General features: G+C 36.5%; 1 protein-coding gene across 1 annotated transcript; it reads right to left on the reverse strand.

Annotated features, from left to right (window-relative positions):
* Positions 1 to 25,280: 25,280 nt before the first annotated feature.
* LOC116261434 (nuclear pore complex protein NUP93A-like) lies at positions 25,281 to 59,815 on the reverse strand. Its single transcript, XM_031640182.2, has 15 exons — positions 59,497 to 59,815; positions 59,296 to 59,387; positions 58,720 to 58,786; positions 58,157 to 58,216; positions 56,987 to 57,076; positions 41,876 to 42,142; positions 41,599 to 41,694; positions 40,749 to 40,883; positions 39,674 to 39,727; positions 39,507 to 39,590; positions 30,787 to 30,873; positions 29,807 to 30,706; positions 27,357 to 27,538; positions 25,835 to 26,126; positions 25,281 to 25,573 (listed from the first exon to the last, which is right to left on the reverse strand). The coding sequence occupies exons 1-15, from the start codon at positions 59,596 to 59,598 to the stop codon at positions 25,496 to 25,498; spliced, it is 2,586 nt and encodes an 861-aa protein (XP_031496042.1). The 5' UTR covers positions 59,599 to 59,815; the 3' UTR covers positions 25,281 to 25,495.
* Positions 59,816 to 72,089: the final 12,274 nt, after the last annotated feature.

The following is a 72,089-nucleotide window of genomic DNA, read 5'->3' on the forward strand; positions in this document are numbered from 1 at the left end:
GTTTGATATCTGCACATGTTGCGACTACAAAGAATCGAATCCAACCGTGAAACATAAAAGGAGCTAGGTTGGGTGGCGCATGGGTTTGGGGACCCATGAGAGGAACCTTTCTTGAATGCAGGGATTGATAAAGTGCTCCTTCCCCTAGCTACTTAGAAGAGCTTATTCCCACCATGAGGCCGAGAAAGTGGGATGCAGTTACTACACTAACACAGTTGAGCCCAATGACATGTGAATCACGGTAGTGGTTATCCCAAACTCTACTAATATTCTTAGTGACTCAGTGTTTGAGTTTATGAGCTGCGCAACAGTCTGCCCCAAATACGAAGATGAAATGGGTGGCATCATATGATTTTACTCAACTGTCACATTTGTATGCATCATAAAAATTCATAAAAGTTGTTCAAATGTATACAAACAAAAGTTGTTCATTCAATTATCTGTTTTTTCTGTTGTCACTGATGTGATTGGTTTTTGTGGACTCATATCGAGTCCGCTTTGCTGGAACACCGAAGAAATTGGCGAACCAAACTTAGTGAAACTTTTGAACTACAATTCGGGTATTATCATCAGTGCTGGAGTAAGCTTGTCTGCAGTGATGATACTCATTATTATTTTAACAATCAATACAATACATAAACTTTACACTCAAAAGATATATCAAATATCTTGTCATGATTTTCATTGTACTCAGTGGCTGCGCTGATGCTATGACTATTTGCTTTCATTAGGTTCTTACTATGTAATAGATGATACTCATTGATAGGACCGCTGAAAGGATGGGGGATTGCTGGGAAGAAATGTGACAATGTCATATACATTTCCCCTATGCACTTTTTTTCTTTTTTACATACTTGTACAATTTTTTGGTTGTTTGAAATTAAAACTTGAGAGTTGTGGCTCAACAACATTTATATAAAGTCATGATTTTTATTAACAGGTGTTTCTCATTAGAAACATTAACTGTTAGGGCAACTCGTGTCGTGCGTTAATTACACAGGCAATTAATTTATACATGATAGATCGATCAGCCCTACGCCAACTATGTAGGTGTGTGATTGTTCTGCTTTTGGTACAAAAAAGATATTTTTATCTATTTCCTTTTAGTGTTCAACTGTGCATGACATAGGAGTGTTACATTTATTGGTATCAGAGCAACCCCATTCTTTCTTAGATAAGGCTCTGATCATAACATCGTTCGACAAGTGAGTATTAGGTAAAAGTTATTGTTAAGATATTGAGAAATTCATTATGAGTTGCTTTAGATAGAACATATTGAAAAGTTATCTAATAAGAAATAAAAATTTGTGCATTATATAGAGTAAGGCCTTCATTTATGAAAAAATGTCTCAATATTCTAGACAGAGGTCTCGGCAAGAGGCCGCAAGAAAGAGACAAGGGGCATAAGCTAGAGACCAGATTGACCTCATGCAGATTCTATGGAAAATTTTTGGGTCTTTGCATAACATGGCTCAGGCAAGTGCTCATTGGCAGATTTGACTTCATCAGAACCAACTATGGTAGAACAAGTAGTTACTGACAACCAACATAAGCAATTCATGAACTTAAATCCACCGAAATTTACAGGACGTACAGACACATTGGATGCCAAAGAGTGGTTAAATGAAATCAAAGAAGGTTTTGAACTGGCGGATATACTAGCTAACCTAAAACCCGAGTTTGGCACCTACATGCTTGGCAGAGATGCCAAAAACTAGGGGAAAACTATTAAGCAGATAAAGTTTGACATTCAAGCAGTAACTTGAGAACAATTTAGGCAGAGTTTCACATAAAGATAACTGTATAGAGAGAGAAGAATATATTTTGGTGTATCATTCCAATTTTATCAGATGCCTCCAAAGAGATATTACTTTACAGCTCCTGCATTTCTCTCTGTGATTAAAGGGTTGTGCTTGAAGTTGAGATTTCCGTTGGTGAGTTCTCATCGCCATCGAGCCAGAAGAAGTTTCGGTGTTCTGCTAAATAGTGAGGTATATATATCGTTTGTCCCTCAATTTTATAAAACATTGGTGGAAGCTCAATTGCTTGAAGCTGTTTCCTTGAACAAGTAATTATACTCATTTTAGTTGTTATCGGACACAGAACAAATATCTCTTTGTTTATTTTAAAAATGAAAGGTCCCACTCAACATATTCCGATTCATGTTGATGACATTGCAATAGCAAGAACTCGAATGAGCTTATCCAACTCCGGATGCATGGAAAAGCAAGGAATTGGTGGTTGCCTTAGCAACAGATCATCTAGGGCCCTCACATAACTTTCTTGTCTTGAAGTTTGATTCTAGAATCTCTCCAATGTTCATGTTGCAATGAAGGAACACGTTTTGGCCTCTCCAAAAAAGTTTCTCTGCGAGGTGCTAAGCGTCCACCACTAACATGTCTTTGCTACCAGCCTTCTCCACTTTTGATGGCCCTCAATTCACCAGGAAATCCAACTTTGTATGCAAGTAGTGAAGAAGGATTACAAAGCCCCACAACGATTTGACTAAATACTGCCTTTGCAATTAAAAATCTCCGATAATAAATGCAAGATCCAATAGATTCCAGCCAGATGTTAGTCAAGGGTGTTACAACTTCTTGGAGAAAATCACCTCATGAGTTGCCTTATTTTGTTATGGAAAGACAACTCCTAGAAGAACGTTGAAGAAAGGGATGTTGAAGAGATGAACATTGTCTTCTTTCCTTCTCATCGTTTCCTCTCTTAGTTTTTTCAGCCGTTGTAAACTCAAAATAAATTGTACCACTGCAACGAGCAAAGTAGTAACAACAGAAATAAAAAATTGGTGACTTCTCCCTTGGACATAGGCGTTCAAGCGGAACCACGTAAATCCTGCCCCTGTTTTTCCTCTTGATTGACACTCCATTAGATTCATTTTCTTAACATGGTATCAGAGCACATCTCTGCATAAGGCTCTGTTCTTTTTCTTTCTGTTATCAAAGAACATCCTTTGCTTATACCTATGGCAGAATCACATGGTAACGACATCAGAGATTCATCCAAGACATTAAAGGATGATCACAGCAATCATACTCTGAAGATCACCTCAGCATTGCTGAATGGAGCAAACTACCTCAGTTGGGCCAGAGCAGCTTGACTCTTCCTCAGCAGCAGATCAAAGATTGGGTACATAAATGGTGACATCAAACAGCTACCCAAGACAGATCCACAATACAAAGGATGTGAGTTAGAGAACGATCTGGTAATGTCTTGGCTCTTAAACTCTATGGAATCTCATACATTTGATACACTTTTATATCAAGAGACTGCAAAAGAACTATGGGAAACTTTGAGAGATCTTTTTAGTGAACAAAACAATGCTGCTAGAGTTTATCAGATTCAGGTCGAAATTGCTAAGTTAATCCTTGGACAAGCCTTTACATATGTACTTAAGCCAAAATGCAGTTTATGGGAAGAACTTATGCAATATACACCACCAACCTCAGATCTAGAAATTTACAAACAACGCGTTGAGAAAGACAAGGTGTTCAAAATTCTTGCTGGCCTTGCCAGTGACTATGAAGGATTCAGAAGTCAAATTCTTATGACTACTACCCTTCCTAGATTCAATAGTGTATGTCAAGCTATACAACAAGAATACTCTAGGCGTGAAGTCATGAACCAATCGCCCAATACCCAAACCAGTTAGGAATCATCTGAGAAGATGGCTTATCTTGCTCTCAACGATGCAGCCAACTCAAAAAATCAAAATAGCAGCAGCTACCAAAGAAACCGGAACAAGATCAAGTGCACTCATTGCAAAAAACCAGGTCATGTCCATAAGAAATGCTGGGAATTGGTCAGGCGTCCTACTAGGGAGGAGGTACCCATGTCCAAGCAAAGCGACAACAAATTTCGTCACCAAAGAAGATCTGGAAAAAAAATTTTCAGCAATTTTCCAAGACTAACTTAGTTTCCTCCCAACCTGCCCACAACAAAAAGGGTACGTCTCATGCTCTTTACACTTTTTCAAATGAATCTCCTTGGATTATTGATTCCGGTGCTACAGATCACATGATGAGTGACTCTTTAAAACTAGCTAATTTAGAAAATATAAAAAAGGGTCATGTTTTTACTGCTAATGGAGCTCCTATTGCTGTCAATGGGACTGGGAAAGCATCTTTGCTTGAGAATAAAGCATGCTCTACAGTTTTATACGTGCCCAAAATTTGTGTTAGTTTAATTTCTGTTAGTAAATTAACAAAATCTCACAACTGTTTGGTTACTTTTTCTCCAAAGGAAGTGATCTTTCAGGACCTTACAACGAGGAGGGAGATTGGAAAGGGGCGTGAACTCAATGGGCTGTACGTGTTGGATCAGCCAGACTCTAGCCTTCTTACCTACTCGAAGAATGCACATTTTTCAAAATATCATAAGTGGCATTCCCGTATGGGGCATATTTCAGACCGTACTTTTAAACTTTTGTTTCCTAATGTTCATGTTGATCATTTTATTTGTGATGCATGTGAATTTACTAAGTCATCTAGATTACCTTTTCATCATGCTACTGAACGATCTGCTGAATTTTTTAATTTGGTACATTCTCATGTTTGGGGAATAGCCCCGGTAGACTCTTATTTGGTTATAAATATTATGTGACTTTCATTGATGACAAGTCTCGTGTTACATGGTTATTTTTTTTAATTCAAAAGTGAAGTCCCAAAAAATTTTGAAGAATTTTATAACATGATTTTTACACAATATGGAATTAAAACAAAAAAGCTTCGATCTGACAATGGTGGGGAATACATGCACGAAACATTAAAAGAGTTCATGAGAAAACACAGAACTCAACCACAAAACTCTTGTGTCGGAACCCCGCAACAAAACGGAGTGGCAGAACGCAAAAATTGGTAATTACTCAATATTGCCCGTTCTCTCATGATACACATGAACGTTCCCCAACATTTTTGAACTGATGCTAATGGAACAGCTTGCTACCTCACCAATACAATTCCAAGCTCTAGTATTGACTACAAAATTCCTCTTAAAATCTTATTAAGTAGAAAAATATCCATCCAACACTTAAAGGTGTTTGGGTGCAAGTGTTTTTCTCACATACAAGCTGGTTTTCGAAATAAACTTGACAAAAGAGCTATGAAGTGTATTTTTCCTGGTTATCCTAGTAGAAAAAAATGGATACAAATGTTATGATCCTCATTTAAAAAAATATTTTGTGACTCGAGACGTCAAATTCTTTGAGCAAGAGCCATAGACCTTTCTAGCAGGGAGAAACAAATTCTACAAAAGTCGACAGCTCCACTCGTCCACTACTTGGAATTTTTTATGAAGTTCATGGATCTTATCATGCTTCTCCTGAGCCTCTTGTCGATGAAAATGCCTCCAGTGAAGACCAACACCAAAACCTTTGTAAACATGAGTCAGCTGAGTTAGCCCCTCAACCTGAACCTACCATTCAATTAGACCAACCTATGGCGAACCAACAAACAAGTCAACTTAAGCCCACCACTATGGAAAACCCTAGGCAGTCATCAAGACTAAAAAAACCTCCATCAAAGCTTAGTGACTACTACACTTATTTATCCACCCACAACTGTCACTCTATCGACAACTACTTTACCTTTGACAACATCTCTGAATTCTTCAAAGACTATATCCTAAAAACCTATTATATCCAAGAACTGAAAAACTATGAGGAGGCTAGCAAAAATAAATAGTGGAGAGATGCCATGACAGAGGAAATTTCAGCACTACAAAAAATTAATACTTGGGACCTAGTACCATTGCCAAATGGAAAGAAAATCATTGGATGCAAATGGATCTACAAGGTAAAATATAAAAGCGATGGCACCATTGAATGTTTTAAGGCCCGACTAGTAGCAAAATGATTCACTCAGACTGAAGGAGAAGATTACACTAAAACTTTTACACCAGTTGCAAAAATGAATTCAGTAAGAACATTGCTCTTAGTTGCTACAAATAAAGAATGAGATATTATGCAACTTGACATAAAAAATGCATTCTTCTATGGAAACATCAATGAAGAGGTCTACATGGAGGTTCCTCAAGGCATTGAAAGCAAGATGGGCTATGTGTGTCGATTAAAAAAGGCCCTCTATGGACTTAAGCAATCTCCACGTGCATGGTTTTCTCGACTTAGTGATGCACTTGCCAAGATTGGATTCAAAAGAAGCTCTGCTGATTACACCATGTTTGTTTCCACACGAGATTCAAAGATCACAATTCTCCTTGTGTATATTGACGACATCATTATGACAGGTGACGACATTGACTTCATGAGTTGAGTCAAAAAGTACATTCACAGCCAATTTGAAATAAAAGATTTAGGCAGATTAAGGTACTTTCTGGGTATAAAAGTGACACATTCAGATAAAGAAATATTCTTGTGTCAACGGAAATATGTTTTGGATCTCCTTCAAGAAACCGGATGCATGGGAGCTAAGTCAGTCGACACTCCATTGGAACTCAACTGCAAACTCACACATGATGATGGTGAAATAGTGAAAAATGTCCATAGCTTCCAAAAATTAGTTGGCAAGCTAATTTACCTAACTGTAACTCGTCTAGATATTACTTATGCAGTTAGCCTTACATGTCAATTCATGCATAAACCAAGATCAACACATGCGGAAGCAACTCATAGAATAGTAAGGTATCTAAAGGGATCTCCTAGAAAAGGGATGAAAAGAAACAAATCTTTTGATGTCTTTAGATACTCCGATGCAGACTGGGCTGATAATCTCAATGACAGAAGATCTACATCAGGCTATTGCACATTTGTTCGAGGAAATCTAGTAACATTTTGTTCGAGGAAATCTAGTAACATGGAGAAGCAAAAAATAGTCAGTCATAGCTCGATCAAGTGCAGAGGCAGAGTATAGAGCCATGACATCTTGCACTTGTGAACTGGTATGGTTGAAATCATTACTGAAAGACATGCTTGTGGACATAATGATTCTCATGAAACTTCTTTGTGACAACATGGCAGCAATTTACATTGGAGCAAATCCAGTTTTTCATGAGAGGACAAAGCATATAGAAGTTACTGTCACTTTATCAGAGAAAAAATTCAAGATGAAACTATAGAAACTCCACATGTTAAAAGTGAGAATCAACTTGCAAATATTTTAACGAAGGCTCTTGAATGAAGCAAGCACAAATTCATTTCAAACAAGTTGAGATAAATTGACATCTGTGCACCAACTTGAGAGGGAGATTGTTACAACTTCTTGGAGAAAATCACCTCATGAGTTGCCTTATTTTGTTATGGAAAGACAACTCCAAGAAAAACGTTGAAGAAAGGGACGTTGAAGAGATAGACGTTGTCTTCTTTCCTTCCTCTCATTGTTTCCTCTCTCAGTTTTTTCAGCCATTGTAAACTCAAAATAAATTGTACCACTGCAACGAGCAAAGTAGTAACATCAGAAATAAAAAATTAGTGACTTCTCCCATGGATGTTCAAGCCGAACCACGTAAATCCTGCCCCTGTTTTTTCCTCTTGATTGACACACCATTAGATTCATTTTCTTAACAAAGGGAACTTATAGACATTTAAAAAGAGCCATTTATTGTGCTCTTCAAATAAATTCCCCTTCCTATATATGTTAGTGCTTGTCTACTAACTCTGCTGGCGATATGGACAGGGACGGGGCTAATATTGCTGTAGTGGTTATATGTATCATTTTCTTTGGGTTCAATTTTCTTGGTGTAGCTCATGAATATGAGCCAGTCACTAACCCATATTGCAGTAGGTTCAAGTGCTAAGCTGAATATATACGTGTTGTGCTTCAATCAGGGCTTCTAAGAGACCTACTGAAAGTGATGAGTTTTGATGCATCATTGGAACCAATTGAGGACCCAGTTCTTTATGGATGTTCCTTCGAGCTATTACAGACAAACATAACCGCCTTCTCCATTCCATGGCTCAAGCATTCATGCTGCGGGTCACAAGAGAACGATCGTACAGCCGGAGCTAAACACCCAGCCTTAAATTTAAGTGCAACTATAATGCTGGTATATAAATACCACATCTACTAAAAAAATCTAGCAGTTTCATTCCACATTTGTTCGGGCATTGTATTTTTTTTTTTGGATATGGAATGCCAACAATTCAAACGTCCCTTCAATTTCTTTATTTATGTTCCTAAACTTCTTCTTATCTAATTTGGCGGTAATTTCATCTGAGTTTTCCAATATATATATATATATATATATATATATATATATATATATATATTGCCTAAATTTCAATCTGAATCGAATGGGTTGCAATTTGCTGATTCGTTGAGTGATCCAATATATATATATATATATAATCTTCCTCACATTGATGCTGGCAGCCAGGTTTCTTAGAAATTCATGCTGCGTTGCCAATAACTCCCTTTGGAATCTCTTGGACCGTGGCCAAACACTCCCTTAGAATCTCTTGATGTGTTACTGTATTACAAAAGGAAAACATTAAAAGTTTCAAATAAAGATGGGTACAAAACAAAGTACTCAACAGGTATGAAGTTGACGGTCAGACTTAACCAGATAAGGAGGTAGGCCAGGCTTGAGTTACCCGTATGGGGACAGGCTGACTCAAGCTTGGGTTTGTCAAGCCTTGGGCCAGACCGATGCCTTGTCTTAGTGTACATATTTAGTTGGATTGTCACTGATGGTGTAATGCTCCAAATGTTTAGTCTCGTATTGAAGATTGTGAGGAATATTCAAGGACTTATAAAGAGGGGTCATTAATGAGATAATTGTCCTGGTTTTTAGCCTTTTTGAGGTTGGAACCGAAACTGCTAGGGGGTGGATTGAGATCCGCCAAATCAGGGGCCCGAGCCTAAGAGTGGGTCGGGTTGTTATAGTGGTATCAGAGCCGGTTCAACGCTCAGACCTAAGGTCCCACACGCGCGGACGCTTGTACCTTAAGGGAGGTAGATTGTAATGCCCCAAATATTTAGTCTTGTATTGAAGAATGTGAGGAATTTTCGAGGGCTTATAAATGGAGGTCATTAATGAGATGATTATATGGTTCCTAACCTTTTTGAGGTTGAAACTGAAACTGTTAGGGGCGGGTTGGGACCCACCAAACTAGAGGCTCGAACCCAGAAGTGGGACGAGTTGTTACAGATGGCTTTTCCAATTCTGATTTTAATGCAGCGAGAGACTGAGCTGATAAAACTGAAGGTCCGGCCTGATGCTCAACCTGATCTGGCCCGATGCGAAGCCCTAGTTGTGCATAATTAATCGTATTATTGAATCAACCATGACAAACTCATTTACGAGTTCAGGTAAGGTAGGGACGCCACCTACTTGCACTTATTCATCTTTTTCAACATCAAATAAATATTTTCCTGCGTGAACTTCTGATTTTCTTTAATAATGACATCCCCATCTTCAGTGTCCTGTCAGTTCTCTAAAGCAGACGTAGAAAAAGAAAAGAGTCCAATTGGATATTAGCCTGGAAAACAAATAATAAATTGATGGCATGGTCAAATAAACAACTAGAAGCTTTTTTTTTCTTTTTGCTGATGATAAAAAATACTAATAAAAGTACTTGGAAGCCACTGTTTCTTGATGCTGTGACATCAAAATCAAATGGTGGTGTAAGAGATGACGATAATCGAAAGGTATAAAGCGTCGGCCTTTTTCTGTGATGATGTTCTGACGGACAACGATCTGTTGCGGTGCCATGTATTTCCGTTGGTTCAGTGCATGGCACATATTTTTTTCAAGGAGAATTTTTTGATTAAAACTCCTCTAATTCTAAACAAAAGACCAAATTTTCTTATTTAAGCTTTGGCTTGTTTTGAGGCACGATGCACCTTGATCCTACGAGAGGGAGGGGAGACTTCAGCTCTTACTCGGGCAGCGTGATATTTATTCCGCTCACCTGAATTGATCATTATCATGTAAAATCCACGTCTGCGTTAAAATAATTTATAAGGACAGCTTATTTGCCAATAACAACTTTTCTAAGACACTAAAAGATTGGATCCCGATGAGCAGAAGTTCTTGCCTTTTGACTTCTGCTTTTGATGTCTTGGAGTGATGCCTCAGCATACTTTAACTTGAATATGGTGCCCCTTTTTGTAGTACCGAAAGTTGACAGTACTATGAGAGTTTGAAATGGATGCCAGTCTCACCCCATCCGATGCTCATCCTCCTTCAAAGGCCTTTAATTTGAAGAAGATCAAAACTTCAATAAAGATAAAAAGGGTGTGCATTTCTTCACCTAAGCCGGTAGGGATCTGCCAAGCCTGAACTTAATTTACCAGAGAAACCTTTTCTTTTGTTTAAATTGAACAAAAAGTTTTGCTAAATAACGTGGTACATGAATACCAACATTCTGAAAACTAACTCAAAGACTTCATGGAGAAACTCTATACATATTTCTTGCATCGGGATGTACCCATTTCCTAAATTAGAGAGAAAAACTTTGCCTCGGAGGGATAATTTCCCTTCCCTCGGCATGTATCATGCCATCCCCCAGTAGTGGAACAGTGTAGTTGTTGTCACGTTTGACTTCAGATCGTCCATCTGTTCTGGCAAGTTAAGCGTTATTAAAATCTTCACGAAGCACCTAGATGGCCAGTCTGCATGCTTGATTATTGTTGGCTCAATGATTGGCAGCATGTTTGAATGTAGAGGAATTAACCAAGTGGAATTTCAATTTGATTAAGAACGAACTTTTTTAGCATAGTTATAGAAATAGACTCTTCTTATATAGCTAAGAGGAATTTCAACTTGATTAAGGATGACCTTTTTTTTACCACACTTTTAGGAATAGACTCTTCTTGTGTTTGATCCAAAATATGGGCAAAACTTTTGTAACATTTCCAAAACGAGTTGAGAATAATGCTGTTTAACTCCATTTCTCTGCACATTTAATCAAAAGGACAAGAGCATCCAGCTTTGGAGGGACTGGCACTCGGAGTTTAAGAAATGCCTGAACAGAATCGGCGGAACGATTCAGCTGACTTGTTGTGAATCAGCTAAGAACATTATTTCTAAAATACATTAAATTAATAAAAATAAAAAAGTCTTTAAAAAAATATAAAAGAACACATGGCATGTCCCTTGAATCGGCTTGTAAGTTGAACTTGTTTGCCACTTCCTCTGTTCAAATAGACCCATTCAACGTAATTCTGATGCGATTAGTTTGAAGCATAAATCAGTTAACGCAGCATATATCAACCCTTAGTAAAAGTTAATGTTCTTTTCAAAGAAATAATTTTTAAATTGTATTTTCTATACAAAGCTCGCAGGAAAACTGAATATAAAACCATAGAAAAAGGGCTTCCTCGAGGTTATGAGATTGAGGCAAACACAAAGGATGGAAGACAGGATGCAACATAATTCCAATGAATGGGAGACAAAATGCTTTAAAGTAGAGGTTAGAGAAACTGACCTGCAGACTAATGTGAGTGAAAGGGGCAGAAGTGAAGCGGAGGAGCAGACTTTGGATTTCAAAAAGCCTGCCTAGAGCCTGTTGGTTTGCATTCTGCTATGGTAGGCTGCCAACAGAGAGAAGAGTGCAAAGGGTGGGGTTTAAGATTGCATCTAATGCAGATTATGTGGACGAGAAACTGAGGGATTTAAGATTGCATCTAAATGCAGATTATGTGGACAAGAAACTGAGGACCAGGACCATTTAGTTGGGAAGTAAACTTCTCGCAAACCTGATAATCATTGATCTAGAAGGATTTGACATAATTCTAGGTATGGATTGGATGAGTGTGCATGATACATTCATTAACTGTCGTAGAAAGAGGATTACTATGCGAGCCAATAGCTCTAACCATATAGTATTCCAAGCACAGACTTGTGAACGCATGTCAGAAATTACTAGAGCCAGCTTGTGGATGCAAGAACACAAAAAAGGTTATGACGTAGTCTCTTATCTATGTGGCTATGGAGAAAACTGAAACACCAAACATAGACCAGATCCCAGTGGCTCGGGAGTTTGGAGACATATTCCCATAAGATCTCTTGAGATTACCACCTCCGCGAGAAATCGAGTTTGCTAATGATTTGGTACCCAATACAGCTATGATTTCAAAAGCACCCTATAGAATGGCACCGGCTGAACTAGAAGTACTAAAGAAACAGTTGCAAGAGATTATCAATAAAGGATTTATTAGGCCGAGTGTATCACCATGGGGCACACATATACTATTTGTTAAGAAAAATGATGGGTCATTTTGGTTATGCATTGATTATCGAATGTTAAATCAAGTGACAATTAAGAACAAATATCTCCTTCTCAGAATTGAATATTTGTTGGATCAACTGAAGAATGCCGATGTGTTCTCCAAGTTTGACCTTAGATTAGGGTATCATCAATTAAGAATTAAGGAAGAGGATATCCCTAAGACTGCTTTTAGAACAAGATATGAACATTATGAGTTTCATGTTCTACCTTTTGGTTTGACTAGTGCACCACTTGTGTCCATGGATTCAATGAACAGAGTGTTTAAGGAATTTCTTGATTAGTTTGTTGTTGTGTTTATTGATGATGTGTTAATTTCATCCACCCAAAAAAAACACAAGGAACACTTGATAAAAGTGTTGAGTATTCTTCTACAAAACAAGTTATATGCAAAATTCTCAAAGTATGAATTTTGGTTATCCAAAGCAAAGGTATTGTTGTGGATCCAACTGAAATCGAGGCACTCAATGTTACTAAAGTGAGAGCCTTCCTTGGATTGGCTGGTTACTACAGGAAGGAATTTTTAGGCTTGTTATAAGAGGGGCAAATTGAATCCTTGATTTATTGGACCATTTGAAATTATAGAAAGAATTGGTGAGATGGCATATCGACTGACAATGACATCACAATATTCACAGGTATATAATGTCTTCCATGTTTCAATGCTGGGAAAGTATGAACCAGACCCCATCCATGTTATCAACTATCAGGATTTGGAGGTTCGAGAAGATTTGACTTATATAGAACAACCAATTCGCATAGTTGACGAACATGAATGGGTACTAAGAACAAAAAGGATATCAGTAGTAACAACACCATGAAGCTACTGACAATACTTGGGAGTTGAAAGCCGATATGCAAAAACACTATCCCCAACTATTTTCACAAACATAAGAAATTTCAATGAAGAAATTTTCTTAAGAGGATAAGAATTGTAATATACACCTTCTTAGCATCAGAAACAATTTATGAATTACAGTTTTAGTCCTAGAAGTTCTTGAAACCTATTGTGTTTCTGTGATAGTATTGGTAAGATATTACATTAGAATTTAAAGCTAATAATACATATAGATAGTATACGACTTAATCTCACTCATAGTTCAAATCAGACATAAAATAGATGTCCGGGTGGTTAAGAAACTCTCAGTAAAGCGAGGAGGCTAAAATAGTCCAAAATTGAGTATGGTCGGTGGCAGATTTGTAATTTTCGGCCATGACATGGGTAGTAAATGACTAATTGAAAATAAATTATGCTAATTATGATTAAGTTTCGCTAATGATAGTTTAATAACCTAAATACCCAAATGTCGGATTAGAGCTCTTAAGCTATGATTAGACACTAAGCTAAACAAGAACTGAAGCTAATGTCCAAATCTAATTAATTAAAAAAACCTCTTAAAAATATTTTAGCTCAAGATAGAACAATATAAAATATAATATAATAAGTAATAAAAATTAATAATTTTTTGTTATAAATAGGGGTTGCCATATCCTTTGAGATGCAACGTGAGGGAGAAGAGGAGAAAGAGAGAGAAGAAGCAAAAGAGCAAGAAGGGATTAAGAGAGAGAAGAGGGAGACGAGGAGAAAGGGAGAGAAGAGGAAAAAGAGAGAGAAAGGTGAGAGACTAGAGGATAGAGAGAGAAAAATAAGGAGAGAGAAAGTATCTGTCGGTGACAAAACTTTGTCGAATTTTCCTCTCGCATGTTGTAATAACCTGGAGCAGAGACCTTGCTAAAATATCAGGTATAATAAAAATTACTATAGTTTTTCTGATTACATGCAAAAATCTTAGATTCTTTTATAGTAGAAATTTTAATTGCTTCTTTTAGGCTGCAATCTTCAGTTATTCATCATGATTCTGATCGATAGACAAGATGCCATCGAATTTTTGTTAGAAACCTTGAACCCTCTTGTTTTACGCGTAGCGCATACGAGCAATGAACGGACTGCATCAATATTGTTTGTGTGGCTTAATTGTCTATGCTGCATCGAAATTCATGTCGAACCATGCATCGGCTTGTTGTATCGTGAAACAGGCCATGGGACCCAGCTAGCCTTAATCGGCCATGATTGCTAGTAAAATTTGGTCGGCTATGATTCAGTTGTGGTTAGATTACATTGGCCGTACCTAGAGTTGAGATGAAGCCGGGTAGGCGATTGACCACGTGGAGATTTTGTTAAGATTCATTAATCATAATGGCTTGAACTAATTCACAAGTTTAAGCAAGTGACTTAAGTTAATTAAGTTCAGTTTGATTCGTTCAATACATGTTCATGCATACATGCATGCTATTTAGTTGTATCAGATTTTGGAATTATGAGCAACACTCAAATAGGGAATTCAAGTTTTGTTCATGATGTAGGCTTGTAATTGAGTTTCAAGAGTGGGTTATTTAATGATGAAATTGTGTTTTAACTCTGAGATGAGTGTGATTGATAATGTAAGCCGAGTAGTGATGATAGATATGAAAGTATGCTCATGCAGTGAATTGATTGAGCATGATGACTGTTTATCTATTTTACACAATGCTTGCTTATGGCCTGAGTTATCATTTTGATATGGGCAACAACCTATGTTGGTTTTATATTTTCAGGTTGATGGTATAAGAAAATTTTCAAGTGTGGCCCAGTATACCGGAAATGAAGAGTCCGAGATCAGTTTCTGGGTTGATGGTATAAGGGGAAAGTCCATTAATGACCTAGTGGTATGAAAAGTCTGACATCGACACATGTTGTGACTATAAAGAATTGAATCCAACTGTAAAACATAAAGGGGCTAGGTTGGGTGGTGCGGGGGTCTACGGACCTGTGAGCGGAATCTTCCCTGAACGCAAAGATCGATAAAGTGTTCCTTCCCTAGGCTACTTAGAGGAGTCCATCCCTATCGTGAGGCTGCAAGAGTGTGATGTAGTTACTGCAATAACACAGTTGGACTCAACGAAATGTGAGTCATGACAATAGTTACCAAAACCAGGCTAATATTCCCAGTGACACAGTGTTTGAGACCATAAGTTGCACAACAGTCTGCCCTAAATACACCCATGAAATGGGTGTTGATTTTACTCAAGTGGGTGTGTGTGTGTATGCATCATAAAAATTCATAAAATTCTAAAGTGTTCTTTTATTTATTTATTTGTTCATTTTTCTCCTTTTTCTATTGTCACCAATGTGATTAGTTTTTGTTGATTCAGATTGAGTCCGCTACATTGGAATGCCGAAGAAATCGACAAACCAAACTTAGTAAACAATGCTAGAGTAAGCTTGCCTACAGTGACAATACTTACTCATTATTATTTTAACAATCAATACAATATATAAACTTTACACTCAAATGATATAACGAAGATATTGTTACAATTTTCATTGTACTCAGCACCTGTGCTGCTGCTATGACTATTTGCCTTCATTAGGTTCTTACTATGTAATGGATGATACTCATCGATTGGGCAGGTGAAAGGATGGGGGATTGCTGGGAAGAAATGCAACAATGTCATACACATTTCTCCTACGCACTTATGTTTGTAACTTGAACAGTTTTTTGATTGTTTGAGATTAAGACTTGAGAGCCATGCCTCTCTGACATATGTATAAAGTAATGCTTTTTATTAATAGATATTTTGCATTAGAAATATTAACTGCTAGGATAGATTGCATCGTGTGCTAATTACGCAGACAAGTTATCTATACGTAATACACAGATTGGGCCTAAGACAACTCCGTAAGTGTGTGATTGTTACACTTCCCTACAAAAAAAAGAAACTCTATATCTAGTTCCTTTTTGTGTTTAGTTGTATATGACATTGGAGCTCTACACACATAAACAACTTAAACCAGCCAAGCATTTGCTGGGCTGGTGTTAGGTGTAAGGAAAGACATTATAATATATATATATATATATATATATATATATATATATATATATATATATATATATATATATATATATATGAAAGAAAATTGAATGGTGACTCACACCATCCAATCGAGCATGATGGATAATTAATAGAAAAATAAGAAGAAAATGTGATGGGTATTTTTGTCAGTTTACAACTTGTTCTCTTTGTTTTTCTCTCAACCATCTATCTACTTTAGATGGACGGTCTTGATTAGATGACTGAGTGACTCGGATAACCAAAGTCTTCTATCTTGTTCTCTTTGTTTTTCTCTCAACCATCCATTTGCTTTAGATGGATGGCCTTAATTAGATGAGTGAGTGACACTAGGTAACTAGAGTCTTATATATATATATATATATATATATATATATATATATATATATATATATATTGCAAGGATATAGACAATTCAAATTACCTTCATGCAGGGGCGAAGCCAGAAATTTGTTATGAGCGGGGCAAATTAAAGTTTCTAAATTTTGACTAGGGCCAAAATATAATTTTTCAAAATTTTTATATAGAGCAAGTGAAATTTTCTAAAATTTAGATATAAATTTAAAAAAAAAATTAAGGTGGGGCCAAGGTAAAAGCGGGCCCTACCTTGGCTCCACCCCTGCCTTCATGTGCATTGGTGAATATAGTCCTTTAAATCTTCCTCTAGCTTGAAATTCCACATCTAAGTATGCTGAGATCAACCTTACAATAAGTCCCTAAGCTCAAATACCACTCAAAATATATAGCACAAATAAGTAGTGAAGCTCCAAAAGACCACCCTCACTACAACATTTATTAGCATAGCCAATGGCTCTAGGCATCGGTAACGCCCTGTTTGGTTGGAGGGAAAGGGAGGGAAAGGAATGGAGGGAAAGGGAGGGAAAGGAATGGAAAGGGAAGGGAAGGGAAGGGAAGAGAAAGGGAAGGGAAGGGAAGGGAAGGGAAGGGAAGGGAATGGAAATAGGTGATTATAAAAGCTTGTTTGGATAAAAGTGAATGGAATGGAAAGGAAACGATACAATTTATAATAATACCCTCAATAGTCAAAAGGTTGGGAGGCAGGGAGAAAAAAAACGTGGAGGGGTATTGTGGGCAGTCAACACTTTTGTACTTACTCCCTTTCCTTTCCCTCCCAATCCGTCCGATTTGGGAGGGATTGAATTTACACCATACAAACCTTTCCCTTCCTTTCCTTTCCTTTCCCTCCCCTCCCATCCAAACAGACTTTCTCTCTTTCCCTTCCTTTCCCTCCTTTCTAATTAGCCAACCAAACACAGGAGGGATTGCTCAATCCCTCCCTTTCCCTCCCTTTCCTTCCAACCAAACAGGCCCTAAATGATTTGCTGATGGCTTGCAAGCTCTTGAAAAAACTCTTACTAGCATGTGCTATGGTAACGTTTTATAGCATTAAAAAATCATGAATTCCCAACACTTCCAACCATTTATTGCACTCTCAAATGTTGTAATTAATTCTCAGTCGTATAGACAGTTGAAAATTTTTGTGTGTGTGTGTGTGCATATATATCGTGAGAGAGAGAGAGTAGCATTTACATGCAAGAAATTTAGGAGTTTATATATCAAGCCCAATAGATTTCAATACTTTCATTTGATATCATTTGTGTTTGTTAACCACTCTGCTAGACTAAGGGACCACTTCTTGTGGATACATGTGAAGTATATAAGATGAAATATGTACCCAAAAGCAACTTAGATTTGGTTTGGCTTATTAATCTATGAGATATTCATCATAGTCTATATGAGAGCAAAATAATACTCAACTTAGATGGCCTTATAAGTAAACTACACAATGTGGTGAATTTAAAGTATGTCATGATCCATTTCACAACAGGCCACGGTAATCAGGTGCATCGGCGCATGAACTAGCAAACTACGTTCACACTTAAGGAGATGCCTAGGTGAGTCAAAGTGAGATGTTGAAGAGCACTAATCATGTATCAATACAAGACATCTCCAAAAATGTTGATTTTATAGAAGTTTCAGTAGATGTGAAGATCTCTATAATGGCCATTAATTTTTCTATAAATACAAGTTGTTTAGTGTTAATGGATGAAAATATATTTATTTTTATTATATTTTCATACAATTACCCATGAATTAGTGATTTATGTTGTTGTATGTCACACCCCAACCCTTTTACCCCCAAACAACTTTTTTTTTTGTCAAAACTTAAAACGTCGAGGTGTGACGACACAACGATTTAAAAGGAGCTATGCACATCAAAAGACAATGAGGCTAACGTTTCATTATGTAGTAAATTCAGTTTATACAAAATCACTTCATATTTCTCAGTAACACATATGACGAAAATGCCCCAAAACCACAACATTGATGTCTAACAAAAACAACACATCATTGAGACCAAAACATGACATGCTGGCACTACTGTAGACCCAAAATCTCCCCAATATGATGTGAGTTGAGTCATCTGATCAACTTGCAGCCCCGATTTTGCTAAAACTTAAAAAATGTAAACAAGAGAAAGCTTAGCCTTTACAGTATGTCAACCAACTAGATAAATCCCTAAGCCTCTATGGTAAGAGCTCAAATCTGGGATGTAACAAATACAAAAACATGACACTATCATATCGTGATAGGAGCATGCAGTTACATACTTTGCCATGGTAGTACTTCACATATACCACGACATGTAAGAATCACACAATGACCACAATTAACACACTCAATAATCACATTCATTTCATGCATATTCACATAATTTACAATCATTTCATCTACATTTGCTTTAGTGAATTGGCAGCTCTTGGGGGTGCAAATATAGGTGTGTGCACACCACGAGCGACCTATAGTAGGGAGACAATCCTCGTGGTGGCCCGAAACGATACGGATCCGTTGACGCTGCAGCGGTAAAGCAATCATCATTGGGTGTGTGAATTCCAATGAGAGTTGCTCAACCTTTCTTAGGACACTCAAGTTGGGAAGGCGGGAGCCCAACACTCCAAGCACATCACACAACGATATCCTGGGGCCTTGCATCGCCTGCGCTTTGAGCAGGTGAGACTAGTGGTAAAGGCGGAACATATCTCAAACATATTGGCATAACCCACTGGTCTCATATCCATTATTCTTTCTTAACTAATCATTATGAGAACACATTTACAAAATGACCGGCTAAGCACACAACGTTTGTTCACTTCACGAGTGCACCCATACCTCAAGTCACCTCCGTACAAGGGCTACACACACAATCAATGATCTTAGCTAGCCATCATAAAATTGCGAGCTTCAAATTCATTCAATTTCATTATTGCCCACAACAATGCACACGAAAAAATATTACAACATTCACATCAATCAAACATAACAAGCATATCATACAAAACTTATCTAAAACACAGAAAGTAGTCTCATTCTATAATTGACTCGTAGTTATCCTATGCAACAGTCATTCTAAGATGCTTTTTAATGTACAATCAGGGTCGGAGAGATACTCAACTCGATACACCACCTAATCTGTCCTAAGCAGTTATACTTGCTAGCATGCACATGTCATTGCGTAGTAGTTCAAAAATATTCAATCAATATCATAATCATTCAATCACATGCATATATTCATTTAACACCGCATAATCATCGGATTCAACGATCCTGAAAGTACACACTCTATATTAGCCTTAGGCAGAGGTTTGCCTTAAATGCCGTCATACTTGTCACGCGTCACCAAGATTACGAAAATCGCCTCGAGCTTCAAAACTTGTCACTCAAGGTCTACTCGACGTGCTCGATAAACCTGTAAAAATATCTAAATGATAAGTTTTCTACTCGATTCGCTTTAAAATTTATACAAATAAGAAATATGATCATTAAAGGCATAGGTCATTGCCTCAAGAGGGTGTCGACAGGTAGTATCGAACCATAAAGCCTTTCAATAGGTTTCTTCCCAACTCTTTGAGGTTGTGACCAAATGATTAAAACTCAAAACTTCGATTCAACTTATCACTAGTATGTTTCTCACTTGTTTTCTTACTTGAGGCAGCAATTATGCTTCCCAACATACATACTTTTTCCCAACAAGTGACACAATGTGCATATCAACAATAGTATACGTCACGAGTTTGCTAAAATGGTTCTAAACTTTCTCAACAACTCAAAATCTCTACCATGCTTCGTAACCACTTCAAATATTAACCCATCATGCTAAAAAGACAATTACATACATTCTTAGGGCAAAAATCCTTAGGCTTGTTTAGTCATGCTCGACTGATCCTCAAGTGGCTAAAGCTATATGTTGTCATCACCTCCAATGCCTTCTATTCTCTGTTATGAGGTGAAAGACGTGTTCCTCAAGATTTAATCCAACCCAACAACATTAAGTAGGGTGAGAATGAGTGAAAGAGAGATCAAGAGAGAGGTCTGCCGTTAGAAGAGGGCATGCATGGGTGAGATGAGAGACATATAAAAACAAAGGGCGAAAGCTCGGGGCGAGGCAAAAAGAGAAAGGTGAGAGAGACAATGCAAAGAGTGTGCTTGGTTGAGGGTGAGAGACCGTGAGAGTGAGAGATGTTGCGAGTGAGAGGAGGCTAGCGAGAGAGAGTGCGAACAGAGGGACGAGAGAGTAGTGAAGGAGGAAGAGAGTGTGGGAGAGAGGGGGATGAGCAGAAAGAGTGCAAGAGAAACAGACGAGGGGGTGAGAGCTGGCGAGAGAGGGGGGGGGGATGAACAGAGAGAAATCGGGATAGAGGAGGAGACAAACAGAAAACGACAAGTGAAAGAAGGATAGAGCTGCAATAGAGTGTGAAAACGATGGAGACAAAAGAGATAGAGAGAGATCAAGACGGCTTACCTTAGCACCGCTGTCGTCCTTCAACTCCATCGCCGCTGCACTTCCTTCCGCCTCCTGCTTCTCTACCCGTGCAAAACCCAGTGAGAGAGAAGAAGAGGAAGAGCCGGCATCAGGCCTCCTCTTCACGTGGTGGAGTTCGGGTCTGGGTCTGGACCTGATTCACACCATGACCAACCTGCAAAGACTCCAAGCCTTACATTGCAGGTGTTTTGAGGCTTAACTTTGCATTTCCTCAAAATGAGGGTTAAAACAGGAAATAAGCATAAACAGTGGAATCAAGATTCAAAGTTTGAAGTGCAAAATAGTTATTTTTTAAAGCATCCAAATATTGATGTTGGCCCGTGCTCAAAATCTATGCCATATAAAATATTCATTTTTGGGGGTGAGCCGGAAATTGTAACCCACTTCTCACTTAATTTGAAGAAGAAAATGTGGGGAGTAGAGTTGTGGAGGTGTTGGACCATGTGGGGGGTCATTCCACTTCTCCAATCAACTCCGATGGCAAAATCCTTCTTGGTAGGAATCTATGCTTAACAGTTAGGATCTTTTGCATGTTGCATGTCCATATAGAGTTGTGCAACCAAGTCAAGTTCATTTGCATACACAAACTTATAGCTAATCTCAGCTCTATGTGATAGGCAAACTTAGATGAACAAAGGCCTAAATACACTTATTTGATAGTTTGACAGGCTTCGTGATTTTGAAATGTCAATACACTTAGAACTATTAACACTAAGTTGGTACATTTTGCATATTTATTTTGTATCAAACATCTCTTTGACTGAATCAAGATGTAATCTTATATTATGAAATAGCAACCAACATGATCTCCCAAATTATGCAGGCTTCGTTTCTAGATCCAATGGATCACATTACCTTAGTTGGATTAAGAGAAATATCTTCAAGAACTTGAATCAATTATCTGAGAGAAGTTAAACTTTCTGTGATTGTACGACAAGCAAACCCTGTTCTCTATTTATTGCATAAGCTTATACTTATGAGTTAATTCCATCATAGTATGTGAGACATCCCATGTATATTGCACTAATAAGTAATTCGATCAATTATGGAAAACTAAAAATGATCCCTACAACTTCATTATATGACCCTTAAAGATACTAATTTTTATGTTCTTCCATATCTCTTGAACTTTTTGTTACCTTTCTGGTGCATTTTCAGATGATAAATTAATGTTTCTACTTAAACATGTTACCCAAGACCGTGACTAATTTGTTTGCATGTGGCATGTCTAGGAAAACAACTGGTTAGATCTTATTCAATAATTTTGTGTGGGAGAGCAAAAACATCTATCATTATACAGGTGTTTACTTTAATTATCAACAAATATTGGTAAGGCTTGTTGTTCCCTATATAAAAATTTCACCTAGGTGAATCTCAACACATGAATCCCTCAACACATGATAATTTCAATATTGAGATTGAGAAGTCCACTACAACTATGAAGATTGCAATCATTATGCCTATCATGTGCGACTGAGAGAATGCTGGATTATGAGATTTGGATCCACCTATAACATGGTAAGATCCAGACCAGCTCTCACGGAGGGAGCAATTTGATAGGTAATTGCCCCATGTTTACCAACATACCAGCATTTCACTCACATTTGTTGATGTGCATCCAAAAAAACTGAAGGTGGACTAAAAGAGGCAAGAAAGAAAAGATAACTGGACAGAGAGAAGAATATATTCTGGTGTATCATTCCACTTTTATCTGATGTCTCCAAAGCGACAATATATATATATATATATATATATATATATATATATATATATTGGTGCTCCTAATACTACTTTACCGCTCCTGCATTTCTCTCTGTGATTAAAGTGTGGTGCTTGAAGTTGAGATTTCCGTTGATTAGTTCTCATCTCCGTCGAGCCAGAAGAAGTTGCGGTGTTGTGCTGAACAGTGAGGTATATATATATTGGTGCTCCTAATACTACTTTACCGCTCCTGCATTTCTCTCTGTGATTAAAGTGTGGTGCTTGAAGTTGAGATTTCCGTTGATTAGTTCTCATCTCCGTCGAGCCAGAAGAAGTTGCGGTGTTGTGCTGAACAGTGAGGTATATATTTCGTTTATCCCTCAATTTTATAAAACATTGGTGGAAGCTCAATTCCTTGAAGCCTTCTCGCTTAAGCAAGTATTTACTCGTTTTAGTTTTTATTGGACACAGAACAATTACCTCTGTTTATTTTCAAAATGAAAGGTCCCACTCAGCATATTCCGATTGATGTTGATGACATTGCAATATCATGAACTCGAATGAGCTTATCCAACTCCGGATGCATTGAAAAGCTAGGAATGTTGGTGGTTGCCTTAGTAACAGATCATCTAAGGCCCTCACATAACTTTCTTGTCTAGAAGTTTGATTCTAGAATCTCTCCTATGTTCATGTTGCAATGGAAGAGCACATTTTGGCCTTTTCCAAAAAGTTTCTCTGCGAGGTGGTAAGCGTCCACCAACATGTCTTTGCTACCAGCCTTCTCCACTTTGGATGGCCCTAAATTCACCAGGAAATCCAACTTTATATGCAAGTGGTGAAGAAGGATTACAATACCCCACAACGATTTGACCAAATACTGCCTTTGCAATTAAAAATCTTCGATGATACATGCAAGATCCAATAGATCCCAGCCAGATGTTAGTCAAGGGAACTTTTAGATATTTAAAAAGAACCATCTATTGTGCTCTTCAAATAAATTCCCCTTCCTATATATATTAGTGCTTGTCTACTAACTCTGATGGCGATATGGACAGGGAGGGGCTAATATTGCAGTAGTGGTTATATATATCATTTTCTTTGGGTTCAATTTTCTTGGTGTAGCTCAGGAAAATGAGCCTGTCACTAACCCATACTGCAGTAGCTTCAAGTGCCAAGCTGAATATATACGTGTTGTTCTTCAATCAGGGCTTCTAAGAAACCTACTGAAAATTATGAGTTTTGATGCATCATTGGAACCAATTGTGGACCCAATCCTTTACTGATGTTCCTTCGAGCTATTACAGACAAACATAGCCACCTTCTCCATTCCATGGCTTCAAGCATTCATGCCGCAGGTCACAAGAGAACGATTGTACAGCCGGCGCTAAACACCCGGCCTTAAATGTAGGTGCAACTGTAATGCTGGTATAAAAATACCACATCTACTCAAAAAATCTAGCAGTTTTATTCCACATTTGTTGGGGCACTGTGTTTTTTTTTTTTTTTTTGGATATGGAATGCCAGCAATTCAAACGTTCCTTAAATTTCTTTGTTTATGTTCCTAAATTCTGCTTATCTAATTTGGCGGTAATTTCATCCAGAGTTTTCCAATATATAAAGGAAAGGCGTTTATGTCTGTTTTTCTGTTTTCCCTTTAGTCTGTTCCTCTACTTGCTGGTCCCTTGATTGGCCTAAGTTGGGGGTATATTTTCTTTTCCTCGGTGCATTTTTCAACCTACCTCCAGTGGATGGACGATTGCAATGGCCGTGTTGACGCCTCATTACGGTGCCTTCTCCAGCCCGACAAATCTCTGGACAACCGTCTGCAAAACTTCATCTCTCATGAATGAGGGATAAAGCTTTTGCTAAGAATAGCAAAATGCAACGATGAAAAGATTTTGTCTAGAAAATTTATGGAATTTTGCTAGAACCAGCCACTGCAGACTAGTCATCATATAACCACTCGAGATGAAAATCAGCGTGCTGCAATTGATTATGAAGCTACAGTGTAAACTTTTTTTTTTTTGTTATTCAGTGTTTTAGACATTGTTTATAATTTTTTAGATGCAAGACCGACCCTTCTAATTAACCGCATCAATTTCGAGTGGCAAAAAAAAAAACGAGAAGACTTTTAAGACCAGCTGAAGAAGAACGAGTACCACCAGCATGCACCAGACATCGCACGCAGGTGGAATCCGCCTGCGGAAGACACGTGACGAAGGAGAACACAAAAATGGTGCAATGAGCTTTAGAGGCTTTAATTTATTGAGCTGTACCGAAATTGATCTGCATCTGATTACTTGAGTATTTTTAGTCGATTCAAACCAATTATATTCCCTAGCATCTTCGACAAGCTCCACAAGGCAAAAGAAATAAGCCTATTAAGCTCCTAAGAAGTCGAGCCTCAGCTGTACTTTGCTTAAAAGAGAAGCGCCATAATCACCAGTAAGACCAGGTTGCATTATTGCTCTCATGAGGGGGTTTTCCCTTTTGGCTTTCAGGGACAAGAAGTCCAGTGGTAATGGGAGCACAGAACCAATGGTTACACCGGGCGAAACCACCATCAAATCAAACCAAACAAATTTTATGATCAGGCAACAGCGCATTTGACCATAGAATTGCTCGCTTTCCGTAAATTCCACGTCATAGGCGAAGTATCAAAAAAGCCTTGTGCAAATAGATATACATTACATGGCAGGTCCACAAAAACTAGCAAATTCAAGTTCCTCAAGAGGAGCTAACATTCTTGTTGATACAAAATTTTGGAGCCAAATAGAAAACCGCTCTAACTTGATTGCCCGAGAAGGGGGATCCAGCCAAGGACCATAGGCCACACTCGGCCCGTGAACCATTCCTTCCTCTCACAAGCTCCGAGCCACTCTGTCATATAAATCCTGGGGCCAGTTCCTGCTCATATGATTCGCCACAAAGTTTGAAATCTGAAATGGAGAAGCAGATAAATGGTTCATATTGATTAGCTGGTATCAAAGCATTAAAGAATTCACATGGTCATGCACCATGACAAATAAGAAAATGAAACATTTAGCACTAAACTGACTTTGCATGATTTTACTAGTTCAGGTGGCCAAATGCGAAGGAAATTTCATAAACATCTCCATATAATATTCCAATATTCAGATGGTAGAGAGCAAAATAACAAGATTGCCATTATGAAAACAAAATGTAAATAGCATTTGTACCTTAGCCTTCAAAATACGAACCATGCCATCCGCATCTGGCACGTTGTCCAGGCATGTTAGGGCTACTTTTAGCAAATCAGGCACACAAGTTTCAACCAAAGGAGATAAATTTTGAAATACATCAGCTGTAGTATCTGGGGATCGTGGATCTAAAGGAAGAAATTGGAGCTTGGAAATCTCTCTAAGAGCATCTGCATGATGACCACTTCTGGCCAACTTCTGAATAACAACCACTGCCTCCAATTGCCGCAATATTAACTGCTGCTCTGAAACAAGACCTCTTTCCTGGATGCTATACGAGTAACCAACAAGAAAATTTAGAGCTGACAAGAACAGAAAAAAACAAAAAAACACTCAAACCAAAGTACTTCCATAATGGTTCTAATATGACATCCATTAAGGCGTCTATGACAAGCAAATGTTTCAGTGGTTTATCTATCAAATCATGTCAAACAAAGATAACTTCCAAAGGCATCTTTTAAGCGATTGGAAAACATGGACATGAAAACAGATGGCATGAACTGGAAAAACGGGTACATCTATAAAAACCTAATGACCAAAGAATTGGTGTAGAAAAGGAAAGGAAAATTGTGAACACAAAAAGGCATCCCTACAAATATTATAGGTCTATATTAATTCATACATCGTAGTTGATGGCCACTTTATACTTTTGAATTGGAAAAAGTACAAAGAAGCTACAGACACCAATGACATGGCTCCATCTAAGTCACATGGGTACGGGTACAGAGATACACGAGTACGGGCACAACAACTTTAAAAAATGTGGGTACGGGGGTAAGACAAGATATATGTTTGTATATATGCAAAATAACACAAAAAAATCAAAATGAAAACAACATTTTTATAATACAAGTGATATAAATAAAAACATTATATGTTAATGAACAATAAATCTAAGAATAAAATGAAAAGTAAGGTGAAAAATTAAATCAAAGCAAAATTAAGCAGTTTGGATCTCTAGGTACCCAAATGTGTCCAAGTACCCATTTTCGGGTACGGGTACGGCAACACAGGTACGTGGACCTTACTGAAGTACCCATGTGACCTAGGACTCCATATTTTGACTGAAGAACAACCTTACTTGCGTTGCTCACATCCCAATAACTTTGCCATGCCATAAGAGGAGTATTATTTTTAAACCTCATTCAAACCAAAGACGGTTACCATTAATTGCCATGATGCACTTTCAGCTTGCCATAATTTTCATGATTACAAAAATCCTATTGTAATCATTTTAGGCAACAAGCAACAATCCTTTTCAAATACGAACTAGAAATGCAGAGAATGTCTTAAAAAACACAAAAATTACAAGTAAACTTAATGCAAAAATGTCTTAAAAAACACAACAATTACAAGTAAACTTAATGCAAAATTACTAACAATAATTGTTAATATCAAGTGGACAATATAGATAGATAGATAGATGGATAGATAGACACACACACACACACACACACAGAGAGAGAGAGAGAGAGAGAGAGAGAGAGAGAGGATGAAATACCTGGATTCAGACATGTACTTGTATGCCTCCAAAATATCATTACCAGCATGAATCAAAGCAGCAGTATGGCTATCACCATCCAATTTACCACGAAATGAAGCACAAATAGCTTCAGAAAGGCACTTGTTTATTGTTTCCAATGCTGTTCCAAAAGCCCCAACCCGTTTTTGGATTTCCACGGACTGTAATTATTGAAAAAAGAGGAGAGAATAAGAGTAGCAACACAAGGAAAGGAAAAGCATATCAGAAGTCACGAATAAAACAAATAAGATGTTGACACAATGACAGATCAATATGACAAACAGTTTATGACTTTATTCTGCGAAATCACATACCTAATAACATTTTCACAGATATAAAATAAGAGATGCAAATTTCTATCAAACTGTTCAGTAACCTTGCATGCATGCCCTCGCTATTGATTAACAAATAGAAATACTGAATAGTACCATTTTCTGCAGCTGTTTATATTGATAACAGTGCTTGAGACATCCATAACTAGTATCCGCTTTCGGAAAATGATCAAGATTGTCATTTTGTGCCACAGTTTGCACCAATCATGTTTGATTTGTCATAGACCTATTAAACTATATTTATCCTTAATTTAATATTTTAAACTGTATTCCCCTCCCCGCACAAGAAAAAGGAGAACTTTCAGAAGTGTACTTAAATATTTGGCAAGAATCAAAGGCACACCTACCTAATTCAATATTGTAAAGGGCACACCATCAAAAATAACTTTCTGTCAATTAAACCCAGGCTTGGGTTAATGCTATAAAATGATTAAAATGCCCCAACCATAGACAATATTGTCTTGATTAGTTTGGATAGCCTCTTTAGTTACACCAAATAGTATTATCAAATTTATGTTTAGCTATATCTAAGTTAGTTACTTTTTTTTGTTAATATCAAAATTAGTTAAGGAAGCAGTGGACCTGCTAGACATAAACTTCTGGATGTCGATTAACCACGAATAATCAAGAAATGTACGCCTCAGCATGAATCACACTTTTAAAGGCCCTGACCAATAATATGATTAATGCATTCAAAACAAATGCCTGAAATGTTCCAAAGACTATTTTCTATACTCTTCAGTCAAAAACACAAGCCGTAGGTAAGCCTGGGCACCGGGCCGCCGCCGGGCACCCGGTACCCGGCCCGCCACGGGCCCGGGCCTTGACAAAAAGGTTTTCGGGCCAAATTTATCGGGCTCGGCCCGGCCCGGGCCTGCCACTGTGATCGGTGGCGGCCCGATAAGCCCGACATGGGTTTTTTTTTTTCTTTAAAAAAAATGAACTTAGATAATTAAGAACTTAGGGTTATGGGTTAGGTTTTCTTTTTCTCTTTTCGTTTCATTAAGAAATTTCATCACCGCGAGCTCGAGACTGCCTCCTCCAGTCCTCCAGTCTTCCTCATCGGCCGTCGCCCCTTGGCTGCCTCCTCCGGTCCTCCCGCCGGTCGCCGCCATCGCACAACTGCTCTACTTGCTTCATTGTCGGTTGCATCGAGTGATTCTCCTCCAGAGGACTACTTTCTACTGGTTGGTGTTGTTCTTGTTTTTGTTATTCTATTAAGTACACATGGTTTACGTTCGTGCTCATTTTTTGAGTGAGCTAGAGGCTAGCAAGTAGCAACCTGCCTCAAAGCTCGGCCCGTTAATAATCGGGCCGGGCCGGGCCTCGGGCATAAACCGAAGCCCGAGGCCCGATATTACATGGGCCCGGCCCGGCCCGTTTAGAAACGGGCCGGGCCTCGGGCCAGCCCGTTTTGAATGCCGGGCTTTGATTTTTTCATTTTTAACGGGCTGGACGGCCCGGCCCAATGCCCAGCCTTAGCCGTAGGCTCTAACTTAAGAAGCAAAATTTCCCCTTATTGAGTCTACTAAGGTTCTCCATCTACTGATGGTTTTCAGTTCCACACTGAATCAATGTTCCTTATATATATATATATATATATATATATATATATATTAGGAATTGAAATCAACTAGGCGGATGGTTTTTTTTATTTTGTGCCACTAAAAACCATCGCAAAAGATGCATTGGTGATGATCAATTGCTTGGCCACAATTTTTAGCAATACAAAACTTAAAAAAAAAAAAAAAAACCTGGCCACAATGTAGCCAGCTGATCTCAATTTCCTATATATATATATATATACACACACATCCTATTGTTCAGGCCTAGATCTAACTATTTCACAATTTAGCATCTCAAGACAGTTTCAGACTTTATTCACTGCCCATCAGATGCTTATCTGGACACTAATGTTGAATTTTCCTTTTTGGCTTTCAAGGATTTCAGTAGGAACATGCATTCCTTCATCATGCTCATGAATCTGGGAATGTTTCCCAACATTGCCACACATACAGACATAAATCTTCCTTACAGACACCTTTTTTAACAGCACAGAAACACATATCATGCTTGTATACATTGGTGGAAACTTACTTTGTCATAAAGCCCAGCCTCCTGGCACTGGCGAGCAGCTTCAAGCAAGAACTTCTGTTGTATCACCCTATCGCTAAAAAACCGTTGTAACTCACCTTCTTCTCCATAACCTCGTGTACCAAGCAGAAAAGGAATACCTCCATCCCGCAGCAAGATCTCAGTCAGGAGCTGTCTTAACATTATATTTCTCTGCCTCTGCTGATCCGTATTACCACGCCCAACCCATGACAAGCGGCCTCCACCTACTGCAGCAGCAGCTTGAGCATAATACTCTAAAGCTAGTGGAAGATTACCCTGCCGCAGGTATAGCGAACCATACTGTCGAATGATGCTAGAAACTTCTGCAAATGCATCCAACATTCCAAGCTTCTGTCTCACCCCAGTATCTTCAGAAAAAGCCCCATGATCTGCTAGTGCTATAGCAATATGTACAGCATCTACATTATATCCTTCATCCCCACCTTCCTTAAAGAGGTACAACACTGCTGGCAGCAGCTGAATGCTTAAGAATAGTACATATGGGTAGACTAGAGGATCCTTCCCATTTTTAGTGTAATAGGATGGCTCAAACTTGTTCAAGTACACCTGCAAATCTTCCAATTTGTATGGCATCAAACCATCAATTGGAACTGAAGAAACTCTGCTCGGATCATCTCTTACTGCTGAAAGCATAAACCACAAAAAGTCCTCTATAGTAGTGAAAAGTGATGGGAGATCCCGAAGAACCCTATCAACTTGCCGACGACAGCCAGAGACCATAGCATAAAGTAGTAACTTTTTTTTGTCATAGCCAGATCGTCCAGCCCTGTCTCCTATTCTAAACATCTTTTCACACTCCTCAGATGCAGCAGCTGAAGTTTCAGGAGGTACTAAGCCTCCAGACATGATCCATTGAGCAAGCTGACAAAAGGGGAGAAAAAGGTAAGCAAAGACTTCTCCAAAAAGGAGAAAATAAAAGCTACAACAATCAGAGAACATACCATAGAGGCAAACTGATAAGAAGCTCTAGAAGACTGGGCAATATTCCTTGCTTCATCATAATAGCCAGTTCTCAAGCAAAAGTAAATCTGCACCATTTAGATGAACAATTTTCAAGTCAATTTCAAACATTCAGCTCAAGATAGGAATAGAAGAATTGCTTCCTCCCAACAGCCAGCTCTCAAGCAAAAGGAAATCTACCCCATTTGGGTGAGCAATTTTGCAGTCGATTTCTAACAATCAGCTCCAGATAGCAATAGCAGAACACACACAGAAGCAAACAAGAGAGTTTGTAGCAAATGATCTTCATAAGTTCTCATTTTATTTCCTTTCTCATTTTCATGAATTACGAAAAATTGCTGAGCAAATGTTTTCAAGCATATGGCAGCATTGACAGCTTGGACTTTGTTCTTCCCTCTCTTTCCTACTATGTCAAATAGGTGCAAGGTATGGGTGCAGCTGCAATAATTTTCAAAAAAAATTGAGTGCAAGTGTGATGATGGTGTATATATATACATACTTATATATAGAAGTATGTGTATATGTATGAGGGCCTGAAATGTCATGGTCAAAATGGTCATAGCATTTCTATGGCCCCTCACAACATGCGCTCCCATGAATGCTGTGAGAATACCCATCATGCATTGGGGTGCAAGTTATGAGAACACCTGCCTGATGAGTTCATCACAGTGTCACAGATATCGCGATAAGCGCTAGGAAGGGAGAAAACGAAAAAGATGCCCAAAATCGCGATATTTTGAAAATATCTGCAAAAGAACATCTATCGCAATATTATTGCAATAAAATCGCGTTTTTTTTTTGCCACTTAATTTGGATGCTACACGGTGTTGAAACAACGTCCTAATTGTCCAAGACAACCATGGTCGTTCCTTTTAAAACGGATCATAGGTTGTCATCCCTTCTGAAAAGAGATTAAAGGATGATAGTTTTAACTTTTAATTGTTAATCCCTTTTAAAAAGGATTAAAACGACGATAGTTTGTCGTCATTTTGGATCCCTTTTAAAAAGGATTAAAAGGATGATAGTTTGTCGTCATTTTAATCCCTTTCAAAAAGGCACGACAACCTCTCATTCCCTAAGCAAAGAGAGAGAGAGAAAGAAAGAGATGCATGAAAAAAAAAAAGAGATGGGAGGGGGGAAAAAAGGACATGGGAGAGAGCAAGAAAAGGGTGAAAGAAAGAGGGAGAGAGAAAATATATAGGGGAGGATGAGGGGAACACTTTTTTCACTATGAAAGAAGGGGCAGGCGGGTTAGCAGAACCCAACTTGGTCAAACTGAGTCGGTCCCGTGGGTGCAGCTGCAAAAATGGCACGTCCGTGTGACTTAGCTTCTATGCAAGATGGGCATACATTTTTCTCTTATTGCATTGCCATGCCATCAAGATGGATCTTTAAGTTTTTAACTAATAATAACATAATTTTAAAGCTTTTAGTGTGATTTATGGTCTACAGTCTACTAGTTTAATCTTAAAGTTTTCAGTGTGACTTTGTGGGCTACTAGTTTGTCAGTGAAACTTTTTGAAGTAGCATAACATCATAATGTGACACAGTGATTAAACTAGTACCTGCAATCAGTGTTGTACGTATCGTACAATACGGGGCTGTATCGTACGATACGTATCGTATCGTTTGCAAAATACGATACGATACACCCCCTGTATCGCAAATGGGGGTGTATCGTACCTGTATCGTACGATACGTGCGATACGGGCCCCCGTATCGTACGATACGGGCCCCCGTATCGTACGATACGGGCTGATTTCTAAAAAGGAGACTTGAACCCCATTTTTTCGAGTTTTTTTTATAAAAACCCACCCCTTCCTCATTTCTAATCTATAGATTGTACCGTTTTAGAGGGAAATCATTGATTTCCATTGTGAAATCATCGATGTCCATTATGAAATCATCGATTGTCACCGTGAAATCATCTATTAAACCATGGATTTGTGCATGGGTGGCTGATTCCCATTGAGAGGAAATGGTTTATTTTTAAACCATGAAGATAAAGATGAAAAAGAATGATATTGTTATGAATTTTGATGTCTATGAAGTATGAATGATGAACCATGAACGTGTAAGTTTGTAGCATTTAGCAAAATAATAATTCTATCATTATCTAAAAGACTAAACCATGTTTTCTATGAAGAATTTATTATTTTTAATTTTTTCTGATTTTTTATGAATTTTATGATTTTTTTTTTAATTTTTTCTGATTTATTATTATTATTTTTTTAAAATTTACGATACGGTTACGATACGTTACGATACGGCGTATCTTAAAGCCCGACCGATATGCCTTACGATACGTTTTTTACAACATTGCCTGCAATAGAGCAAATCAGAAGAAGACAAAGAAAATTGAACCAAAAAACAACGAAAAGAACAAGGGACTTAGCATTATAAACCTAGAGTTTTTATTAATCAACTTTACTAAACTCAAAGAATTCATGTGCCTTTAAATAGGGCAGACCAAATAAATTAGATCTTGGATCCTGAAGAAAACATCAGTATAAATAAAGCTTATAAATGTAGGTCCAAAAGAAGCAACAAAATGGATCTAAACTGATCCAAAGTCCAAACTTTCTACATCAATCTCCCATATTGAAAATTTTGGCTCCTAATGAATGGATGATTAATGCAATGATGTGCATGAGTTGTTGCGCTGCAGCCACCAGATGGTCGAGTTGGGTACAGCCTAGGTGCGGCAACAAACAAAAAGATGCCACTAATGACGCCTTGCTGGTCTGCTTTCAAGGGATAAACACTTCCATATTAGAAAACTGGCTGACAACTACGATAATGGATCAAAACTTTGCACTATCTCAGGAAGCCCGATGATATATAAAAATCCATTGCAACAAGGTCCAAGGGCGGTCAAGTATAAGTAAAGAGTTGTACAGACTACTATTTGGAAAATGACCTTCAGCCAGTTGACAGACTGGACAACAATCAATTTGACCACACCTTTATTCATCTTAGGCCAGTAATACTACTCATCCGACAAAGCAAAAGTCTTGACTTGGCCCAAAATGACCTGACATACAACCCCCATGAAGCTCAGAAATTAATTGTAGGCTGAGAGAGAAATTAAAAATGCATAACTTCTTGTTGTGAAATAAATAACCATTACAAGTTGTAAAAAAGAGAGTTTGAGGCAACAGGTTTTGAAAAACATTCTTCCCAGGCTTTTTGAAAATGTAGGTCAGTAGAATACAACTACTTAAAATTCTCAAAAACAATTACTTAAACCAACACTGTCATAAAGAGACTACTTTTCCTACTTAAGGCATCAGAAAGAGAAATAGATTGATGGTTATGAAAATTGTGTACTCTTGTAGGAAACTAATCCATCTAGCAGGGCTAGCACTAAGTTCTTCTTGGTATTTAAAAATGACAATGCTTTGTGACCTATATATAAAACAAATTCCTTGGGAATCAAATAATGCTGCTAGTAACATCAAGCTTGCACCATGTTATAGAACTGCATAAATGGAATACAGGCCCTCTGCATAAGCTAGCTTTTCATTGAAAAACGCAATAGGTTTTCAATTATGACTCAGCACAACACCAATTACCCATTTTAGAAGCATTCAAGAACCTTTGAACAATCAGGTGGTGCTAGAAGAGAACAGTGGTCATTTTTCTTGATAATGATGAATGCTCTCCCAATAGCAAGGCTCCACAAGAACTAACACTCCAAAGGCACTACAGATTCGCATGAAACATAGATAGAAGGAGGCGAACCCATGGAAACTACGGACTTCTTCGATGGTCCATGGAGTAAGCCAAACAACTATCGGCTACACTTCTGACAGTTACTTTGACCCTTGAGACAATATACTCATGGAAAATTAAATTGTCAGTGAGAAAATCACACTTTTTGGCATTGGGAAATCTCAAAATATCTAAGGCTTGCCTCAGGTGGGTAATGTGGTCAGACTCTGACTAACTGTAAATCAGAATATCATCAAAAGAAATGATAATAAACTTTCTAAAACACAAACTCAACACTTGTTACATAACGTTCATGAATGCACTAGGGGCATTAGACAGCCCAAAAATGCATGACCAGCCACTTGTATAACCCATCACGAGTCTTAAAGGCTATCGTCCACTCATCCCCTTCACCAACTCAAATCTGATGGTACCCAATTTTAAGACCAATTTTTTGAAGCACGACAATCACCTGCCAACATATCGAGCATGTCAATGAGATGGAGAATAGAGAAAGATATTTGACAGTAATGTGGTTAATCACTGTAGTATCCACTCACATATGCCTGGACCCTTCTTTCCTAGGGTAAGCAAGGCACGGTCTGCACAAGGACTAATACTCCTGCAAATGAAACCTTTCTGCCTATGTCACATAGGTGCGGGGCACCGGCTACGGGTGCCGGAGCGGCACATCCCAAAAAATTGAGGTATGGCGATGCGGAGAGGGTATTTTATTATTATTATTATTATTATTATTATTATTATTTATTATTATTATTATTATATATAACAATTCTATTCGACTCTTGAGGATTTCGATTGACACAATTGTCTCTCTCTTTGTATCATTTGGCACTTTTTGCTCAATCTATTGATTATCTGAGGTAATTTTTTTGGGTCATTCCGGCCTTTTTTGCCTACTCAATCTTTCGATTCATTTGAACTAGGGCTCAATTCGGCTTTTGTTTTTTTGGTTGGTTCCATTTCTTTTTTTCATTGTGGTTTCATCTGAATTAGGGATCGATTTTACAGTGTTGTTGGCCATGCTAAATATTTTCTCTTTCTTTCTCTAACGTTCATGAAAATATGCAGAACTAGCGGATGATGGTTCTTGTTTCTCACCGGTTTTATATTTCATAGTGATCCTCTTCTGTTTTTTGAGGATCTAATTTTGTCATGGAAGGGTTCTGTTGGCCACCATGCTTCTCTATAACCAACATGTTACTAATAGAAACATTACGAATCCATTTGATTGTATGTCTTTGACTGGAAATATTGAGTGTGGTAATATGTACCATTGGTATCTTGTGTAGAACGGAATACTTAATTTCTGTCTTGGTTCTTGTTGGGTCATGAATCAGGTTGTGCCATGTTACCTCAATGAATGGTTGCCCATCGGTCAATGAGCATCCTACAGGAGCAATGGTTGATCTTTCTACTTGAATGGTTCCCTTAAATTGTGAACTTTTCATTGGAGGGGTGGTCTCATGATGTATGAATATGCTATTTTGTTTGTTTGAATTCTCATTTTGTGATATATATATATATATATATATATGTGTGTGTGTGTGTGTGGCCGTACCCCCGCACCCAAGTTTGTTGAAAATGGTCTGTACCCATACCCGTTTGCTGAAAATGGTCTGTACCCACACCCGCATTGGCACTGGCACCCGTACCTATGTGACATGGGCTGTATACCACGATGACATGATATGAAAGTATCAAACAGCAATAAAATTGACTTAAAAGAGATGAAATGAAAGACAAACACACAAGGTGCAGTGAGAAAACGAACAGATGGAGCAATTCCTCGTGCTGGAATCCAGCATGTGGTTGGGTTATGGTGGGTTCAAACTTCAAAGTCTTCAGCTTCAATCTGTTTGTTTTTTGACGTATTTGGGTGAGACACAGGGGCTCTCGTTTCTGTAGGAGATGGTGATGGAGGAATCTCAATGCAGCAATGACTCTCGTGACTTGTCGTTGGATGGCCGCTGAATCAATGCCTCTCGTCGCCGGAAAAAGGTTGAAGACAGACACCACTTGTGGAAGATTGCCCACCAGTCACTAGAAAAACGTGAAGATCGCCGAAAGGAGGAACATGCCGCACGGCAAGGGACGGGGAAAGGTAGTAGGGGTGAGGGCTTCAACTAAAAAGAGTCAAAGCCCTAACTCCCTTTTTGTTTGTTTCAACAAATTAAAACAAAAAACCAAAAAAAGGAGACACATTTAGACCGGACGCGGGTTAACCGCACCTGACGCGAGTCGGGTGCACGTTGGAATTAGATGAATATAGTATGGTGTAGCTGACCACATCCAACTCTCGTTGACTGGGCTCGGGTGCGAGTTGGAGCCGCACCCATATCTGCACCCGCACACCTGAGTTGCATCGACTCGGGTGCTACAACAAAATAGAAGAGTCTATGTGTCATTGCTTTCTGCAGTAGCTCCCCTACTTGCCGTTACAACTTAGCATGATCTACCAGGTTCATGCAACATGCAGGTAGGTTAAGTAGACTCGATCCAAGAATAAAACATATGGCATGTTGAGTGGTCCTCTTGGGTGATAACCATCTAATATGACATGAGACCACTTCCACGGAGCCATTAGATAGGGAGGCTAACATAGGTTTAGAATGGGTGTGCTTCTCGACTTTTAAGTTCATGGTTTTAATCGTCACAAATATCGTTCTCGGGTTTTCAACAACAATGTCGTTTTTTCTGGAAAAATCAGTGTTGTACGATACGATACATATCTTTTACAAAACATGATATGATACACGCCCTGTATCTTATGATACGGGCTGGTATCAAAAATGGGGGCCGGAACCCCCCCTTTTCGAGTTTTTTTTATAAAAACCCGGCCCTTCTTCATTTTAAACCTAGAGATTGTGCTGCTGTGGAGGGAAATAAACGATTTCCATCGTTAAATCATCGATTTTCAAAATGAAATCATCGATTAAACCATGGATTTGTGTGTGGGTGGTTGATTCTCGTTGGGAGGAAAGAGGTCTTTTTAAATCGTGGAGATGAAAATGAAGAAGAGGATGGAGATGAGGATGAGAATGAATATGATAAAGATTATGAATAAGAGTCGAGAGTCCTTTCATTTGATATGTATTGACATTGAACATTTTCACAATTTCATTAACATCTTGTGATGTAATACATAACATCCAAAACTTGTTTTTTGATGTGGTATCTCATAGACTTATGGACCTTATGACTTATAAATCTATGTGTTTTTTATGAAGAACATATTCTTCTTGTTTTTTACTGATTTTTTTATGAATTTTTTTCCTACTGTTTCTGATTTATTAAAAAAAACGATACGGTTACGATATTTTACGATACAGCGTATCTTAAAGCCAGACCGATACGGCTTACGATACGCTTTTTACATAAGCCTGGGCGTCGGGCTAGGCCGCCACCGGCCCGGCCCGGTCAGACCAGGGTCCGGGATGGGAAAAACCTGGCCCTGGCTGGGTCCGGACCCGATAGGCCGGCCCGGCCCGACTCCCGCCCTCCGTCCCTCGCTCCCCCTCTCCCTTTCCCTCCTCTTGTCCACTCCCCCTCTCCCTCTCTCTCTCCGCTCCTGCTCTCCCTCTCCGCTCCCCCTCTCCCTCTCCCTCTCTGCTCCCGCTCCCCCTCCACCTTCGTCGTCGTTGCTGTAGTCGTTCATCGATTTCTGCCCTTGGCGGAGACCCAACACGCCCTAACCAGCCCCTGCGGGCGCGTGTGGGCCATCGGTGGGGACCCAACGCCGTAGCCGGAGGGCGACGGGAGGGTGGGGGAAAAGGGGGTCGGGAGGGCGGGCCGGGCCGGGTCCGGGTCGGGCTGAGATGCCCGACGGGACGGGCCGAGACCCGGGCTATTGGGCCGGGTTGAGCGGCCCGATACCCACCCTTATTTTTACAACATTGCGAAAAATATCGGGAAAACTCGAAAAATTTTAAAAATCAAGAAAGTACGTGTAATTAAAATAAATGAAAAACTAATAGGAAAACATAAATAAAACTATATAAAAGTATTAAAAAGAATGTTTTAAGTATAATAAAAATGATGAAATGATTTAGTTTAAGTTTATATTTGAATCCATGATAGTATGAATGCTAAAAAATAGAAAAATGAAAACATCGGGAAAAATACGAAAATAATGTGATAATAACACAAATAATACATGTTCCCGTTTTTTTTAAATATCATGATTTTTTACCATTTTTTCATTTTTCTTTGTGACACTAGTTTTAATAGTACTTTCAGCCACCATGTTTTCAAGACCCACTATCTAGGACAACATCACAAACAAGCCTCTCTTAGGGGCACTTCATCCTAAAGATATTATTTCATGACCATTTAGGATCAGAAGGGGCCTTTGGGGTGGTTAAAACATGATCCATGGACAACAAGCTTGGTATATCATCCCAACATAAATGGAAAGCTTTTTCCCATTGTTTGATTCTCCACTAGTGGACTTGCTATACACATCTTCCATAGATCCATTTTGGTTTCATTTTAGTTGTTTTTGTTTAATTTAGTGGTTGTGGATTTGACTTTTTATTTGGCTTCTATCTTGGATCCAAAAGGTTCAAATTGTTTAGAAAGTCCTATTTTAAGGCATGTGGGATTCATTTGAGATTAGAATGAAGTTGATTTATTGAAAGTTTGAAACCCTAGTTTACTTTGTTCTTCCTTTTTTTTTCCTTTCCTCGCTTTTGTTTGTTTTGCTTTTGTTTCTTTGTTCAATTTGTTCTTCCACATGGATTAAAGCAAAAACCTCTAATCATTAGATCATATTGGTATCAGAGCTAGGTTTGCTTCCCTCTTTGCAATGGCAGAAGAAAATTACGGAAAACCCTGTATGGCATGAGCATTAGCAAAGTGTAGTAAGAACAGCTATAAAGTTTAAAATAGGCATATAAAGAACAAGGAAGATGAAAACTTACAATGGAGTCAAAATCTTAATACCATGAATGAATATAATACATACCTGTTGCCATGTTGTATCCACAGGAGGTTGCCTGCGTGCATCACTTGCATCAAAATCTAGTACACCATAGTCTCTTAAACGTATCTGAAGACATGATCAACTTGTGTTTAAGAAAGTTGTAACAAAGAAAGTCACCAAAACAGATGATATGGCAAAAGCAAACAAACCCTGAGAAAAGCTCGCACTCGCTGCAAATTTCCCACTGCCCCACCAAGAGCAGCCTGCAAGAAAATTGAACAATGCTGCTGGTTGGCGCAAAATAACACAAAGCGAAGAAATACAGCAGACAAATAAGTCTAGGCATAGTTGGCAAACCCAGAATTGGACTCAGATCAGTAGACGACCAAGTCAGTGGGTCAACGAGTTGACTCGGTGACTTGGCCACGTCAGATAATAAATTTTTGATAGTGTATTTTTACTATAATCTTGTAATCTACTGCCTCTCTACCCAATATGGAACAACATGAATTTGGTTATGATTTGTCAACAACTCTAACCATGAAGGAGGTCATGAATCAATAACAGTTGCTTAGCTTGTATTTATCTCTCTCTATATATATCAACCATCTCATTCTCCATAGGCCTCTGGATGTTTAGAGATTGATGATGAAAACATATTTGGAAATGGTTGGCTGCGGTAGTATTCTTTTCACGTCCTTGATAAAAGCTTTCATGAGAGAAAGAAACAAGCAAAAGGTGGTTAAGAACTTGGGAATCAAGAAGGATTTTTACACCTTAAAGCAATTAGAACCAACTTGGGCAACTCCGATGCCACGAGTCATCTAATTCTTGGCCGAGTCACCCAAGTTTTGATGCTAACTCGCTTGGGTCCTGACTCGTGGCCCAGTGAAAGAAAGATCCCAAGCCGACATAGGTGATTCACGAGTCAAGCCGCCAAGTTTGCCAACAATGAGTCTAGGAAATCAAGGATAAAACATTATGTTTAAGAAAACTTTCATTCTACTTTACAGTACCTACTTGACTCTTAAAAATTTCCAAATAAGATCGTACATCATAAATAACTTTTTGCATCCTTCATTACATTTCACAGGTTTCTTGAGTTCACCAAATTAATTCAATGAGTTTTATTTTCTCTAAGTGCCTCAAACATTATATACTGGAGAAGGAAAAGTGTCGTCCAAGCACCTCAACCTACTAGCAACCATCAACCAGTATTAAAGAAAGGATCACCTTACATGTATCATGGGAGAAGCTCAAAACTTTGCTTCAAAATATAGATACCTGAGCAGGATGACTTTGAATTATGTCTAGAATATATCTTTCATGTCCCCATTCTAGGTGTCTCCTTGCACCAATAACCAAAGACATTCTTCTAGAAACTTCATGAGGTCTAGCAGCATTCTCCCCTAATAGTGTCTGAATAACACCAATCAAGCAACAGAAGTTATTGTAAGTCATGTATAGGTACACAGAAGCGTATGCACACATGCAGAATAACAAAGTTCTTTCAAATATATCAAACACAAATATAGGAACTGCAGTGCCATTTTTTGAAAACAGCATTAGAAAATTGGAAAGTCACCAACAGCACACCCACATCTACACATGCATGCCACGCACATAAGGTATCTCAGGGCACACACATGTATGTTTTTATGTCTTCAGGCATGTACAAATGTATGTATATGTGTATGCACAAGCAGAAAAGGAAAATTTTGACAAGAACTTCCCCACAATTCAAAACAATTCTAATACTTGGAATGATCATACTCTGAGCATATCACAAAGTATTACCCTAAAATAATCATTTCAATTTATCACACTAACATTGACGTATCAACATCAGTATTATTTATGGTTCAAGGAAGCATTCGATGGGCTGAAAATTCTTCAGGAAAAACAACTCCCTCTGCGTGGTGCATGAATTAGGAAAAAATTGAGGCTTCCGTCTCTGACTCCCTGTTCCTAAAGGACAGAGAATTATAACCTTAAAACGGGCGAAATATTTTATTTCACTCTCCTTGGTTTAAGGATGTATATCAAGTGAAGGTTGCGTCATCCAGTACAGACCAAGAAAAAAAATCAGTTCAAACACCCCATAATGGATAGACAAACTAGTTCCCAACTTTACCTGAATCAGGTGCCATATCTTCTGCATGCTGACAGATTTAGTGCCAGATGATTCAAGATTCAGTTCCTCATACGCATTTTTAAAAGTAGTAGCAGTCTGATACAGAAATATAGAAAGATGTCAGGTGAAAATTAAGAATTTTAACACGGAATGCAAGACCTTGTAACAGTACAAGCTCAAAAATATCAATTCAGTTCATGACCGCAAAGCACCGACAAGCCAGAAATGCAAGTTCTCAAGTAAATAAGATGACTTCACATAAAAGACTTTTCCTTACATTAAACGGTAGTCCACGCTCCCTTGTATCATTAAGATTCTTCACAACATCTGAATAAACAGAAGCCTTTTTCTCAAGGATATTCTTGTCAGACAAGGGAAATAGTTCTATACCCGAGTGACCAACAGAAACCGGTTGTCTTGCAGCTGTGGTTGGCACCTGGCTTGAGCGAGTAGCACTGCTTGCTACAGCACTGTTTTTCCTTGGCATGGTAGATATGCGACTCATACTCTGTAAAAAATCTCGTTTTTCCTTTTGCCAGTCATCCTGTTGCACACTAGAGGCATCAGCATAGAAGATTCTGTAAGAAATGAAAGAATGTCCTTTTCTATGTGACACACAAGAAACAACTTCCTTGCAAAATTACATGGTTGCTTCTCATTTCCATTGCAAACATGAAAAATCCAGAAAACTAGCAACCCAATGTCATTCTTGTCAATTTCCCAAGAGTTCTTTTAAAAATTCTTTTTCTGGAGAAAATCTCATGAAGATCTTGGGAATTTGAAAAGAAACAAAAAGATAGAGGATAACAGAAAAGACATGAAATTACCAGTTATTTTCAGTTAACAGAAAGAAATATAAAACTGCAACTTATTTAAGTTTTCCTTACAAAAACATTGATAAATTTTATAATGGTTTTTAAATTACAAAATGAACAAAAAGAGCATAGACTTCAAATAAATATAAATGAAGGATTCTTTCCTATGAAGTTAATAATGAGATATGATAGAGTTACATTATTTGTTTATGGGTAAAATTTCAAAAAATATCATGCACTAGTATTGACACTATTGTGTGAAGAATTTTTGGTAATAAAAATACCATATTTTGAAAATATGGTTGGCATTTGAGAGCCTGACCAAAAGAAAGGAAGATGTGAAAAATTGGATAACATTGACTCCAAGAGGAACTAGTGTAATCCTTTCATTCCTTTGTGTTGTCCACAAGAAGGTCCTGATAACCAAGCTTTAGGAAGATATAACAGAGGTGATAGTATAAGAATAGGGCAAAAAAAATCGAAGACAAGTCCGCAACTATAGGTGAATCAGAGTCCAAAGCTAACAGAATCACTATCCAATTCTATTGAGGTGATTGTTTGACAAGACAACCATAATTGACAAGACAACCATAATTGACAAGACAACCATAAAACACTAATGGATAAACAATTAGCAGAGCTTACTGAATAAAGATTGACACCACAGATAACATAGAACCCACAAAAGAGCATTCATTATAGGGGCAGGTGCTTCCCCTTGCACTGACCTTAGGTCAACAATCACAGACTGCAGTGAATCTTAACCAAAATTATGTGTTTGAAGATGGCTCCTATGCTGTTAAAGCAATAGGTGAAGCCCAGGTGATAAGTAGAGCTAGAGCTTAAGCATTCCTAGGCTGTACTAGGCTCTTTAAGCAACGAAAAATAAAATGAAGAAACTAATAAATTACAACAGTAAACGTTACTATACATAGTCACATGTATGAATACATAAATTAGACAGAGTCACATAAAGATGGTTAAAATAATAAAAAAAAAAAACAAACAAATACGCTGTCGCATTATGTTTTACATACGTACAGACTATGTTGTTAAAAGGACTAGGTACAGCTGCAGTTAGATGAGCCTAGAGTCTGGGCAGAACTAGGTGTGTTAGTGGATGCCGCCAAAAAAGGGAACCAATAAAATAATTAACTAAATTTATAGAAACCAAGCAATACTCAATGGGAGGCCTATAACTATCAACTTATAACAATAAAACAATTAAAATGCACAATAGCAGAAACATTAAATATCTCAGAACTTGGCAAGAAACATAACTAAAAGTTTGAAGGAATAAATTTAATGAAGTTGAACAACTAAATTGACAAGTTTTACAGCACACAAGAAAACTTATGTATCAATATTTTTCAATGTTGCAGAGTCTACAAAAGTTTACCATTTCCCAAATGCTAACTGCTAAATCTTTAATTCTAATTTGTAAAAATAAAATGCTAAAACAAAACATAAAACTACTAAACTAACTAAAAAAGAACATATAATCATAGTACATATCAACATTGCTTGCAGTATTTAATTGTGATAACCAAAAAAGTATAAAGAAGAGAGTACATATATATGTCAAAGTTAAAAATAATATAAAATATTCGAAGTATAATAGTATATGCATTGTGGTTGTAACTGTAAGCTCCTTAACAATGAATGTGCATGAATAAACACAGACATTCAATGCAAAATCATCTGCAACAAAAAAGGTGAAAAAACTGCATAAACTAGAAGAAAAAATTATACATCTCGAAAGAAGAAAAGGATAAGAATAAGAGAGAAAATTGAACAAAAATTTTAGGTTGCCAATCAAAAAAGCCTAGGCTATTGAGCAGCAAGGCGAGCCCAGGCATCTTAGGTGATATTCTAAGTGTTTTCAAATGGTAGGTCACTTAAAACCAACTAACCTAAGCGATCAACTAAGCCTGAGAATTCAAGCAAGCCTTTGACAACATAGATAGGTCTAAAGCTTACTACATCTAAACCTATATGTGATCCTTATTAGGTACCACAGTAACAATAGTTAATAGGTCACAATAGTATATGTTATGTAGAAAGGTAGAGAAGAGGGAGAAGAAGAGAATGTGAGGAAGAAGGAGAGAATAGGAAGCAGTCAAGAATCTGTCTGCTGCTCCTTTTTCTTTAGACTAAATAAGGATTAGGGTTCTGTTTAACCCTTTACATAAAGAGTCCAACAAAACTTTAAAAATTCAGAAAGCTACCTAATACTAAATTCCAAAATACAGAAAATTTCAAATCTCAAACCAGCACATTTCCTCAACACTCCCCCTCAAGCTGGAGCAGCACGTTTCCTCCACAATCCCCCTCAAGCTAGAGCATAGATGTCTATCATGCTCAGCTTGCTATAACACTTCATGAAATCGAATATAGGAAGAGCTTTGGTAAATATATCTCTAGGTTGGTCTTTTGAAACAATATATTCAATAGAAATAATTCATGTTTGAACCAAGTCTCTAATGTAATGACAATCAACATCAATATGCTTGGTCCATTCGTGGAAGACCAGATTATTTGCTATATAAGTAGCCGCTATAACATTGCATTTTTATAGGCAATTCTATCTGAATTCCAAGACCTTCTAACATGGCTCTCACCCAAGTGATTTCAGTGGTTGTTTGGGCCATGGCTTGATATTCTGACTTTGCACTAGATCGAGCAACAACAGCTTGCTTTTTACTTCTCCAAGAGACTAAGTTACCACCAACAAAGATATTGAATCCCGTAGTGGATTTTTGTCATCAATTGAACATGCATAATTTGCATCAGAATAAGCTTCTATCTGAAGTGAAGAGCTTCTTCTAAATAATAGACCCTTTCCAGGAGAATGTTTTAGAAATTTCAATAATAACATAGTTGCATCCCAATGGGCTTTTTTTGGCTTATCCATAAACTGGCTTAGTTTTCCCACAGCAAAGGATATATCAGGTCTAATAATGGTTACATATAGTAGCTTTCCAATCAAAGACCGATATGATTTGCCATCAACAGATTCAGATTTATCATCATATAAGTGAGTACGAGAATTCATAGGAATAGATGTCGGTTTAGTTCCAGTCATACTTGTTTCTTGTAGCAAATCAAGAACATATTTTCTTTGGAAAAGGACTAGACTTTCTTTACTTCTTGCTACTTCTATTCCCAAGAAATAACGTAGAGAGCCAAGATCTTTAGTAACAAAATGTTGTTGGAGATACTTCTTTGTGTCTTGTATTTCTTGTTCATTGTCACCAGTTAAAATAATGTCATCCACACATATCATCATAACAACCATACCTCTTGAGGTCATTTTTATGAACAATGAATGATCTAAAGGCGATCTCTGAAACTCAAACTTAGACACAACATCACACAACTTCTGAAACCATGCTATGGGACTCTGTTTCAAACCATATATAGTCGTTTTTAACAAACATACCTTGGTACACTCCCCCTGTTTCTCAAAGCCAGGTGGTTGCTGCATATAAACCACTTCAAATAAATCCCCATACATAAAGGTATTTTTAACATCGAACGTGTTCCATCCATAATGAACTGCAACAAATATAATGAGTCGTATAGTGCCCAGACGTTTTCAAAGAAGTCAATACCATATGTCTATGTGTACCCTTTTGCTACCAAGTGTGCCTTGTAGCGCTCAATTGTACCATCTGAGTTGTACTTGATAGTGAATACTCATTTCGAGTCGACAACATTTGCCCCAGAAGGGGGTTCAACAAGATCCCAAGTGTGACGAGATATTAGAGAATCCAAATCCTCCTTCATTTGTGAAATAGGAATGGATGTAGCTGACAAGGTATCAATAAATTTGCACATATGATCTCCCAAATGAGCTTTACTAACAAATTTAGAAAGAGGATGAATTGTGCATTCTCTGATCCCTTTACACAGTGCAATAGGTAATTCATCAGGAACAGAAGTATCAAGGGAACACTCAGGTATGTCATGTAATTCAGAAGTACTTATCTCTCGAGAGCAAGATGGTGCAGGGTCATTAGATAATGGATTCTTTCTTGAATATGTGAGAAGAGGATCTTTAAACCATGGAATGGAGGGATTGGAACAGGTGAATGATGATGAAAAAGGAAGAGAATCAAGTAGAATAGAAGGAATTGGAAGTGGAACAGAAGGGGGCATCTTAGACGTTGGATATGAAGGACTTGCAGGAGAAAATGGAGACGACTCGAGAAAGGTTACATCGGCACTGACAAACTCTCGATTAGATATAGGATCTAGGCATCGATACCCTTTTTTTATTTTTAGAGTATCCCATAAATACCATGAGATTTATAAAATTCAAGTAAATGAGTAAATTGAACTCGAGAGCATTGTGAGTGAGAACAACCTTGACACAAGAATTAAATTGAATTTTTATTTCCAATATGAAAGATTTCAAAATACAAGGAACTTTAGTTTTGTCTTTCATCAAAAAAACTCAAGTGACATGAGAGAAATCATCAACAATGGATAGATAATAACGAAACTGGACAACCGATTTGGAACCCGACTAGGCTCCCAAACATCAACATGAACTAAATCAAATAGACTTTGGCTAGACTGACTTTTACTCAATGGAAAAGAAGTACGACTATGCTTGTCCAGTTGACAAGCTTCACACTCGATAGACATTGTGAAAGAAATCTGAGGACATAGCATCCGAAGTTTATGGAAGGATGGATGACCCAATCTGAGATGCCACTGGAAAGCACTTGAAGATGAATCAACTAAGAATGACGTCTCCTTATCAAATGTATCCAAAAAGTAGATTTCATCTCTTATGGCCTCCACCAATCTTCCTCCCAGTCGATAGCTCCTAAAATACACAAGTACCCGGGTCAAAAATAACTCTGCAATTCATCTCTTTAGTTAGTTTGCTTACAGATAACAAATTCTTTGAGAATTCAGGAGTATATAGCACATTATGAACATGCAAAGATGGAGAGAGATAAACATCTCCATGTCCTTCTACTGGAGATAGTCTTCCATCTGCCAATCGAATATGCTGAGGGGAATTAAATTTTTGTGGGTTTGAAACTATACCGATAAACTGTGTGTTTGAAGTAGAACTAGATGAAGATGTCATAGTCGAAGAAGTGGATGAGTTAGGTTTACTCACTTTGTTCCAACACCTAGCCTCTAAGTGGCCAAGACGACCACAATATGTGCATTGAAGTCTTCCACGTCCTCCGGGACCCCGGCCTCTTCCTCTACCACGTGAAGAGTATAGTCCACTTCTTCCTCCTCCAAATGAGGCAAGGTCAGATGACTGTGAGTTGTTCGAGGATGGAGAAAGAGTAACAGCCAACCTGTTTAGCCTATTGAAAGTCTCACCAAGATCAGGAAAATCTGAACCTGTAAGCATTTGAGCCTTGGTTGCAGAATAATCAAAAGATAGTCCAGCAAGAAATTTAACGACAATCATTTGCTCCATGTAAGATTTGAGACAATGCTTACAGGACGGTTTTAAGGAGTTCACATCTTCATAAGTGAACTTCAACTTTGTAAAGTATTCAGTTAAATTCATGTCACATTGCTGCATTTGTAACAATTCTTGCTGAACCTGTAAAATTTTGTTGATGTTCTTGTCTTGAGAGTACGTTTGCCGAAGAGAATTCCACGTATCTTTGGTTGTATTATAATAACAAAGCCCTGCTGCAATGTGGGGCTGAGTGCTATTCATAAGCCAAGCACTAATTATGTTGTTTTCTTCCTCCCACCGTGCGTATTTACTAATCTTTTCAACTGGTTCATCTTCTTCCAATATATATTTCTTTCCATGTCCAACGACTGACAACATGAAGGCTCTTGCCCATACATCATAGTTGGCTCCATCAAGTTTGATAGTAGATCCAAAAGAGAATGGATTTGAGAAAGCTTCGTACTCAACAGCAGCCTCTATTTGCTGATTTCCAGATTCAATTCTATCAAGTTGTATAGATTTATTGGCAGCCATGCTAGAACCACGAAAATAGGTAAATATAAAAGCCCACAGTGGACAAAATATAGACTAACATGCACAAATTTCTGCAGCCACAATTCAACACCAACCTACGGTAGACTGAATATAGACTAACATGCACAGACTTACTGCTGCCAGATTTCAAGACAAACCTGCTCCACTTTAACTATGAGAATCAACCATGCACCACACGGCCAAGCAGATCAGAATTTCTCTGTTCTGAATTTCTTCAACGGCATCAACTGAATCAGATCTGATATATACTGTGACATTCAGATCTTGATCAACATCAACAGTTTGTCAACGACATCACTTGAGTTAGATCTAATACACTACGACATTCAGATCTGAACGACGACAGCAACTTGTCAACTTGTCAACTGCATCAGATTTGGCTCTTCAGCAACATCACAACTTTGACAGCAATATAAGGGTGCAAATCACGTCTCTACATGTTGAACATGATCAGCCCCTTTCCACCAAACAATCTGATTGTTTTTTTTTTTTGGTAAGCAGCAAAAACTTTAGACATTCAACCTTATCTTGAATGAAGAAATGAGAAATGAGGGAAGTGGCGTGAAACCCTAGATGGCACAGTCCTAGGTCCGATGCTCTGATACCATGTTACGTAGAGAGGTAGAGAAGAGGGAGAAGAAGAGAACGTGAGGACGAAGGAGAGAATAGAAAGCAGTCAAGAATCTGTCAACTGCTCCTTTTTCTTTTGACTAAATAAGGATTACGGTTATGTTTAACCCTTTACATAAAGAGTCCAACAAAACGTTAAAAATTTAGAAAGCTACCTAATACTAAATTCCAAAATACAGAAAACTTCAAATCCCAAACCAGCACGTTTCCTCAACAGTATATCAAGTATTTTGGATTATAGTCACATTTAACAGCAATATTTTCAAAATACTGCACTAGAATCCAATCACAAGTGAAACCAAAGAAGAGCAAGATATTGTGGTATGTCGAAAATGTCGCCCAAATAAAACACAAGTTAAAATATCGCAATATTCTTAAAGTTTTTCAAAAAACACATTTCTTTAACATAATTTAATTTCCTTGGGTTTTTTTGGGTAACTGTTTTGAATTTTTATCAATGATTTTGCGAGAAAATTAATGGAGAACTCATAATTTCATAATTTACTATGTTCTTTATAGACAACATTTCTGGAGAAAAAAACAATTTTTCCAACTAAGGCTAGAGAAAAACCTTGCCAGAAATCCCAAGAACAAAAATATTTGTGACCATGTTTTGCATGTGTGAACCTGTGAACTAACAAGCCAAATTGAAGAGCGCTCTAGTATAACATAAAAAGGATAATAAGAATAAAAATGAAACACCTTGCTTAGTATCTATACACATGAGTATTTGGTTTATTTTCTAAGCCACAGAAGCAAACTTCCTGCACTGTTGTACGTATCGTACGATACGAGCCTATATCATACGATACGTATCGTATCAATTACGTTTTACGATACGATACACACCCCGTATCGTAAATGGGGGGTGTATCGACTAATTTTTAAAAAGAGGCACCCGATGCCTCCTTTTTCACTTTTTCTTTAAAACGTCCGAGGGTTCTTCATTTGTAACGTGGGGATTGTGCGTCCAAGGGGGAAGATCATCAATTTTCACCGTGAAAACATCGATTTTCACTGTAAAATCGAAAGATTAAAGGGTCGATTTGTGCGTGGGTGGTTGATTTTCGTTGGGAGGAAAGGGGTTTTCTTCATTTCTTCTTCGTAAAGTATGAAATCTCATGTTTTTACCATATATTCATAATTTTTTACCGTACAATCGTAGATTGAAAGATTTTGAATGTTTTTCATTAAGTTTACCATAGGATTTCGTCCTTTTTTTTTTTTAAGATATGGATCCTACATGGCAATAGTGCGAAAGGGTGAAGGAGAATAACCACTTGAAACTCAAATGTAGCTTTTGTGGGAATACATTTTCAGGAGGGATTAGTAGAATGAAATACCATTTGGCAGAGACCTCCAAAGATGTGTCTCCTTGTGTTGGAGGACCAAACAAACTTTGCCTTCATTTGTGTGTCAGCAATGTTTAGATATACTTCATGTTTTACGTCAAAAGAAGATACAAAAAGAAATTGAAGAGGCAGATGTAGGCTATAAGAAGCTTTTCGAAGAGAAGAGGAAGAAGCTTATGAATGTGATGATGAAGATGATAGCAGTCTAAGAACAGATTTGGAGACCACAAGAGGTAGAGATCGTAGAGGAAAAGGGATCATGTATGAAGGAGGTCGATCTGGCATAACGGGAAGGAAGAGAAGAGGCACAGCAGATATTAGGGCCAGGCGTGGTATGCGACCACCTTGTGGAAGAGTTCCTACTGGTAGGTCTAGTGTTGGTTCTATTAAGAGTTTTTTTCCTTCATATACTAGCCCAAGTGGTCAGCCGCAGATTCGTGTTGCTATAACATCTAAAGATATGCTATATCAGGCACAAAAGATGGTAGGAAAATGGTTTTATGATGCATGTATTCCATTTAATGCAGCTAATTCTTTTCAATTCCAAACCATGGCAGATGCAATTGCTTCTATAGGCCCCGGATTCAAAATGTCATCATATCATCAGTTGAGGGGCAAAATTCTTCAAGATACGGTCAAGGAAGTGTCTGAACATCGCGATGAGTTGAAATTATGTTGGAAGGAAACAGGTTGCTCCATTATGTCAGATGGATGGACTGATACAAGGTCAAGAACACTTGTAAATTTTCTTATTTATTGTCCTAAAGGTACAATGTTCTTGAAATCTCTTGACTTGTCTGATGTTCCTAAGACTGTTGAGATTTTGTTCAATGATTTTGATAATGTCGTAGAAGAAGTTGGACCTGCAAACATTGTACAGTTTATTACAGATAATGCTGCAAATTATAGAGCTGCAAGAGATTTGTTATTTCAAACATATAAAACATGTTTTTGGAGTCCATGTGCCACTCATTGTGTTAATCAAATGCTTCAAGATCTTAATGAGATGCATGATATGAAATCAGCCATTGACCAATGTCAAGAGGTAACAAAATTTATCTATAATCATGCATATGTACTGAGTTTGATAAGAAAGTTTACAAAAGGAGTTGAATTAATACGACCTACACAAACTAGATTTGCCACAAATGTATTGACTGTGCAGAGTGTGGTGAAGCAAAGAACTCCTTTGAGGCAGATGTTCGCTAGTGAAGAATGGGCTGCATATCCACATGCTCATAAAAGAAATGCTTCTTTAGTTGTGGATATTGTATTCAATAACGCATTTATTTTGGGAATCATGTGTGAAGTTATTGAAGGTTTGTGTTCCATTAGTTAAAGTTCTCAGGTTAGCTGACAACGAGGATAAACCTTCCATAAGGTACTTATATGAGGTTATGGATAAAGCAAAAGAAGCACTTCGAGACAACTTGAAAGGAAAGAAAAAATTATATATGCCCATATGGAAGATTATAGATAAAAGGTGGACTGGACAGCTTCATCAACCTCTTCATGCAGCAGCTTACTATCTAAATCCTGCAATTAGATTTTCTCCTACATTTAAGGACAGAGAAGTCTTAGGTGGTTTGTTGGATTGTATTAACGTGTTAGTGGCAGATTCTAGAGAACAAGATGTTGTGCACAATGAGTTGGATCTATATGATACTTGTTTTCGGAACATGGGACAACCTGTCGCCATTCAAGTCAGGACAACCATCCGTCTAGGTAAATACATAGAAATTTTTAATTTACTTTGCATTTGTTACATTTGATTTTTTTTAAACTTTCACATTGCTTTGTTATATTTTTGTTTAGATTTGTGGTGGAATAGGTATGGGTTTGATTGTTCAAACCTAGCACGTTTTGCAATCAAAGTCCTTAGCCAGACATGCAATGCTAGTGGATGCGAAAGAAACTAGAGTGTGTTCTAACATATCCATAGCAAAAAAAGGAATAGGCTCGAACATAAAAGGTTGAATGATGTTGTGCACAATGAGTTGGATCTATATGATACTTGTTTTCGGAACATGGGACAACCTGTCGCCATTCAAGTCAGGACAACCATCCGTCTAGGTAAATACATAGAAATTTTTAATTTACTTTGCATTTGTTACATTTGATTTTTTTTAAACTTTCACATTGATTTGTTATATTTTTGTTTAGATTTGTGGTGGAATAGGTATGGGTTTGATTGTTCAAACCTAGCACGTTTTGCAATCAAAGTCCTTAGCCAGACATGCAATGCTAGTGGATGCGAAAGAAACTAGAGTGTGTTCTAACATATCCATAGCAAAAAAAGGAATAGGCTCGAACATAAAAGGTTGAATGACTTTGTTGTTCGATATAATATGAGGTTGAAACAAAGGTAATATAGGCATATAGTTTAATGTTTACATTTTTGTACAATATATTTATATGAAATTATATATTAACAAGCTTTCTCTTATTTAACGTAGAGAATTAGAAAAATCATTAGCAAGGAAGCACACATCTCAGTTCGATCCTATCAGCTTGGAAAATTTTGACGATCTAGAGCCATGGATTGAGGAAGAACCAGCTACAATATTTGATGATGAAGATCTTGAATGCTTTAACCTTGAAGCTGAAGCAACAGAAGGCTTTGTTGAAGAAGGAGAGTCTGCTATGGGCACTGCTGGTGTTGAATATGTTGGTGAGGATCTTCCAATTTTTGACGATGAAGATGAAGATGAAGATGATTATAAAGGATGAATCCTGATTGAGAGTCAAGTCAAGACTCAAGGGTGCTTTCATTTTATATGTATCGAATGACTTAAGAGTTATGAATCTATGGCTGTTGAACACTTGAATGTTTTATTACTTTATGGCTTATGCTTTGTTGAATGCTATTGTTATGAATTTTGATGTCTATGAATGATGAACTATTGCACGCGCAAGTTTATAGCAATAATAAGTCTACCATTATCTCAAAATGTTTTCTATGAAGAATTTATTATTTTTAATTTTTTTCTGATTTTTTTATGAATTTTTCGATTTTTTTAAAAAAATTTCTGATTTATTAATAATTTTTTAAAAAAATTTACGATACGTTACGATACAGCGTATCTTAAAGCCCGACCGATACGGCTTACAATAAGCGTTTTACAACATTGACTTCCTGAAAAAAAAATACACACTATCCAAGATAATGATCAATAAAGTAAATTGAAAACTAATTCATCCAATCAATGACAAGTTGACTGTGGGAGCTGGTTCTTGTTTGAGGAACTTAATGACAAGCTTAGGGGGTTGAGAGATAGATGAAGGAGGAGATGGAATCGAGGATGAGTGAGGTAAGAACCTTGTGGGAGAATGCAAACCCAGTTTAGAATTGGAAGTGGCAAGCACAAGGGCCTTGTGAGGAGGAAGAGGAAAGGTCCCTCTGTTGCCCTTCATCTCCGTTAATTTTGCAAAAAGGATGAAATGAATGAGTTGTGGAGAGACAATCAACCTGATGAAGCTTAGAGACACCAGAGAAGAAAGCAATTTGAGTTGTTTGTATCTTCTATGCGAAAGCACATCTATACACCTCTTGTGGCGTGTGTACCCTTGTAAACTTAGGCACTGAGCATATCATGTTAGTCTTTTGTTATGGCTGAATGACATTGATTAAATGATCTTAACTTTACTTGTTTTTGAGTGTGCATACATGATTATATTAACTCATTAAATGTCAGCTTTTTCATCATTGTCATTATTGTTTTTGCTGCATCTATTGCTACAGTTCAGAATGTTTGCAGTTACTACCACTTACAATATATGTTATGTGAGCCTAGAAATTTTTTATTCAGTGATGTATAATCTTGTTTAGCTTAATATATAGCTATAACTTTGCATGTTGAGATTATTGTCAAACTAATACAAAAGACAAGTCTTGGCTTTTGAAGTATGATGTATTCTTGCAAGACAAAACTCGGTACCAGCACCACTGAATTGAAATGCAAATGTGCACCTCAAGAGCCATGGATGCATGGAATTTCTGTTTAAGGGGATCCAATATATGGTATTTGCCTTGCTGAAAGTTTGAAATGCTGGAACATACCGTCCTTTTTTCTAAGAAATAAATGGTCAAATGAAATACAAGTTTTCTATTTATTAAGCTAATTCTGCATATCTAATATGTATATGCACGCTTTTGCTCAATTGCCATGGCTACCTTTTCTTTTATGATGGTTCATTAATGGAAATTACATTTTTGCTTAGCAAGAACAGCAAAAAATAACTGTTAACTTGATACTGCTAAACAAAGAAAATGTGAAGCTACTGGATTGGCGATGATCTTGTTCTTTCAGTACATCTAAGTACTTTCTATCTGATCAAGAGAAAAGAACTTCTTTTATGGTGAACTATTAATCACCCAAGCCATTGTAAGGCTTTTCTATCACCCTTTCTCAAGTTGATGCTTACACTACAATTTTCTACTTGTTTACCAAAAACTTGCCAGTCCTAAGAGCGTCTGCCTAGTTTTCGATTCTTTGAACTGGCAATATGTTGGAAAGAGCCTTTTTTTCCAGTTCATATTGCTGCTGAAGTCCCAGAGGGTTCTGGTCATAACTATTTGTTGGCTTGGTGAAGCCCCAAAAAGCACTCAATTACTACTTACATATCATTAATATCATATTTATGAATGATCGTGATCACCAAATTAGAATAAATACACACCTGCTTTTGGATTTCCTCCAATCTTTTAGATAGTGGATCATGACTCATGAGGGGTGAGGCATTATCCATTTAGGCATGACTCACTAGTTTAGGCTCAATGACGAAGGCTATAAATCACCAGGTTCTCACAAAAGTGGAATCACAAATACGGAGCATAAATGAATTTTTGCCACAGAAGTTGTGCTGGTTCATGAAACAGGATCCTCGATGAGCTTTTGCTTTCTTGATCTCTTATTATCAGGTGTTCTATGACTTGGTTAGTGATCAACATGTTAAATTTTCCAGGAAAGGTGGTTAATATTGAGTGACGTTAGATGACATGGGTAGTTAGAATTTTCCAGCCTGAAGAAAAAACAATGACAATAATTAAAATGCAAGAGTAGGCTTCCAGCAAAAGGACCAAATGTTGAAAACATCAGATAGACTGGTCTCAGTAAAAATGCTTTAGGATATACTAGGATTTCTAGATCATTTATCTCTAAATGTGTGCTCCTTGATGCCTATGATGCTCTAAAGTTAATGATTGCATTGTACATGTTTGTTTCAATTTGTAACTGCTTAGACTGCTCTTGATTCAGGTTTAGCTCAAATGAAGGGACACTCGAGGGAGGTGGATTATTAAAAATGCCTGCTGAAGCCAACTTTTAAGCTGCTAAAGGAAAAGCGAGTTCAGCACTTTTAATAAGAGTTACCTTTGGCATTTGTACTGCAAATTTAAAAGGAGAAAACAATATCAAAGCAGATGCAACTACTGTTTTTTTTTTGTTCCATACACATTTGCCTCAACCATCTACCAGCTAATAAGCATAACACAGATTAATGATGTCATCATCCTCCCAAACTAAGAAATAAACCTCCCATCCTTCCTCCACTGTTTTAATTCAAACTTAAACAAAGTAATTATTTGATGTCAACTAGTTTCTGAACTTGCTTTCTGTGTTAGCTGCTTCATATGAACAATACCTAGTCATGCTTTCTGTCACTCACTGCTTTTTCAGGAAATACCAATCATTTCTGACTGCAATTCAGAGTCAAGAAGAGGTGAGGTTTTGGTGCTTTCATGATGAGAGACATCTCCTATTGAAGCTGAGCCTGCTATTAGATCAGGTTTAGCTCTTTTATAAAATCAAAAAAGAATCTTTTCAAGACCAGATCTAGAAATACTCAAACAGGTTTCATTATGCACAAATGTATATGTTATTTGAATGCAAAATAACTTCTTTTTCTTTTTAAATATATCAAAACCAAGAAGTGATCCTCCAAACGTAACATGGTCATCGAATGTGAAACTAGATACAATTTCATATCCTTCACTACCATTTAAACATGGCCGTTGGTTTTGGATTTTAGTATTTTGTAACTAATGTAAAATGATTCCTGAATTCTTTCTTTTTTTGAATATATCAAAACCAAGTTATGATCGTCCAAACATAACTTGGTTATCAAAAGTCAAAATCGATTAGGGTTTTCACCCAAACACAACTACTAGGTTTTCAACCACATCGAAGAGCTAGTTATGTAACAAGGTTTTGATAAGACCGAATTTGGATGAAAACAAAGTTTTTAGCCTTGTAATGAAAACAGTGCCTTAGTGTATTCTCTGGGTCTCAACACATTGCCTAGGTTCACCTAGCATTTTGTCATGTGAAAATAACTAGAACAAGTAGGTAAACATAACAAAAAATTTGAACTTGACCACAACATTGGCAATAGCATATATTAGTTTTAGGCTTATAGTGCTTGTATCATGGACATAACAATAGCAGTACCACACAAAGTTGTACCTGAAGCTAAATATGTCATCAAGTTATCAACATGCATCTTAATTACATACTTACCAGTATCACTTCTCCAATATGCATATGTCAATGAAGGTGAAATGTTTTCAACGGCTCTTATCACAAGTTATTTACCTCTAAAACTTGCATCATGTAATCATTGAAGCATCTCAGATTGTCCTTTTGGGCTTCCTGCACAGCTGAAACCATTGCCATTTCATGAACCTAATGAAAAGCAAAACACATTATCAGTTCAAATACAATACTCAGATAATTAAGGTTTACACCAGAAAAAACATGGAAGAAATCACAGCAAACCTGATTCATAACTAGAGAGCTTCTCATGTCCTTCATAGCAAAGCATTATGGAGAGGAAAAACATTTAAATTGGAAAAAGTTCAATTACATAAGCTCATTTCCCAAGATATTTTTAATCATGGAAATCATTTGCTTACAAATTGCAACATCCAACAGGCAAGTTGTCATCTACTATCGCAAAATGTGATCACTAACTCTCATTTCCAGAACATCCTAAGTTTTGAGCCATCCCATGCTACTGCATAGTGTAACTGCTATCAACTGTTTCATCTCTAAATTCTAAACCTTTCAAGCCTCTAAAAAGAAAACATCAGGATGCAATGATCCAGTTCCAGTAGACCCCATCTCACACCCTTTTTTCTTTCAAGAAAAGGTTAAAAATTTCAAAGACATCTTGTCGTTACCTGCTTTTCATAGGAAAATGTATCGATCAGTTTAAGAAGACAATGAAAAGATTCTCGTAGACTAATGTTTTGAAACAAATGGTGTGTTAGAATAAGGATGGTATCATGGTGGACTACCCATCAAGATCTCATGGAAGCTCATCATAGTTCAAGCTTCCATAAACATCAAAATTTTACCCCTAATGGGAAAAAAAAGAAAAGGTCCAATTTATGGAATCAAAAGTAGACCGAGTATTTTTATATCAACACAGACTACAACACTGTTTCTATAACGTCATAGCAACTTTTGCTTGAATAAGTTCCCATATACAGATGCAGTAAAAACTCAAAATTGAAAGAAAAAAAAGAGTATGAGATATAACCTGGAAGCACCTCAAAGAATGAAAAATAAACATTTTCCACAAGCTTAGCATCAATTAGATGAATGCATAACAAATCAAGGCTTCTATGCCAGGCTAACCACACACAAATTTAAAAAATAAAAACAAAGGCCTCTTTATCAGTGGTGTGACTTGGATCATGATAAGGTGATTATTTCCATCATAAGGTAGAGTGGTAGACAGTAGACACCAAAGTTGCCAACCTGTTGCAAGTACTCCTCCACAGTTGTTGCCTCTGATGGAAAGACATCCTCAAATGTTGTCTAGCATAAACAAAATAAGATGTCAATTCTAAAAGACATGACCAGTAAAGTCTCAGGTTTGGCAGCCAATAGAATTCATAGCACTACAGAAAATGGAACGCAAGAACAAGTACATGAGACGTCTGTAAGAATAATAGTAGAAAAATCATATATAGAACTTGTAAATTCTTTATGAACCATAGTCCCACCCACCCAAAACCCACGTTAGCACAGACAATGCTTTCGAAGCAGGCATTATCAGTCACTGTCCAACTTCGATATACTGAATTGTGGAAACACTTTTAAATAGGAAAAAGATAACAGCAAGCCACCATCAAGGTTGAATTAAATGATTTCAATATGAAAAAGACATAAAAGCAAATTCACTTTGACAATTCTGAACCTTCTGACAGCAAAATAGGAGTGGACAGGAATAGCACAATGAAAGCAACAAAAAGTCCTTCGAAAAATTATACCAGAACGAGCACAAGATGCCTCAGGAGTAAGGGAAAATACCATGATACCTTTATTTCGAAAGATTTCAAATCACGAGCAAGTTGTTCTGCATTTATTCCTTCACGAGCTAATAACCTGCAGAACCCAATATGTGGATAGAAATTTGATCAATATCTATCCGGTGAAAGCGCAAAAATCAAGCCATATCACGAGACGACAAGTTCAACTAGAACGCCCTACGTTGTCTGTGCAATTCTAGAATAAGCACGTCCTTCTCATTGCATATGAACCCAAGGATAACCACATAGGGGCGTGCACAATGTTGCGCTCACACGATAACAGCAAAGCATTAATGAAAACAAACTTTTCCGATGAAAATCAATCTGAAAACGGACATTGGAACCACTAACAAGAAGCAAGTCCAATCGAAACGAACTTTTCAGAAGAACGCCAGAGAGACTACTGACTTTGAAACACTGTCGCAAAACGATGTTCGCAGAAACAAACAGCACACTTGAACCACCATTCGAGTTCGGGAAAGGATTAGAAAGAAAGAATACAGCGGGAAGGAAAAAACCTTATTATACACAACTACAACAGCCAAAGAAACACATCTACACTCGAAAAACGTGAAAAAACCCTACCTTGTCGCGGCGATCGACTGACTTGGAGTCTCCGTTCTCAGGGTTTTGGCCTTGAGCTTCTTCGACAATGTCTCCAATTGTTCTAAATTCCTCTGAGAACACAGATTAGGAGCAGTCGTTAGGAGAACACGGCCTTACATCAAAGGGCAAAAGCCGAAAACTCTGAAAAACCGAAACGAACGCCGAAGGCATGGGAAAAACCTGTAAAGGAGGGAACTGAGCGGAAGGAGTTGCTTGCTCGAGAAGCTTCGTGGAGGAGTGGAGGAGGTCGGACCAACCGCTCATGTCAGCATCTGCAGCCATTCTCTCTCTCTCTCTCCCCCTTTCCCTCTCCCTCTCCCTCTCCTTCTCCCTCTCTGTGTGCCTGCGATGGAAGGAAATGCCGGGCTCTGGGTGGAGGGAAAGTGTTCTTCCCTCGTAAACTTGAAACGGAGGAAACGATCCCGACAGGGCGAGGGCTTCAGTGTAACTTCTTCGCGTAGTCAGATCGAGTGTCCTGCAGTCTGGAGTCCCGTCCGCGAACTTTTTCCAATTTCATGCGCGAATAGAAAATTTAAAAACTATAACCACGGCTACGCATATCCTTTAAATTTCTACCCAGGGTTTTGACCGTAAAATCGTTTAATACACTCTTTATTTTAGTTTCCAATTGAAAAAAAAAAAAGCTTGTCATATCTGGATCTGAATTTGAATTTAGATAGATATCTGATTTTAAGATTCGCTTCTCAATTAGAATCTCATTTTTAAACAATTCAAATAGCATTATATAATATGTCAATGTACAACTTTCAAGACATATGGGTTCTTTAAAAGTAAATCTGATCCAAATTCAAACTTCAAATCTGTTTACTTGAATCCAAATTTGTTTTGAATCCAATCAGATGTCATTTCTTAAATTTGAATCTGATCCAATTTCTTAAGTCTGGCATTGTTTATGACAATTATAATTAAAGTTACAACAACTATTTTTCTCACACCACCCTAGATTTTGGATGGTAGGCCTCCCTCTAGAACTTGTGCTTGAGGGCTAAGAGTCACTATGATATAGGAAGTATACTGCTACAAATCTTGGCAAAGTTTCCCTTCAAACTCAATTCCAAAAATTTTTTAGTGTGCTTGGAGTAGGGGCCAACATTACGTGGAGTTTAATTCATATATTTCATTTTTAATAGCAAGTATCCATAGCATACTCATTTCATGTACTTAAGTTCACAGCCAGTCAATCTCTCATTGCAACATCCTGCCCTTAATATTTAATGGACAACCTAGCGTTCTTCAAATAGGGAAGATATGCAATCAATAAGAAAATTCATCTTATAACATGTACAACATTGATATAGAGTTATATAAGAACTCTTTTAAGATCAAACTTGTTTAAGCCCCTAAGGTAATTAATTAAATAGTTTACCCTAGATTCACTATGTGAATATGCAGTACTTAACCATGCCTCTATATATAATGCAATCACATACATAATACTAAATATACCAAATCACTAATTACAACATACATATGATTTATCAATTATTCATATACCACATTGTTCATTCATTATAGAACCAAAATAGTTATGCTAACTTCACCAATCTGATAAAGCACATTATCTACACATTTTTTGTGAGAACTTAGCTGAAAACATTGTCCTCAAAACATTTAGAAAATATGCATACACAAACTTAGAGGTAACAAAGGCTGCTATTTGGGGCTACTATTTGGAATTATCGCCCGCCCCCCCTTTCCTCTACCCACCCAACCAACACAACCCCCCGGCCGCTCCCAATTTTGGAAAATGAATTTTTACCAATTAAAATCTTAAAAAAAATTAGTTTGGCCTCAATGAAAATTACAAAACATATAGTGGGAAATTATGAAAAATATTTCAGAAAAATCTAATTAATCAATGTCACTCAGGGCATGGTCTTCATTTTTCAGTCTTTGAGGCCTTAGAAAATGAAAATAAAAATAAAGTGCTTACTTAATCCCTAGAATACCAATCAACTCCCCCATAAGAAAACCTTTGTTCTACCCCTAATGATCATGCTCAAGGTCTACAACACATATCCAACATGTCTTTAGCAAAAGGGAGCTAACATGCACAATCATTTATTTCATGGTAACAGATTCATAAGGTTATACCAGTTGGAACCAAGGCTTCTACATAGATAAATGCAACTAAGTGAACCTTATATACACATGAAGAACTTATATTAGACTCGACTTGCATAATAAAATAGTGTGTACAACCAAAGTCTAAATACCATACTCGCCTAGGTTTTCATAAAAACATCACGAAGCCATTCTTGTTGTTTCAACATGCATTTCTTTTACAATTTCCGGTTTTTTTTTTGTTAACAGTGTTCGTACAACCATGTATCTCATTGGCATGTTCAAAATGGAAAGTATAAAGATATACCTTACATAATGATATGGTAAAAATATAGTTTGATAAATAGTACATATAATTTCTTTCAGGTTTCTAATAATTAGCTATGGTATTGTTCTAGTTTTATTAATACCTTCAAGGAGATGACATAAGTATGGTAGAGTTTTGTGATTTGATGTGCATGGTTGATTGCAATTGTAAAATGTGTTTTCTCTTTCTGCATTATTTGCTTATAATATATATTGTTTATCTGGTTGACAAAGAATGTGATTTGATGTGCATGGTTGATTGCAATTGTAAAATGTGTTTTCTCTTTCTGCATTATTTGCTTATAATATATATCGTTTATCTGGTTGACAAAGAAATTTATTTGAAATTGTCACAATCTTTTAATCAGTTATCATCTTGTAGGAACAAGGTTGTGTATAAATGGTTACATACATACTGGTTACCTTTCAGAGTGTTTAAATATGTTTTTTGTTTTCTCAATCTTTTACGAGTTTGCATAAATTATAATTGTTATTTGTTTTCCTTACGTATATTTTATATGTTGTTATAGCTTACATTGAGAACTATTCTGCAAACATATGCCTCATAATATGTTGCCCTGGGCTATCTTTGATAGCTTAGGTTCTTCAAATAACTGAGATTGTGTAAGTTGATCATTTGATGTTCTTGTCAACTGTTCTTTAGTTATTTTGCATGAACTATATGACATATCCCTGCTTAGTTTCTACACAATGAATAAATGATATTGTTGATAACTTTATGATGTTATGACGATTCTTCTCGTGCAATAATAAATTGTACTGGTTTAAGGACAATGATGTGCATAAGACCCAACAATCAATGATAAGCTTAGAATTTTTCATGGGGGAGCATATACCAATAACAAATATTATACAAAAAAGTTCACCATGACAGCAAAATAATGCAAATATATAAAAATTTTAGCTGATATGTTTGTAAGCTCTACTATGGAATTCAACACTGATGATGCTAAGGATGAGATTGAATATAACTATTGAGGAAGCAATAACATATTTTAAACATTTAAAAATGTAAACAAGAGTTATATTTACAATTTAATTTCTCAAAATTGTCGTCTCTTGTTCGATTTATCACATAAGATGTCTAGGTAGATGGAGTAATAAATGTTTTATTATGTTGATGGAGTTCTGAAAAGAATTCATGCTAGATGGGAATTTTATATGAGATATAAATGACTATTGGAAATTGAGGGTTGAAATATAACTATATCCATGTGTATCCAAAATAGTTTCATATTGTATTGAGAAGAACTATAAATAAAGAAATCTACAATATTTGCACTGCTTCGAGATAGAAAATTTTTTAGGTAAAAGGAAGATGGGAACATAGATGTGATGGGTGAAAGGAACAAAATTCATATGAAAGTAATGTGATACTTTTGATTAATTTCATTGCTTTGTCATTTATATTGTTAAAACAACATCGTACATGTCATGGCGTCATGAATACAACATGAAAGATGCCATTTTATAATTTTCAATGGATTTTTTAGCATATAAGTCATTTGATGATAATAACATTTCTTTTACTTTTGACTTTCACAATGCAAGATTTTGTTTAGCATTTGATGTTTTAATTCATTCAAACTAATAAATCACATCATACAATTTGACTCCATGTATAGTTATAAAACAACCCAAAATAATAATGAGTTTATTGATCTATAGTTTGTTTAGTCCTGGAAATGACACACACACACACACACACACACACACACACACATATATATATATATATATATATATATATATATATATATATATATATATATATATTGAAAGTTTTGTGGGTAGTATATAAACAATTATGATGTCTCAAAGAAAAAAAAAACACCCAAAAAGCATGCTGCATTACTTTGGATGGTCAATGGTTGTGTAATGCTAATGGTAAATTGGCATGTCTTCATTATAATCTAAAACCAATTTTACTTAGTTGAATAATAGTAAAAAAATTTGTTATTTGAGTCATTACAGTTTTTTGCCAAATGATCATAGGTTTTCATTTAATAGGCATATATTTGATGGAAATGTGGAATAATGGGTGCTCTAATAACTAGTTCTGATAGTGTCAATTATTCAATGGTGCAACACATCGTCAATTCATTTGCAAAAAAAAAAAAAATCAAGTTCAATTGCCATTTGATTGGAAAAAAATATTGTTTAATTTAGATATTGGTAGTATAATATTTTGCGACACAACTTAGATATGAATCATGTGATTTATGTTGAGAAGAACATGTATGAAAATATTCTGCATAAATTGTTGAATATAAAAGGAAAAACTAAAGACTTTTACAAAGTTAGGTTGGATATGAAAGATATAAATATTAGACACTCTCTTTACCAACTGCTTTATTTTTAATGATGAGAATTTAAAAAGATATTTTGTAAAGGATTAAAAAGCTTAAAGCCTCTTGATGGTTTTGCATCAAATATTTTAAGAAGTGTATATTTAAAACAAATAAAAAAGTGGGTCTTAAAAGTTATGATCCTTATATTTTAATGCATCACATTATTGCATTACCTATTACAAGATCATTGTGAAAGAATGTCAGTTTGGTACTCGTTGAGTTCTATATATTTTTCAACATTTGGATTAGGTCATTAGTGTTATACTTTGCAAATTGATAAAAAATTTCCCCTTGCCTTTTCTAATATCATAATGTAACTACTAGTACATTTAGTTAAAGAAGCAGTTTTAGTGGAATTATAAGATATCATTGGGTATATCCCATAAATGTCAATTTTATTGTTTGTTGCATTTTAATCTTATGCTTCAAACATTTTGTAGTTTTTATGCGTATTGATATCTTATGGCACTAAGTTCATATTGAAAAAATAGAAGTTATCAAGAAAGTTCAATTACAGAAGATTATTTAGTAAAAGAATTTGTTCCATGTATCAATATGATGTCGCAAGCATATTAAATCATCATACATGGAATGAAGGTAGTGACTATGATGATGCATGATTTCTATACTGCAAAGAAATTGACGACCTTTTGCAAGAGAGTTGCCTATGTCATATTGAAACAAACATAATATGTGCTATTCAATCATCCTTATTGACAACATATTGAGTAAATTTTGAATTTAAATTTTTTATCAATAACATTGATTAATTGAAAAAAAATAATTTTATTGACTTTTCTTTTCATAGTCATCATTTTAAAATGCCTTCAAGATAATTCAAAAATCATATAATGTAGAGATAGGTCATAAACAATAATTATCAATATGGTTTTGAGAATGTGTACGTCATCTCTTATTTTCATTGTTATTTTATTATATACATAATAGCTGCATTAGTTATAATCTAACAATAATAAATTTCATATTATTTTAGGTTTATGATGAAAATTGTTAGAAAAAAAAATTAGAAGAAAGTATATGGTTATCTCAAGTACCATTGATAATGGCAAAAAGGCATAAGAGATTTCCTGTCAATGAGTTTAGATCCACACAAAAAAAAAAAAATACAAAGTAGTAAAGTCAAAGTTCATGCATGAACATATAGGCGTGATAAAATTCTTATGTAAGAGATACCTTATATTATAATATTCCCAAAGACATTGTTAAGATAGGAGTATTTGCAACAAATTAGATTTATCCTCTTCAAATATAGGTGGCTTGATGAAGTCAGATCACCCAGTCCAATTAAAATGATGAAGTTGGATTTATAAAGATGCATTCTAAGTATACATGCATGAAAAATGAACCATTGCTATTTAGCTCATCAAGCCAACCAAGTTTTCTACATTCAAGATTAAATTGACCATATTGAGAAATTATTTTAGAAATGGTTCGAGATAATGTGACTTCAATTCATTAGTTGAATTATCACTACATAGTGCTAACCATGGGTTAGAACTGACATAGACGAGGTTGACAACAACATGCATGAACAAGAGAATGATAAGGTTAAATTATCCAATGTAAATGTTCACAATGTTGCTTTTTTCTTTAGAACATTCATCTATAAGTTGGCAAGACATTCATTGATTTTTATTGATTCATTGAATTAATTTTATTTGCTGGCTATGTTATTTCTATCATCAGTTCCAAAGTGCTCATTTTTGTTATTTATTTTGTTAGATTACAAATAATGTTGGAAAAAAAAGAGAATCCAAGTCAGTGTTGTGTAAGTATACTATTACATGAAATTTGTTCTTGACACTAAGGAAGAAGAAAATGCTTGTTTACTCGATATCAAATCTGACGTGAAGAACAAGATGATGTAATATCTGATATTGTCCATGATACTGACAAACAATTTGAGCCGCTACATGTAGTTCATAATTATGAGGAGGATGATGATATTTGTGCACCATGAAAGAAATGAATGAAGATGCATCAAGAGAGTGCTTATATCTGAAAAAGGAATCTAGTCAAGCTATCAAAGATTGATTTAACCCTCTTATGTTGAACAGTCTTATTGTATACAATAATGTGCTTTTTGTAGTAATTCATTTAATATTAGACTTTTAACACACTTTTCCTTGCTAATGTATGATGTCATATGTCTTTATTTTAAGGGAGTTCTTTGATTTATGCCTAGTGCTTTCCATGATTGATGTGTTTACTTTATATATCCATATATTCTAACATATGACATATACTTATCATTGTGGTACATGTTCAATAATTTACATCTACTCCTTATAAGAACAATAGAATATTGAAACTTAAAATGTTGAATAATGGTGACAATTTTAGTTACCTTTTGTTGTTTTATATTCGTTTCATGTATGGTATTTGATATTTTTGGTATTTATAAAAGATAGAAAGCATAAGGAACGAGACAGAACTAAATGGTTAAAGGTAGTCAAATTGAAAGATAGAAGTCAAATGCAATGAACTTGGTTAAGCAGCTAAAGTCAATGTATCCATAGTCTCAAACTTTTTTATCACATTGCTAGGTAATGTTCAATTGGGTCCAATCAATTATGATACTTGGTCACAGATGCCTAAGACATATATGGACAATATGCTGAGTTAAGTGCAGGTATATAGTTTTTGAAAGTTTATTTGTATGTTTATATGTGAGATAAGACAATGCATGACCCCACATTATAGGCAAAATTTTGGTTAGACAAGCATATGAAGTTGTAGGTCATGTTAAAGTTGAATGGCATGTGGAAAGGAGGTGTGAATTGAAGCAAACAAATTTGATCCATTTGAAAACGATGATGACCATCTGATCATTGATGAAATAGAGGACATGATGAACGTACAGAGATGGAGTTCACCACGTCTTAGGTAGTTGTATTAAATTTAATTGTAGTTTTACAATATTATAGATGCATCTCATGATATAATTGCTAAAGTTACAAGCAAAAACAAAGAGAAACAAGTCAAAATGGGCTAAGTTAATGTTTCCACACATAACAAGATAAAAAACCTTGACAAAATTGTGCAATGGATGGATATGACAAGCTGATTCCATGTATGATAATGTTTATTATGAAACTGAAAATATATAATTGGTCTTTATGTTTTGTTAATGAACATCAAAAGGAAACACACGATGGAAAGGAGCCCACCTGTGTGTTAAGTTTTCATACAAATACATTTGGGAAAAGATAAACATATAATAAATCATGGCTTGATAAGAATGGTTGTATGTAATATTTCATTAGCTACATATGCAGTGATAATGGGATGAGAGTGTCTTGGACATGTGCATGCTTATGGATTGGAACCAAATGCTAATAACATATTTGATTAATTATGAAGTCAAAACGCTTATGAATGTGAAGCTACCCAGTTTTCTACAAGGGCAGAAATTGCAGAAGAAAAAGTTATGCAACTTGAAAATGAAATATGCCTTATTAAAAAAAAGGTCACAAATCTGAAACAACAAGTCAAGTGTCCCAAAGATTTGGCCACTAACCTAACGAACCTTTCATTGGACAATATGTGAAATGACTTTATATTTTTCATTAAACTGGCAATAAATACTTCATTTGCTTTTATTCCTTGTTGATGAACTGGAACTTCATCACATTTTACTATTGTTTTTTTAAGATGGAGTGGAAGTTTTTTACACACTTGTGTGCAAGCCTTTGTGCCTTGGCCTGCATATTTTTGATGTTTTTTGCACTATCAATAATATCGAAAAAGTTAAAATAAGTTTCTTCAAAGGTGGGATTTTTTTTCAGTTCTATTTAAGGGATGTGATTTATGTCTCCTCTAACATACATAAAAGTATTGAAACACTGAACAATAATCACTTTCAAAGTCTTCAATAGTAGTAAATCAATTTAGGTGACATCTTAAAGTTGTTTGACTTATATTTGGTGGTTATCAAAAAATTCAGCTCACACATGGTTAAGGCTAGACATCGAGTGACCTGGTCTGGCTCAATAAGTAGTCGGGCTCAGGCCTGGCCACAAACTATGACCGCAGCTCAGGCCCAGCTCGACTTCCCAGGACATGGCCCATGCTTGGCAAATGAGAATTAAAAAATATTTGTAATATGAAATAACATATAATTATAATTATGTATAACAATATAAATATAGATAATATAATTATATATATATTAAAAACAAGTTATCGGGTTTGGATTTTTCGGCATGCTTCTCAAGTTGATGGATTCGCAGGGGGTTTCTCCTTACTTAGTTGACCGACGAAAGACTTGCATTGACTCGACACCCATTTTAGGGGCCAGGTCTAAGTCGGACTGGGTACCAGGCAAGCGGCCCGATGCCCACCCTTACATATGAATGATTTAATATTGTAATGTTTGAGTAGCTGTTCTTTGGTATCTTATGCTTAACTTTTTCATTTTTCAGGTGTAAAAGATGCTAGATCTCCTTAGATTAAATAAAGTTTAATTTGTTTTCTGGAATCAATGATGTTGTAATGGTTTATGATTTTGTACATTATTGAATATCATGACTTCAGACCTCGAGCATGCTCTATGATTGGTATCCAATTAATCCAGCCTGTATATCATCCAATTCTTCTATCAGTTGACCAAAGTCAAAATTATTTGTGTTTTGTGAGTTCTGGAATAGTTTGAACGTTGTTCCATGTCAGTAAAAAATTGTACTTTTATAGATGCATCCATGCATCTTTTTTAAATGAACAAAGTCTGAAGAAAGGTTGTGTATCTACAGAAATGTTTTTGCCATTCAGCCTACATAACCACTATGTTGAAAATGGGCCAAATAAAGTAGGAAAACAATAAAATCAATTCTTACCCGACCACAAAAGTGCTTAGATGTCCTTGATCCAGTCAATACATAGCCCTATTTGTGACTAGATGTGGTGTTTAGTTGGCAACTTTAGTGCCATGGCAACCTTACTTTTACATTCTTGTCTATTCTTATAGAAATTATTTAGACCTCAGGAATTATGATGAAGTTTTCATTGTAGGAAGTTGCTTGAAAGATTAAGAAAATATTTTTGCTTAATGAAAATATTTTAGTATTGTTGATGAAAAATAGTACAGGCATGTCCGAGACATGTCATGTGGACTTGACCATCTTAGAAATGTCTACACTATTGTAGATTTTCAATATTATAATAAACGTTTTGAAATTTAATTATTTTGATGTTCTCAATAAAAACAAATTTGTCGTAATATATCATGTGGTAGTTCCATATGTCTATTAAAATGTAGGTCCTCTCTATAAACAGATAAAAATCTGATGATTAAAATGAGTCTTTTTTCACTTATATAACTAGGTGGACTATTATTTAGTTGAATCTTCCCTAATGAAATATGTGAGCTCAAAATGAGGCCCATCATAATCTAATTTTAGTGTCTCAAGTGAATTTCCTGCTATATTCCGAGGCCAATTGGTTATACTCTTATTATTTTGAAAACTATCGTGAAACAACTTCAAATACGATCTTAATTGCTCATCAATTTGATTATTATCTCCCCCTCCATTTTGTGTATCTTCAAGTTCATAGACCTCAATTGAATAAAGTGGCTGATTTTATGACAATACATGTATGCAGTTGCTTCTGCCAAAACAAGAAGCACTCTGGATGCTTAAATTAGCTACTGGTGATTTCAGAAAATGAAACAAACATTTGATTGGTAATGCTTCTCTTATAGAATGTTTGAGTGTTATTACTTTCCTCAATCCTAGCAATGCTTTTTACACAAGTTGGTTGCAAGAATAGATCATCTAGGTGTAAATAATTGGAAGTTGCTGCCCTTGATAAGCTTTCTTCACATAGCAAATGGCAAACTAATTGAGAAATTTTGCATGAGCCGACCAGCAATTCTGCATGATGGTCCTTCTAGAAAAGTTAAGGACAAACATATGCCAAAGTAAGTCATCGAAATTCAAAGTGATAATGTGCCTACAAAATTATGAAGGTAGCTTCATTTGTTAACATGTTATAGCTATTTGTTATTCTGATTTATGTTTCCAGTATATTCTGATAGGGTGGGAAGGGTCTCTAAGAGATTCACATGTATTATATTAATATTTTGATATATAATAGATAAGATCAATTTTATATATTAGTAAGTGTATAATTTTTTGGTTTTCTCTCTCAATCTCATTTTGATATGTAAATTACTGATTAAAATGAAATTTTTATGATTTTGGCTATTGGTAACTCATGTGGATTCCCAACGACCTTGGCTGCCATGAACTTTATGAATTCCCAACAGCTTTGGCGTGTTGGGGATTTATAAGAATTCCCAATGGTATTGGTTGTCAGGAATTATAAGAATTTCTAATCCTAGCTGTTGGGAATCGTAAGAATTTCCAATGGTTATGGCCATTGGAAATTATAAGAACTTCCAACAGTTGCGGCTATTGGGAATCCTTTGGGAATTGCCAATTACGAACAGCCACGACAATTGGGAATGGAAATGCCAACAACATTTTCCAAACAGCTCCAATTTTGCCAAGGGCTAGTGCTATTGACAAATAAGAAAATTCTTCTAGTGACATAGTTTTTGGGAATTATATGATCTATGCACACTTATGTTTTCATAATGACTCACTGTGTTTCTTCTCAAACATTAGAATAAACTAGATTTCGATCATACACATTTTGCCTCTTCGAAACCAAATGCAGCCCAAATGGATTCAACAGCTTCACAAGCATGCCGTTGACTTAATATGCTAAAATGGACTTAATATGCTAAAATGGACTATAGCTTGTGTAGTGGTGACAGCTGACCTGCCAAGCAAGTCTCACATGAAAAAAGGTAGACATGTAGCTTGCAAGTACAATTTTGTACTAGTAGCAAGCTTGTACTTTTTGTGACTTTTGTCATGAGTACTTAATATTGGCCCATGCCCATATCACACTTGTTTGAGTTATTTAAGTGTAAAGTATTTAGGACTTAGACTTGTTTAGCTCATTTCATGCAATTTATATTCTATGTAAAACACAGACTGAAAGCATGCAATATTTATTAGTCTATTTCTTTCCCTTTTCTGTTTTCATCAATGTTGGCAATCATGATGTAAGGTTGGTGGTTGAAGGTCATTCAAGGTTGATATCCTTCAAATAAAAAATGACACATGTTTTATGTCCTCATGCATTTTTTTATGTGAACATTACATTTAAATTTTAAAAATTACATTTGTTTGCATCTTGACTTAGAAACTTGGGTAAAATTTTTCACCAAAGAAGAAATATAGTTAAAAATGAAATAGATATATGGTTTATTATTATTTGGATGATAAAAATATGTTCTTAAAATAAATAAGATATAAACTTAAAATATATAATTTCTTTTATATACTTTTCTGGCTCCAACACTGCTGTTTACATATTTGCACTCATTCATGCATGCTTAATTCAGTCAAAACAAATCCACATATAGGACATCCTTGGATGATCCCCCATTATGGTCAGTCAACCATTCTATTCTTACCCAACCTAGACAACACCATAAAACTAGCTGTTCCAGTGTAGAACCATGCAGATATGTTAACTTTGACGTATAATACAACTCTGGAGGTGTGACTGAACTTGGTAGATGGAATCACCTCTTTCTTCTCCATCGAACATTTCTTCTCCATCGAACACCAAAGTTATCTTTGGTTAGAAGCTAAAAACCTTTCACATCTTCTTTAAAGGGGCATTTGAATGCCACATACATCCCTTTGTGGATAGACATCCTTGAATTTCTATTCATTGATAAAAATCCATGCCCTCCAAAAATTTCAGTCACATGTGAATTGCATGGACACATATTTGTGGCAAGCTTTCCCTCTATCTGATAGAAGATGGAGAAGGCTTTGTTGACAAAAAAATATTACTGTTGCTTCCCACCAATCACAATAGTAAAGAAGAACTTGCAAGCATTTTTTCCTCAAATAAAACAATGCCCACCAAACCCATTTGAACCTGATAATTTTCAAATATCAAAGT

Source organism: Nymphaea colorata, chromosome 9 (assembly GCF_008831285.2).
Source record: "Nymphaea colorata isolate Beijing-Zhang1983 chromosome 9, ASM883128v2, whole genome shotgun sequence".
NCBI classification, from domain to species: Eukaryota; Viridiplantae; Streptophyta; class Magnoliopsida; order Nymphaeales; family Nymphaeaceae; genus Nymphaea; species Nymphaea colorata.

Bases quoted from the DNA above. Each gene is read 5' to 3' on its own strand.
- LOC116261434 (XM_031640182.2), bottom strand. From the start codon at position 59,598: ATGGCTGCAGATGCTGACATGAGCGGTTGGTCCGACCTCCTCCACTCC. The intron at 30,707-30,786 runs GTATGTTCTCTG...CCCTTTTGTCAG, and splicing joins CTTATCAGTTTGCCTCTATG to CTTGCTCAATGGATCATGTC. The intron at 27,539-29,806 runs GTAAGTTTCCAC...CAATAATTACAG, and splicing joins AGGCTGGGCTTTATGACAAA to TCCGTGGAAATCCAAAAACG.